This window comes from Ambystoma mexicanum, chromosome 11, assembly GCF_040938575.1.
Source record: "Ambystoma mexicanum isolate Mex_15411 chromosome 11, UKY_AmexF1_1, whole genome shotgun sequence".
In the NCBI taxonomy this organism is placed as follows: domain Eukaryota; kingdom Metazoa; phylum Chordata; class Amphibia; order Caudata; family Ambystomatidae; genus Ambystoma; species Ambystoma mexicanum.
In genome coordinates this window covers 487709203-487781291 of record NC_090934.1, presented here as the reverse complement: position 1 = coordinate 487781291, position 72089 = coordinate 487709203, and positions in this window count along the sequence as shown.

Here is a 72089-nt window from a genome sequence, read left to right as displayed (position 1 = left end):
AGTACACATGGACCCGGACTCCCTTTGGATACCTCAACTCCGGCAATGGATTCAACATTTTCCTACATAAGGCCAGGCCCGACCTGGGTGCGAGGGGTAACCTGGCTTATGTAGATGATGTCCTCATCAAAAGTTCATCTGTGGAAGAACACATAGCGGAGATCCGTTATGTTCTGACACAGTTGAGGGCCGCCGGAGCAAAACTTTCCTTTCAGAATGCACAGTGGTGTAGAACCCGTGTTAATTTCTTGGGGCATGAGATTACTCCTCAGGGTCTCTGTCCCCAAGAAAGGAAAGTGGAAGCACTTCAGAAACTGAAGGATCCCACAACTCTGCAGGAACTAAGGAGCCTCCTTGGACTGACTAATTACAGCAGAAAGTTCATTGAGGGCTACGCAGAGATCACCAGACCCCTAATTCATCTCTTGAAGGGGGGGTCAAGTGGGAAAGGGGTCCAGAACAATCAGAGGCAGTAAGACAACTCAAAAGAAGCCTCTCACAGGCGCCTTGCCTTGCTTACCCTGTCAGAAACAAGGAGTTCTTCCTGGAGACAGGGTTCTCTAATACGTGCTTGACGGCAGTATTATACCAAAAGCATGACAAGGTCAATAAAGTAATCTCCTATGCGGGCAAAACTTTATCCTCTAAGGAGGAAAAATTCAACGATTGTGAGAAGGCACTCCTGGCAACGGTGTGGGCATTGAAGAATTACCACCCGTTCATCCAGGGGGAACACATCATAGTGGAGACTCCACACCAGCCTCTGCAATACCTCCAAAGTGACAGAATCCGGGCCGGAAATGTGAGTAATTCCCGAATTACTTCCTGGATTCTGTCAATGCAAGGCTTTCCTGTGGAGGTCAGATATGGCCAAAACAAAAAGAGTCCCCTCGCGCAAAGGTCTGGCTGACTTGCATGATTGTGCCAGAGAAAACTGTCTCGAGGACGAAAGTCTAAAAATCAAGGACAACATGGAGGCATACCTTAATTCCCTACACAAAGTCTTTGAAGAAGACAAGTGTGAGGGAATGCCCACTGTCTATGTGGATGGATGCTCTTACCATGTTGAAAACAACGGGGAAAAAGAACTGTTGGCCGGCGTAGGGAATGCGTGGGTTATTGAGTCTCCAGAACCCTCCGCTGGGTACAAAATCGGTCCCCGAACTAGTCAAGTAGCAGAGTTGATGGCTGTGCATCAAGCCATCCTCACTGCTGTCCAACATCAACTCCACAAACTGGTCATAATCACAGATTCGGATTATGTACGGAACGAGTTTGTGGAGCACCTGGTTAATTGGAAAACCAGAGGCATGTTATGTGCTAATAACAAACCCTTGAAACATGGGAAGTTAATCCAAAACATTGATGACCTGGTCACCTCGAATGGGATGACCATCTACTGGAAAAAGGTCAAGGGTCATTCCAAAGTAGAGGGACCAGACAAAACTGGAAATGACTTAGCTGATCAGCTGGCCAAAACCGGGGCCATCCATGGGAATCTAGTAAAGTTGAGTCCCTGTTGGGGAAAATCCAGGTCACTGCTATCACTAGGTCCCAGACAAATGCTCACAATGATCGTTCAACTGCACAATGGAGTAAGGAGACCCCAGATGCTGATTTGATTACGGCTCAAAAAGGGGATACAATAATTGGTAAGTTTTACCAACACATTGAGGACCCTGAGAACTTTCCCCTGACGGATACCGATTACATTGGGAAAGAGGACCTTAGAGTGTTGATGAAATGTCCAAAGATGTTCCAAATCCAAGATGGTTTGTTGGTAAGGAAATCCCAAGCTGGCCATGATCAGTGGGTGGTCCCTACCTCATTCTGAAGCATGATGTTAAGTCACGCCCATGATGCGGCCACCGCCGGTCATAGGGGTTTTCATACAACACTTGAGATCTCAAGAGAGGTTGCATACTGGCCACACATGGGGCAGGACCTCGACCAATACTTGAAGGGGTGTCTGCACAATTTCAGCCATCATCCCTCACAAACCGTGCACCTCTCCAAAAGAGGGGGATGACACTGCCATGGTCAGATTTCCAAATCGACTTCGTAGGCCCTGTGATTCGCTCGTCTAGGGGAAACAAGTACATGTTGACGGTCACATGCTTGTTTACCAAGTGGGTGGAATGTCTCCCGGCCCCAAACTGCAAGGCAGAAACAGCAGCTGCCCTGTTGATTAACCACGTCTTTTCCCGTTTTGGTCTACCTCAAAGGATTGAGTCAGACAGAGGTAGCCATTTCACCAGCGAGGTAATGACAAAGATGTGGGAGATACTGGGGGGTCAAAAGGAAGCTACATATTGCTTACCGACCAGCTTCTTCTGGGGCAGGAGAACGCTATAACCGAACCATTGTGAGCATCTTAAAAAAGTTTGTGGCAGATTCTGGGCCAAGTTGGGATATCCGATTACCTCTGGTCCTAATGGCCATCAGATCTACCCCTTCATCTGCAACCAAAATGTCACCATTTGAGTTGATGACTGTACGCAAGATGGTGCTTCCCCAGCATTTGCTCTAAAGGACCCAAGAGCAGACGTTGATCAATGGCTCCACAACTCATGAGTATGCGGAGAATTTGAGGAAACACCTCCAACATGCTTTTGCCTATGCTCAGCGGAATCTAGAAAGATCAGCTGATAGCATGAAAACTCACTATGATTTGAAAACCACCAGGAAGGAATATAATGTGGGAGACTGGGTCTATCTATACAATTTCCAAAGAAACCAGGCCAAACAGCGAAAATGTTTGCCTACATGGAAGGGACCGTTTGAAATTATAGACAAGATCTCCCCAGTAGTTTATAAGATCCGCATCCCCAAAGGTAGTCTGGCGGGAGGGGAAGACAAGTGGGTACATATAAATGAGCTAAAGTATTGCCATCCCAGGCACACTCTGCAGCAACTGGAGGAATCCTCTGGAATCCCAGAGGTGGCCGCTCCAGAGTAATTCAGTTCAAACCCTAAAATATCTGCATATAGTCTCTAAAATATCATGATTCTGGTATGAAAATGTTTCCTGTTATATCTTGTTTTTTAAAATAAGGCTGCAAAATGTATCCGGATGTATAAAATGTATATGTTCGCCACACCATTAATAGTGGTGGAAAAATGTCTAGGAATGTGTATTGCTGCTTTGCTTTATCATCCTAGGAGAGATGAAACCATGGAGACTGACCAAGGAGAATGACCCGGGGACCGGGAGCAAAGATCCGAGGGGCCCGGGGTACCGCCCAATATTCCCATCAGGACAGGCGAGGAGAACCGATCGATCCAACCGGATGGAGGAAAAGATGCTGAACTGTGCCATCTGCAGAATTGGAAGAAGATGATGCGGACATACCAGCGCGTGGATCAAAACATCCTTTGCACCCGACTCCCCCTCGACTCGAAATCAAAGCGCAGTCAGGCGGGGGGGCTTGTTGGGTGTCCTGACCCACGTTTGGACTATTATGCTGCAGCAATTGGTGCTGTGGGCTTAGGAAATCCAAGAGGGCGGAAAAGCCCACATTTGCGCCAGAATCCTGGAGAACTGTGCAGTTTTGCGCACAGCAAAATGATCCCCTGACCTGCCACCCACCAGTATAAAGAAAGATGGTTCTGTTCAAAACCCGTTTTTATTAATGTCAAAAATTGCTAAGATCATGGACCCGGAACCACCAAACAAAAATCTAACTATGGTTGAGTGTTTTACTTTACTCTACTACAGATCCACATCAATGCCATGTCAAGCAAGGATCATATACTATCAAGTAAAATCCTTTCTTTTGGAAATGTACTAATTAAAGACAGATTCCAAAAGTAGGTGCAGTACCGGCATTTTCCACAAACCGGCGCTAGTGGTCTAAACTCTGACTGTGTACCTGTATTGCAAAAGCTAAACAGCATCCTGAGCTAGCTGGGACTTCAAAGGTTTGTTCCCAGGAAGCAGTCTGATTCAATTAAAACAGTTCAAAGGGCCTCTGTCCATGGGAAGCATTCACACCAGCCCTTAGAAGCAACAGACCATGAGATCACATGGTCATGCTAACCAAATGCAGAGTTGCCCCCTGGTCTGCTGACCCCAGTCAACACAATAGACTCTTTCAATTGAATGGCGTATGTTAATTTTGGGTGTGGACTGTAAACAGAGCTCTGTCTGGAAGGAGAGACATGTGATCCCTGACCCACCCAGTTCCTAGGGGCGGGCCAGACTTGATTGTGGATTCATATTGCAGCAAATATATGTTTAAGTTAAATGCTTCTGAAATATTGTATTAAGCTTACAAAAATGTGCAATTTGGGGATCCTTAAAATGAAAAATGCCCTCACAATTTGAGCCGAAATTCCACTTTGTACGGTGTTCTGGGACCGAACCCCGCTATTTATCAATAATACAGACATTGTGTTTATGCTAGAGACATGGAAATTTACTGGAATATGTGTAGAAAGGCGGTGTACATTTGTGCCATTTTTGGTAAACGTCCGATATTGGTAAACCAACTAAAAACGAAAATAAGTTGTCATTTTTGAATGCAAGCTCTTAGGAAGATCAGAGTTGAACAAGAATGTACCTTAAGTCATCTGCCACCTGTACTTGTAATGTCAACCACTTGTGTATCTGGGAAATGTGTTTAGTTATGAAAATGATTTTCTAAGGTAAAAGCAAAGGGGAGTGTTCTTTCTGTATGCCATAAAGATGACTCACTCTGACTCACTGCTCCCTTCTCAAATCAGGTCAAAGAGAAATCCTTGACCTATCAAATCGTGAGTGGGTTGGGCAGAGAAAGTTATCATCCACACCCATTTTCTAAAGACATAAAAAGAGTCACTGGAAGCCAGACAGGGACATTCACTTTCCACTATCTTGTGGGACGCTTTGCCGGGAGACTCCAGACTTCAAATCCAACAATCTCCAGAGACCAGAACTTTGAGCTGTCGGATTCTGGCTTAGAACCCTGTGCCAGAAACACCCAGAAAGCAGAGCTGTATCCAGAACCACAGACCGGACCCAGACCAGATCGCTGTGAGCAGAACCAGAGATCCCGACCAGACCAGACCAGAACCAGAGATCCGGAACCAGAGAACCAGTACCAGAAACCACCCAAAAGTCCAGTCCAACCTGTTGACCCGATCCGTGACGAAGTCGCATTCCTGTCCAAAATATAGTGTGAGTACTCATCCAGAACTGTGCAAAACCAATCTCTTAGTTTAAAATAATCTAATTCAAACTATGTTAACCTATTGAGAACTGCATCATAGAAATCGTGTCCCTCCTGTTGATTCAAAGTTGCAAAACTGTCATCTGTCATTCTGAGCTTTACTTTTATTTTGAGAATCTACCTTCACAAAATTGTCCGTATCTCTTGAACCGTTTGTGATAGAAGTGAGATTTAACTTTTATTTTAAAGCTGGGGTTCTAAGCTTTCCGACTTGCTACTCCGTATATTTCCTTCGTAATTGCGCTCGATGCACACGACTAAATTGCCGCGATTTGACATTTTGCTTCATTCCAGCCACGTGTAAAAACATTTGTCTTTTGCTTCCATTACCGAATTCCGTTTTCAACCTGGTAACCATCCCTGAATCATTGATAGGGCTGGCCTGAACTGATTTAAAGTATCTCTCACTCACCTTGAACCTCTAGAGGGAATTAAAATCATTTTTAGCATATTTTTCCCTTCTTTGCATACCACCTTTAAAGTACTTTGCCTGTGTTTAAAATCATCCCTGTTTCTCTAAGCTTGCTAGGGGGGAATTGAATTTGTATTGTACATTTGATTGTATTCCTGAGAACTGTGTGCTCTCTCTTCCATCTTCTATTGCATGGGGGGGGGTGAGTTGTCAAAAGGGGAAAAGTGATTCTATTACCTTTTGCTGAAATCATATCAAGTTTATTCCTGTGTTGCTTCTTTTCCACCTTGCATTTCCTTATACAATATAAAGCATTCTCAGCTACCTTATCCTCTATACTACTCCTAAGTAATTAAACCAGTGTACTAGTATAACATCATCCAGTGTTGATCACTGTCATATGTCTAAGTGTGATATCAAATATTAATTTATTATAAAAGTGTGATATATATCTATTGTGTAATTTTTCAAATAAACCTTTTTAATTTGCAAAACAAACCTACTTCTTGGCTCAGTGGGGTCAGGGGGATTCTAAGAGAGGGGCGTTATACAAGGGTTCATCATCCAGATTATAACTTGTCATAAAATATATAAATAAGGGCTTCCCTTGAGCAATCCCAGACCAGGCATTGACTTAGAGGGAATGCTTGATTGGAGTCATTAACAGCAATCCTCAGTGGCAATTGCTCTGGCAGAGAAATATTTTTCAAACAAAAAACTACAAACATCATTAAGCATTGGCATTTGTGAAAGTCAAGCAACTACTTGTGAGAGGGTGGGGCCAATTACCATTAGTAATTTTAGCATTGTTATTCAAAGACAGATTTCACCATTTTTAGTTTTCGCTGCCACGCTAGCACCATCATATAAGGAAAAAACTGTTTGCATGGATTCTGGATAAACTGGAGATGGCAGAACAGAAGTGACACACAGAATTCAGGTGTCTTTGGACTCTGTACCCACTCTCAAGTGGTTGACATTGATCGACAGGTGAATGGCCCAACACAAGGATGTAACTAACAAAAGCTTTATTAGGTGCTGTGTAAAAAATAGCACCAAAATAATAAGCAGGGATGCTTTTAACTAAATCAAAGGTGTTAGGATTGGGATTGTCCATGATGTGGGAACTGCTTTGGGACCACTTAAATAGAACATGCCTCTCAAGAAAGTTAAAGAGTGCACAAATAAACATTTTACCTAGTTCTTAATAATTCAGGAGTCAGTGTAGTGGTCTTCCCCAGCAGGTTAATGCAATACACGGTTTGCCTTTAATATTGGCTTTAAGGGTTCCCTGCTTTCTTCTTCTCTGGTCTTGTTGGGTCTTTTCTCCTTAGTTCTCAGATTTAGGATTAAATTAAGGGGTTTTTGCACCCTTCTTCTATGGTTGTATGGTCTTCTTTGTTGCCTGTTATGTTATCTCCTGTTATATAAATATTTAACGTTCATGTTCACTGTGAGGTCACTTGCCGTTGGGTTCAACTGACAGACAGAGAATGGGGAAAGACTAGAAGGCACGGGAGATTGGATGGGTATTAAGATGGCAGGAGAAAGATAGATGATGAGAAAGAGAATGAAGGTGGAATGGTAAACAGAAAGCACAGAAAACAGAAAGAAATTGTCCTCTGTTCTAAGGGTGGTTGAATTTGACATCTAAAAAAGCTGACGCTGAGAGGAGCGAAGGGATCAGGATGGGGTGTATTTAAAGGAATGTCAAGAAAGCTGGGCCAATTTGATAAACGCATCTGTGAGCTATACAAAGAGTCTTAAAAATAACTTCTGAGTGCATGGGGAGCATGCAGAGGGAGCCAAGAGTTACTGTGAAGTGGTGATGTTTACAGGTTTTGATGATCAATCAGGTTGCCACATCTTGGATTAGGGATGACGGATATTATAGGAATTGGGAGCAAGATTCAGAGAGTTGCAATAATCTAACCAAGTTTGAATGAGTGTGGTGTCATACAGGGAGAGTGAAGAAAGGGTGCATCTGACAAAGCACTTTGAATTTATGAAAGTTTGTGAATGTCCCTTCGACTAGTCTACAAAGCCATCAATGGTCTTACTCCTCAGTACCTGTCTGATTGTACATGTGTTTACTCACCATCTAGTTCCCTCCGATCCTCAACACCTCACTGTCCCATACCCTCCCTGTGCCTCCTCTCGCTTCCACTCTTACTGGCTGCTTGCCCTGCTCCACTGGAACCCAATGCACATAACAATGAAGGCCAACCCAACTGTGCATCTCCTCAAAGCTCGGCTTAAACTTCACTTATTTACTAAAGAGAGAGATCACCCTGCCCTCTACCGCATTCTCCCTATCTGAACCCATCACGGCCCCCAGTGACACTTAATAATGTCATTATATATATTAATATATTTTAATAGCATTCCCCTTTAGTTTGTAGCACTTGCAACCTTAAGGTTGATATTGCCTTTGTAAGTCGCCTGTTTTCTTATATATATATATATATATTTTTGTTGGTTTTGCTGCGTTTCAAGAATCGAGTTTAGCCAAGTGGTTAAATGATAATGCTTACTGCAACAACCACTAATGGTTTGGAAAGTATCATATGCTCTTTTCCTTCACATTCTATATGATAAATAATTCTAATAAGCAGATGAATGAAGCATTTTATAATTTGGTTTACAGTTGTTCATTAAGGTTTGAAAATGAATAGTTTCAAATAGTAGCTGTCACAGGCCTATGACATGTGACATGTTGCACTTTTTAAAGCTGCTGGTGCATGTCACAGTCCTGCGTCATGGTAGATTTCAGATGAATCATTTTAAAGTTTTTGATGACCGACAAGAAACCATATCCCTCGCTGCTGCATTAATATGGTGCATTACAATCTTCTATAACGTAGAACTCAACAAAATCTTGTATTTGTGAAGTTGTTACAGGCTGCTGCTGCCTTTGCTGTACGTGTTCATTGTGCAGTGTAAAGCGTGAAGTTCCACTGCCAGTGCAGTTCATGTTCTGTTTATGTGTGGAGTTTTAACTGTTGCAGGGTGCAACACTTACACACGCCTTCCCCACCACCCCCCACCCCCGCCGACCTCCACCCTCCCTGCCTCTAGAGTGCTGCTGTCAAACACAGCAAGTGGTGAGTGCAGGGAAGCAGCAGGCTGGCAATGCCTTCTTCATGCCAGTGCTGGCTGCTGAATTTGAAGAAGGAAAAATATTTTCTTGAACCTGAACGAGTGACCGAGTGAAGTGAGGGATCGTGAACTAGTCAAACAGGGTTTCAGAGATTTGCGAAAGTAGACATTTTAGAAAATAGTGGTTAAAAGTTGTACATTTTACAGCACACATTTTTTTTTTACAACTGGATACAACGCTGTACAATTTACATTGTATTTTTGTAGAATAAAATATGAAAATAATCCAATAGCTGCCAGGTCACCAACCATACTACACAGGAGCCTTTCCCAACGCATTTTCATGATGCCTTTGGTCACCATATATGTAAGAATTGTGCCGGTTTAAGGTGATATTTGCATGCTAGCTGTGCCCCATAATGCCAGCAATGACAATGTAAGTAAACATGTCCATACAATCTGTCCATACAATCTGTGCCGATATATGCCAGTGTGCCCACATAACAACACCCTCATGCTTGATTTGCCCACATATTTCCAGTCACCCAATCGTAAGAAGACATGTCCATGCTGGCAACATGCCAGTTTCCCCACACTAACAGCACCTTCATGTTTGCTTTGCCCATATAGCCAGTAAAGTCATTGTAAAGAAAACATGTCCATCATCTCTGGCTGCACCAATATTTGCCAGTGTGCCCTCATAGCAACACTTTCATGTTTGCTTTGCCCATAATGCTATTTATCCAATAGTAAGGAAAAATGCCCATGCTGGCTGTGCAAATATGTGCTATTACCCCCAGGTTAACAACACAGTCCTGTTTGGTTTGCCTGTATAGCCAGTAATGCAATTGCACGTAGATATCTCCATGCAGGCTGTGCCAATAAGCAACAATAAATATTTGGCCCATCACTGCCTGCACCTGCACCACTGCCTGAACCTGCACCCTCCATATTTATTCATCCGCATTCATTCACTTGTGCATTAACTGTCCCTACTCCCCCAGACCCACATGCAATCTACTTATACACCAACACAAATATACACACTGCACTCAAAACCATGCACACACATTCACATACATATACATTTGCATGCATACACATTCCGAAATGAACACATCCACTCCCATGCAAGTGTGCATGAATGCACGCATACATGCATATGTACACAGTCACACACACACAGCTTGTCACTTCAGCCCCATACTCCAGCTCACACTGCTGCTCGTCCGGAAGGCTGCCCTGCACACCTTGAAGGCAGGAAGCAGGAGTGCTGTCAAGTAAACACCTCTCCACGTGTCCTGTTGTTGTGGCTTTGTCAGACCAGCAGGAACTCAGAGTCCCAGGCCTTCCTAACCCCAGTGGAGATGCAGCACCCCCTCAAGGAATTTTCAGGTTGCAGTACGCCAACCAGCATGACCAATGAGCCATGCACAGTTGGGGGAGCAAAATGGCTCGGTTCATTGGGCATGCACAGCTGGGATTCTCCACCTTGTTGCCATCCCAGGAGCACCCCCTCAACCGCACACTACACTCAGGCCTTTACTCAGCTGGCTTTGGCTCGTTTTGTAAAGGCTGGCGGGTTGGCACTCCATCATTCATTATGGATGAGCCTCCACTACTCCCTGCCTGCCCTCCTCCAAGCCCTTCTGTCTGAATAAGCAAGAGCAGGTCGGGGACTGAGCAGTCAGAGGTGCAGCACTCCTCTCCTGTGAGCTGGCACCTTCGGCCATGCAGCCCACGGTACACTCAATCGACCTGACATGTTTTCTAATCAGCATATGTCAGACCTTCATTTTTACACAAGTAACTTACAATTTCAGTATAACTTTCACAATGAATAGTGAGAATAATTGACTAGGCCTGATCTGTGCGGGTGGAGGGGAATTGGGTCATGTGTCACAAAAGAAGGGAGGACTCCTATGTTGTTTTCCCAAATGTGTTCCCATCCCTAGAAAATGATTCCTCCGGGTTAAGAATCCTGTCCCTCTTATCCATCACTATCTCTGGTGTGAGGAGGTGTGCCACCTATCTATAGGGAGAGACTAGAGAGAAACACTATTATGAAACAATGTATTTGTTAAAAAAGCACACACCTATGTATCAGTTAAATCAATAATAGGTCTACTCCAGAGCGACCCATCTTCTGTGGTGATAGGATAGCTTTTTTTTGTAAGTAAAAAGCCCTCTGACACAGGTACATTCAAATGGGGATTTTCCTCTTTAATTGGCCCTCACTCGAATATGTATCAATCTCAATTGTTGGTCATTAATTACATACAATGCCGTATTATCTCCGGAACTTGGGTGTCTGTAAACATTAAAAGGGAAATCCCACACCACCACGACCAGTTTCGGCGACTTGTCACTTTCGTCAGGACCAGCACACCGTCTAGTTTATTTCACTTTTGGGTCAATTGAGCATCCTGTTTGCTCAGTCTCATATATATTTGCACAGCATCAATCTTTCTTGTTGAAGCCGCCCGTCCAGACTTGTTGCACTCAAGATTTGTGAGTTGACACTGATATCACAGAGATATCTTCTTTTTAATAACTTTAATGAACTATCTTGCTTTGAATTAAAATGCCGAAGTTTATTAGTGATGATGTGGATAGGAGATCACCAACAAATCACAAACTGTGTAACTGCTCCTGATTTTCTCACACATCTGTGCCATTGAACACCACTGGCATAGTTACTGACATGCCGTAGCCGTAGAAAGAGGACTTTTCTCCCCTATTCTAGTTCCGCATAACTCAGCCCTCCACCATCTTAGATCACTCCAGTGCAATATGGCATGCTCTACGGTAAGGCACTTCTAGGAGGCTGCATTGGGCTTCAGAAGCATTGAGCTAAAGTATCTATGCCGGCCTCACCCATGCGCTTTCCCTCCCTGGCTCCTTGGTCCGACATAACAACACGCACCTGGGCACAAGACCCGCCAAACGTGCATGTGTGGAAGAGCTAGCACGAGAACAGGCATGGACAGACATGGAGCAAACTGTCTCTGACACAGTAGTGGCAGGTGTGGGTATTTAATGTGCAACCTATCAGATGGATAAAGATGAAAGCACTGTGACCTGAACCCTACTTGAAAGCCTAATTTTACCATCGGAACTCTATGGATACAAAAGTAAAGACGTGTGACGGAGCGAGTGTGCTGGGGGCGGGTCCCCTAAAAAGGGTGTGAACTAACGAGTGATTGTCATGGGCTAAAAAGTGCTGGCAGCGCATTCCCACAAAACACTAAAGACGTGATTCACAGAAATGTTTTATAATGGCACAAACCCATTGAAAGAATTTCTGGTTGAATATGCAGTGAATTATAGAAATCAAACGGTGGTTTTCAATTTAAGAAAACTATTTGTCTTTGTAATTTAGTCTATTGTGATTTTGTCTGTTTGTTATTTGCGTTTGAATACTGTGTTGTCAAGATGAACAACACAGATTGTCTTGGCCTTTAAAAGTAACACAGGAGATTCAGATTGAATGCCTTTTATACAAAAGTGTTCACAGTGAAGAACCCATTTTTGTGAAGCACACAGTTTTTCTCTTGTTAACCCCGATAACACATTGTTCCAAGCTCTTCAAAAAAAAGGTGGATTTTCATGTTATAAAGTAAAACGAATTTCCTAAAGCAGAACAACTGCGGCCTACAGCAGACAATGCAGGGTCCTGGTGTAATAGGGGCTAACAACGTCTTCCAGTAGGTTTGGGATTTAATTCTGGTGTGTGGCCCCCATCACACCACTGTGGAAACTCATTGGTCTGCTACTGTCTGCAATTAATTCTGTCAGAGCAAACAAAGAAAAGGCAAAGGAGTACCCAGCAGCTCAGCCACTCTAATACATTCCTGAATATTGTAGTCTGTGGGCAGTGGGGGTCAAAAACAGCAGCACTACTTCATCAGTCCCACTGAAAGGGGCCCCTAGGGGACCCTGACGTCTATGGAAACAAGGCGGGTCACCACACACGATAGAGATGCCGGACACGAGGTTGTATTCCCAAAGCTAGGGTTTTATTGCAAAGCAAAAGTCTCAGTTGGCCAACTCGGTCTCACACCCCGCGACGTGTATCTCTAGACCTCGAGGGACGCAAGACAGTGAATTACGTACATCAGTTACATATATACAAAATACATATCAAACAATCAGCTATGACATGTTTAACACCCCTCTTTATTGGGTTTCTTTGAACTTGGTGTGATGATGGACATCTCTGACCACTATGACACCTTCAAACATCTATTCTAGTAACAATTTGCAATTTGTGAGTGCGAAGGCATCTTTCGGTTATTGAATAGAACACGGCGCTTCTGTTCTTGGAAGCAAACTACATATGGGGGGAGTTGCATTCCGGACCTTGCTATCTATCAGGTGCTATTCGCGTCCTGGGAGCCGACATGCTCTTAGCAGGCTCAGCAAAGGGGGGCCGTTAGAAAACCATAATTCAAGCCTTTAGCGGTATTATTCTAACATATTCTACCATATAACAAGACTGGCTGGCAGCTGTGAAATGATTAAATGCCCTGCAGCTCTGCTTCACGGCTACATTAAGGAGGGAGCCGGGCATTCTTCCTGGCGCTGTCTACGTTTGTGTTTCAGCAAACTCTTGTTATCCTCTCGGCCCTGCGACCTTGTCCTTTTCACATACAGACAACAATGTTCCACAGTCGAGCAGTGTAAGCGGAAAATATACTGCAAAGCAATAGGAACAGAAAGCAATGAGCAATGGTTAGAAAACAAAATGGCGATTCTTGTTACATCAAAATGGCCTTTCATTGGCAAACTCGAAAACCTATAGTCTGTCGTATTGTGCATGAGACGGTTGGTCCACGGCCACAAAAATGCGTTTGCGGTCTCAAATTAGAGGTATCCTTATTTCTAGACTGACACCACGGTTCCCAATCTGAAGTGGGACACAAAAAACCTAATCACACTTCGCATTTCAACTCCATGGTGGCAGCTGAAGACTGCATAAAATTTTGGACGAAATTGGTAGTGGCCACATGAGCGATGCCCTGTCAGATCTCCATTTCAAAAGCAGTTTCTAGAGATTGTCGGCCCTTGCCCACTTAAACCACTTTGATGATTCTTCCTGCCTTCCTCATCACCAAAGATCAGTCATAAGACACTGACATCTTGAATGCCCCTGTAGCTTTGCCACTCTATGTACCATTGTGAGTGTGGAATCACCCCAGACTGTTTGGTGTTTTGCCAAGTGCTAATCCATATCTCCATGGGGCCTGCACCTGGGAGATACACAAAGTCCCAAACAACCTGTGCAAGTGCACATCCACCTACTTTTCAGCAATGGGTGGATTGGCTATCACACATATCAAGAACAGAGCCATCAACGTATTTATTCTACTCATATACAGCCCACCCGCTGCCAATCTCAGGTTTGCAGAAGAATTTGCGTACGCAGAGTTAATCTAGTAGTGAACATAACATTGTCATACTAGGAGATTTTAACATCTGGGCTGAGAAAGAGAATGAAACCTTAGCCTATTCTCATAGTTCTATCCTGGAAAACATTAAACAGAAACATATTGCAAACAGAGCCACTCACATACACTTGATGCAATCTTCTGCAAGGAATTACTTACCTTCACAACCCCATGCAAGTCATAATCCCTTTTACAATCAACACCTCAACTCACATATAAAAGCCTGCCAACCACACACATAAGAAGATTGAAAAACTTTAAACTAGATAATTTAAGACAGTTGTTGGATATCCTCCAAATTAACAAAGTATGCCTGATACATTTGCAAATGTTTGTCCTAACTCAATGATAACAAGTTTTGATATGCTATCACCCCTGAAACCATTTACCCCATAAAAAACGACATCCAAGCAGACAAAGTCAAATACCAACAGCAAATTCATCTATACAAAGCAGTAGTGCTAAATGCCAAGAAATTTCAATATGCAAGAAGAATCAGAACAGCAGACAACTGACAGAAGGAAATGAAATCAGGTCAGGGATTTGTTAATCCCCCTAATTACAAGGAAGAGGAACTGGGCCGAGGAAATCCTCTGCACCAAAAACAGAAGAGTCCAACAGTGTGACAAATTCCACGGTTTATTGAAAGCTTTAGATACAGGGATCAAGTTATGGACAGCAAGCAATTCTCCAAATCTTTCTTGTCATCGTCCGGCTTGTCAGGGTCTTTTAAGGCACTGTGACATCACAAAATAAAAGATACATTTACAAAATCATACGGGAACATGGGATTGGTTGGTGAGATATATGGGATCGATACGGGGTTAGTAACCCTATTGGCTAGGTCGCATCTGGTGGCTCCTCCTGTGACCCCCTCTTAAATGTTGCAATCACAGGTCAGGTTAGCGTGCTGTCAGTGGGCCTTGCAACAAAGCGTGAGCTTGCGTGGAAGGTGGATAAGGATTGTTCTACAAGGGTTTTCTTTGCCTTGGCGGTTTGGAAAGTTACCAGACCATTCAAGGTGGTGGAAACAGCCACAGAGGAGCCACTTGTAGCTAACAAGTTATCATCTGCGATCCTCTCGGCTTTGTGACAGAACATTAGGCTTTCAACCTGGTATTACTTTTGTATCATCTTGTCTCCGGTTGGATGGGAACGACGGTCTCTGTCTTGCTCTATTTAGTAGGCTTTGTCTTCCAGGTTCAAGTCACGTGTGTAGGGTCCACAAACTTAATTTTCCTACTTGCATTTATGAGGATTTTCAGCTTTTACTTTTGCAGGTGTCCTATCTCTTCTATTAACTTGAAACATTCCCTCCCTCAGTGTCCTTGGCAAGGCTGTGCACAATAGCTGCACTGACAGCCTGGTCTGCACATCTCAGCAAAGTCTGTCAGTATGTCAGGCCTCTCTTTGAATTCTCGACCCCTTCCAGTGTCTTCCATTAATTTTAATATGGCTGTGGCTTCCATCTTTATTTACATGGCCGTTCATGTTAGTGGCATTTAAACAGCAGCAAGCAGCTCGTATGCATCTTGTGAAACTTGTGGTTACCTCAAGTTAAGTGAGTGATAAGCATGTTTTTCGTGTCTCCGAGCAGTGTAATCTAAGTGTCTGTGTAACCTCATGCAGGAATGAGTGGGTGCTTCATGTCTAACACATCGACGTCATAGTCTTTGACATGACATCATCAGCTTTCTTCATGGTTACAGTCAGTCTGCTTGCTCCTTCGATTTCAAATGTATCTCGTTCATCAGGATAGGGTCTAAATGACTGAGTGAATAAACTTTCTCAAATCTGTCGTACATCAATGATGGGGAGGAGAGGGTCAGGAATGATGTACACCTTTCATTGATGTAGCGTCAAGATGAGGGTGGGACTGTTGCAACGAGGGCCACAGTTAGGTCTCTCTCTTCAGAAAGGATCAAAATGATCAATAAAATGCAAAACACTGCTTCAGGCAACAACACCCCATACATTGGTACAAGCTCTGCATCGACAGTGCAGGCCATTTCAACAACAAAATCAACAACCTCCAGCAGGCCATTGATGCAGCTACTTCAGATACAATTAACAGCATCCCACAGGTCTCTCATCACTTCTTTACAACATGTATATGCCCACCATGAAGCTAAGTAAAGAAACATGGACTAACATGTGACAACTGTGCGGACAACACACAATTATTTTCAAGATGACAATGGGCAACTCAAATAACACACTGACTAGATGCCTAAAGGAAATAAACATTTGGAAGGCCAACAACAACCTAAAACCAAATCCAAATATAAAAGAAATCATGGTCACCGCACACAACAAATGAACCATAGGCTGTGTTTCCTGGCCCATAGAAATGGAAATGAGAATGGAAACCACAAAAGTAATTACTCAAACTAGAACTTCAAGTCAACACCAGAGTACGAAAATGGTCCTACTACATATGTTCAATCAGATGCACCATTCCACATCTCAGCTTTCCACATAGGACCCACACCACAAATACACTGATATTCTCAAGAATAGACAACGTGAACAGCATATACCTGAGCATGAAAGCATAATTCACCGAGAAATTGCAATCCATCAAAAACATAGTGGCAAGACTCATGATAACACTAAACACGAGAGAACACATCACCCAAACCATGAGAACCCTCCGATGGCCACTGGTGAGGAAAATAATCCATGTTAAAACACTATGCCTCCCACAGAGAGCACTGCATGATCAGGAAGCAACAATATCCCCTCTTTCGACCACGAAGGACCACTAGCTCTAGCAATGGCACATTCATTGAATCGAGGTGCTTTGAGAAAATTTAATATGGAGGCACAGCCCTCACCACACCCATAGCAAACCGATGGCACTCCATTCCCAAATAAACCAGGACACAGAAGACCATTTAACATTTAGAAAACTGCAAAAAACAAGTTTTTCAATAACCACGGCTATATAACTACTCACAACCCAGGAAGATAGAAATACCCTGTAACATGCAGCCTCTAAACTTCCACCATCATATGAACTAGCCCCCACTCAATACAGATCGCACATGAGTGATCACAATGACCACAGGATGTTCCTTCAAACATAACCGAAAACCAAAACCTACAAACCTGAACCCTCTCTCAAAATGTTCCTCTTCACCGGGACCAATAAGAAATAAAGGTTTGCACAGCTAGCCTTGCTTGCAATCAAGGCACAACGAACGTAACCCACTAACAACCTCATCCACCCTCAATCAACACATGCTCAACAACTCGCTCATACAAATGCCTAAACAAAACCCTCAACCCACCCAGTATAGTGACAACTCTGCACCTTTCCAATCAACATGCCCAAACCCCAGACCATTCCTAAACTCTTAAGGCTCATCATCTGGAAATCAAAAAAAATCTGGGATTCAACTCACAATCCACCTAAAAACCAACCCACGCAGATGCGAATTGCACCTGATTCTACATGCACCAACAGTAAAGCACAACACCTGTCATTTCCCCCTACTCCTCTAAACAACCCCCTCCTTTTCTGCTTAGGATCCACATGAGCTCCATGAAAATGGCAGCAGTGCTAGCTGTAAATCCCAATAAGATAACATAGCATAACATATCATTGTTCTTCCTCTCCTTAGACACAGAAGGCTCAAGAGAGTTCATTATTGCGCCCGAATGCCAGAAAACCAGGTGCTGTAGCATGTGATGGCAAGTTCAACTCCACTCAAACAGTGATTCGTCACGGAACTGAATGTTGTACTAGAATGCCAAGGTTTTGTATACAAAATGGCAATACATCCACTCATCTAATCTTTCTCAGTGAATTGGCCAGTACCTTTGTGTTCTGAGATGTAGGTAATCATCTCGTACACAACCAACTCATCATCGTTTTCGGGGTACCAAAGTACAAGAAATGTTTGGCTCAGTTGTTACCCTACTTGAGGGGAAGTTATCATTGTTACAAATGCTCAGATCACACCCCAAAGACCAAGTATGTGTGTCATGGCAAAAGAAAACAACTACCAAGAAAGTCTGTGACACTCTCAAATGCAGAACAAAATGCCAGAAACTGATTGGCTAGCTCCTGCAGAAATGAAAAGTACAGCCCCAGCCTGAATATAAGGCATTTGTTGGTCTCTGCCAGGCTCCGCCGAGACTGCCATGCTTCACAGGCCTCCTAGAGCACCCCAGGACTTAACATCATGCCGCCTGCCTGAACTGCAACTACTTGTTGGAGGCGGGGCACACCCGGTGTGCCCCCACACGCAGCACACACTCGCACTCAATAAGAGACTGGACGCGTGTTGCTTGCACGGAGTCCCGGCGGCGAATGCCGGCCCGGGGACCTCCCTTTATTTTCCACGCATGCTCGAGCCTACTGAGGCTCGCGCATGCTCACAACTATTGCGCGCTGCGCAACATCCCTCTTTTTTCCCAATCAAACGAAACAATTAACCATACTATAACAACAACACAAACTTGGCTTGCACAGACAGTTCTGATCTCCTACGAGACTGGGTCCATGACAATATCTCGGAACCTTGATGGGCATTGACGCCCTTCCCTGCTTGGGTACCTTCTGGCATCTTCTTGGGACGTTCCGGGTGTCCCTGGAGCATCCGGGGATCCTTCCTCCTCCGGTGCTGCTATCGGGCGGCTTCCTCCTGAGGACACCTCGGCTGGAGCCCTCTGTGTTCCTTCCGGCAGGTTGGCCTCTGTCCTCTTGAAGTAGGATACATTCCTCGTGACCGTCCCTCTCTCCTTGGCCGCCGTGACCATAGACCCTTTCACGTGGGTCACTACTAGCGGTAGGGTCTCGTACATGAGGGACAACTTCCCTTCCGGACGCCTATGCCGCACTAGCACAGTGTCCCCTACTTCAATTGTCTTCTCTTGGAGGTTCCTTTGTGCACTTTCATTTTCATTCTTGGCCCATCGCTCCAGCCTGATGCTGCGGTTGTCAATCACTCCTGGGTCTCGTCCCTCTACCTCTGGCAGCAGTCCTCTGGGGCAGCGGCTGAGCAGTGCCTCCGCCGGTGCAACCCGCGTGGATTGGTGAGGGGTAGTTCAAACTCGAAAAGGTTCTGTCGCAGTTCCTCTCCCCATCCATCGAGATTCTGAAGATTTTGTGGAGCGTTCTCATCCCTCCCCTTTTGCCCTTGGCCATAACGGCGTAACTTTCCTGTGTTTGATGCCCCTTTCCTCCAAATGCTTGGCGAACCGCTGCCCTTGGAGGGGTGGGCCCTTATCAGAGCACAATTCAATCAGCAAGCCATGGGTGGCGAACATCTTCTCCAGCGCCAAGATGGTGTGATCACATGCTGTAGATTCTACCAGTTCCACCTCTGGGTATCTCGACCACTGGTCCACAACTGCCAAAAAGTACATGCCTATTCCCGTGGAGCCGAAGTCAGCATGCACCGTCCTCCACTGCTGCTCACTTCTCTCCATGGCTCTAATCGGTGGGCCCCTCTCAGTGGGACTGGCCGCTTGGCATGGAATGCAAGCATGGACAAAATCGTCTACTCTTCATTCCAGGTCGGAAAACCAGACTTTCAGTCTCAGGCGTGCCTTCGTTTTAGCGGCCCCCTCGTGCCCTTTGTGGGCCAGTTGTAGCACCTTAGTCACCAAGATCTGCGGGATGACAATTTGACGGCCCCGCAACAGGTGACCATCCTCCGTCACTGAGAGCTCGTTATATGTTTTCCACAGTGCTTGAAGATCTCGCTGGGCTCCAGCCTGTTGTTGAGGACGTCTCTCCACTCGCCATTGCTCATAGCTCCCTTGATGACCTGGAATATTTCGTCTTCCTCTGATGCATCAGCTATTTTCTGGCACGAGAGTGCCACCGGCAGAGCTGCCTCCACTACGTTGTGGATGCAGTCTACCACCTCGCCCTTGTCAAGGTCACACCCAGCCCCAGGATGCCTGGATAGATAGTCCGCCGGGTTATGGGTGCCTGGACGGTATTGCAATTTGACACCATACTCGATCAGCGATAGCACCCACTGTTCGATGCGTGGAGGTGGTTTGGAGGATGCCCCAGCCATGATTGGAATAAGCGGTTTGTGATCGGTGATGACAACTACAGGCTTTCCTAGGATGTATATCCTGAAATGCTTGCATCCCCACAGAATGGCGAGAGCTTCCCGCTCAATCTGCGAGTATCTTTTCTCGGTTTCCGTGAGTGCCTTACTTGCGTACGCTATGGGGTGCATCAGACCATGTGAGTCCGTTTGCATCAAAACTGCACCCAGTCCCACCAGGCTGGCGTCCACAACATTCTCTGACTCCTTGTCTGGGCTAAAGTATGCCATTGGGCCTCATTACGACCGTGGCGGTCCGGAAATAACGGTGGCGGTAAACCCGCCGCCACCGTTGTTTCCGGACCGCCTGATCCCGACCCCTGCAGGCGGGAGGTGATGTTCCCGCCAGGTCTGACCTGGCGGGTTTAACACCGCCCGCCTGCAGGCGGACGAGGAAACACCGGCAGCATTACAAGATGCTGCCGGTGTTTCCATGATCCCGATTCCCATTGAGTCCCATAGGACTCAATGGGAATGGGGATTTACACCATTCCGCCTCCGTGATTCCCGGAAAACCGGGGTTGTGATGCCCCGGTAATTCCGGGAATCACAGAGGCGGAATGGTAATACGAGTCCGGCGTTAACCAGGCGGTTTTACCGCCTCGGTTAACGCCGGACTCGTAATGAGGCCCATTGTCTCTTGGCCCGACAATGCATTCTTGATATCGTTAAATGCCCGCTGTTCCTTGGACGTCCACACCCAAGCCATGTCGCTCTTCGTCAGTGCCCATAAGGATTCTGATAACGAAGCCAGATTGCGAAAAAACCTCCCGCAGTAATTCACCATACCGAGAAAGCATCTTATCTCTGCTGGTGATACTGGAGGGGCCGCCTCGCAAATGTCCCGTACCTTCTCCGGGTCGGGAGAAATGCCTCCAGCGTGGAAAACAAATCCAAAGAACTCTATGCGATTCTTAAGAAACTCACACTTTTTCGTATGTAATGTGAGTCCTAGACTTTTCAGTCTTTCCATCGCACATTCCAGCCTTCGTAGGTGTTACAGACTCTGACTGCGCGAACACCAGGATGTCGTTAGACATATTGAGGACACCTTTTATTCCCGCCAGGGCTCCACGGATGACATTTTGGAAAACTTCTGCCACTGACGAGACACCAAAATGGAGTCTTTTGAATTGGTATAGTCCTTTGTGAGCGCTGAAAGTTGTTATGTACCGTGAGTCTGGGTGGAGCTCCAGCTGGTGATACCCAGACCTCAGATCGAGCTTAGAAAACACTTTCGATCCTTGCAGCTCGCCCACGATGTCATCCAGTGTGGGCGTTAGTTGTGTTTCTCTCTTTATGGCGGCATTTGGCAGGGTCATGTCCACGCAGATGCAGACAGCCCCTGGCTGTTTGGGCTTGGGAGCTACCACTATGGGGAGACCCACGCGTCGGACCTTCCACCCTTTCAATGATGTCCATTTCGACCAACGATTGAGTTCTTTTTTTTTCTGTATGAACATGGAATGGTATCTTTCTGTGCTTGAGGGCTGTTGGTCTCACGGACCCATCAATGTGCAGTATAATAGGGTCACCTTTTAGTTTACCCACACCCTGGAAGACACTGTTGAATTGATTCAGCAGGTGGTCAATGTCAGACTGGTATACCGCCATAGTGAAATGCACAATGTCTAGGGCCTCAGAGGCTGCACAGCTCAAAAGCGAATGCAGGCTTACATGGGTCACAAAAAATCTGGCCTTGATCTTATTCAGTCCGGGTGAGACTGGTGCCACGAAGACTCCCTGGATCGGCAGCTGTGTGTCCCCAGCAAAAGTGTATATTCTGTCCCTGGACTCTTCTAATTTGGGCGGACCTGGGAGGGCCTCATAGTGTTCCGCTGCTAGGACGCAGACTGAGGCCCCTGTGTCGATCAGAACAGGTGTAGGTACATCTCCAATGTTTACCGTGCAGGTTGGTTGCCTCCTCTGTTTCGCCCCTGAAGCAATATTTGAGATGAAAAAGACCTCCTCTTCATCCTCCTCTTCCTCAGCAATGTCTAACTCTTGCACACTCTGTTCAACTGTCAACACACTCCTGAAACGTCTGGGGTTTCCCCCACTTGCTCTTGCCGGTCCCCTTGACGCACCCACTGGATTCGCTGCCCTACACACCCTCGCATAGTGTCGAGGCATGTTGCACCTCCCGCAGACTCTCGTTTTTGCGGGGCATTCCCCAGAGTGCGGTAGGCCGTACCCACAGTACTGACAGGACTGTGTGCCCGTAGATGAGGAGGAACTGTCTGCTCTCTTCTGTCCCCAGCATGTCTTCCCTAGGGCTGGGCACTCTTACCAGGATGTGCGGCTGCATCCATCCTGGCACCCTTTTTTCTGCCAGTTCGTAAGCGCGCCCTGTGTTCAAGATTTGGGCAAGTGTCAGGCCGGGTTCTCGAAGTACTTGTCTCCGCAGATTCCCGGAGCTACAACCTTGAATTAACTGATTACGCACCATCTCTTCTTCATTCCCCCATCTGCAGGTACTTGCCAGGACTGTCAGTCTTAAACAAAACTGATCAAGTGATTCATCGCCCAGTTGCCTTTCTGCACCCATTAAGAATCTGTCAAAGTCTACATTTGCCATGGGTAGGAAAGGGTCCTTGAGGGCTTGTTTGACAGCATCATAAGTGTTCACCTGAAGATTTAGCGACGCGAAGATCTTGTGGACCTCTGCACCAGCTGAGTAAACCATCGTAGCCACTTTCGTCATCCATTTCACCCTTGGCCCTGAAAAACATCTCAAGTCTTTTGACCCACAGCAGCCATTTGGGACCCAATTTGGATGGTGGACCAGAGGTATCAAATTCTGGCATAGGTGCCAGGGTGCTGCTTAGCCTGCGTGGTACTGGTACGGCAGATAAACATGCAAATTTAGCTAATTGAACTTTTTCTCTACACCTACCAGGGTAATTTTTCATACACCCTGGAAGCCCCCATTTTGCAGGAACAATTGGTATCCTGCAAGGATTGTTTTATTCTTCTCATTAAATGCTCTTGAACAATACACGTTTGCGATTTGATGAATATGTTGTTCTTTTGTACTTTATGTATTCATGATGAATGTTATGTTTTATTTTTTTCTTCAATTTTTTCCAATTGCTTTTATTCATTTTTGTCAAAAGTATAAAAATTCTGATCCATTAAAAACTGTGCTTTCAACAATAAATGTATTGTCAGCATACTTTATACTTCTTCTTTGGTTTATCCTTAGTGACTAGCCTTTGCAAGCACTAGCCTTAAATTGATATGGAGATTTAATTCAAATTTTTGACAGAATTTAGGACTGTCTACAGTGTGAGTATCCTTTTGTCGGCTCTGTTTAAGAAGTATATCTTGCCCCCACTCACGCTCGCACACAGGGGCACCCCTATTGTTTGTTATATATGGTACTGGTATGGGTGCACCACCTTCTTCCTCCTGTTCCCCCATTGTGATGATCTGTGTGAGGGTGTAGGTGAGGGTCAGTTCTGGGCCTTGTGCTTATTGTTCACACAGGGTATGCTTCACTGACCTCTGCTTGCTGGGTGAAACTGCTGGTGTCTGGTGGTCCAGGTGGATTGGTTGGGCCTGGTAGTGGTGCAGGCGGTTCTACAGCCCACTTGTAGGGCTTCTTTCCTCAACAAAACACGTTGACCATGGCCATTAGTTATGTAATAGCCATGGAGTTTCCAAAAATGACACTACTATTGATTACAGACAGCGCACGAGCACCCGTGTGGGCGGCTACTGTCATAATCCATTGATCTAAGATGCCCGCCGGCAACTGCGTATGGTCCGTGACCGCGTAGTGCAGGAGAAAAACACTTTCTCCGACATAAATTATCGCTGGAGCAGAGTTGCAATTACCTGGCCGTGGCACCTCCTCGTCGCCAGTGTTGGAGGCGGGGGGCACCCGGGGCACCCCGCATGCACGCACACACTCGCACTCAATAAGAGACTGGACGCGTGTTGGGGACCTCCCTTTATTTTCCACGCATGTGCGCGCCCAACTCAGGCTTGCGCATGCTCACAACTGCGCAACACTACTGTCGTATACGTCCAGGGTAAGCCCTGTGATTCGGAGCGCATGATCCCCTGTGCAGATCCCCAAGGCAAACCGTGGCTGCGCACTCCCTCCATCTGTCTTGCCTGTGCCCCACGCATTTCTCCCCCATCACTCACCCCCTTCCTCCTGCTACTCCACAATAGCTTTGAGGTACCCACATTGTGGCCACCGACACGATCGCAGAATGGGCGCACCGAGCCTCCTGCCAGGCTTATTTGCACCCTCACCATATCTTTGACTGCTGTTCGCCTCCTACGGACTGCCTCTAGCAGGCTCACCAGCCCTCCATCCACTTGTATGAAATCCTGCCGGTTTCTCCCCAAAAGATCCAGCATTTCATGCCCACCATCCTTAAAGCAGCGAAACAGAAATCTGCAGCTCAGAACCCACCGCACCCTCTCTGCATTTGCAGGTCGCTCTGCGCTTTGCCACTAAGCAGCTCATTAACCCTCCTTCCATTCATTTGATCACTGGCCCGGTTTGTCATCAAATGTTCCAACATTTCGCGCCCACCCTGATTAAAGCAGCAACATCGTAATCTGTGGTATAGAATGCACCACATGCAGAGCAATGCCTTCCTCTGTGCACTAACTACCAAAGGCACCTGCCTATAAGTGACCTAACGCCACAGGATCGTTATCTCTGCTAATACTGATGTAAATGTTTCTGCTTCCAACTACGTTGCCTCCAGCCATGCAAAAAGTGCCAATTGTTCCCCCAGTGTTGATGTAAATGCCACCTTTGTTGCCTCCAGCCATGCAAAAAGTGTCAATTGTTCCCCAAATATCGATGTAAATGTTTCTGCTTCCAACTCATTGCCTCCAGCCATACAGAAAGGGTCAATTGTTCCCCAAATATCGATGTAAATGTCATACTGTTTTGTTGGCTTGTTTCATGTTTGTAATTTGCTTCAATTTGTATTTCATTATATTCTATGTATTATTGTTGTTATAATGTAAAGCGCTCTGGTGTAAAGCGCTATATAAACAAAATAAATACAAATACAAACTACGGTGCCTCCAGCCATGCTAAGAATGTCAATTTCTCCCCCAATATTGATGTAAATGTTTCTGCTTCCATCTATGCTGCCTCCAGCCATGCTAAAAATGCCAATTGTTCCCCCTATAATAATGAAAATATCTCTGATTCCATCTATGACATTCCCAACCATGTGACGAATGTAAATTGCTCCCTGACCGTCACCTCTAACCCTGCCAAGGGAAGAATTTACTCTGAGACTAATAATACTGCTGTTAATGTCTCCACCTTTGCTCATGATGTATTCCATGAAAATGCTATCTGCCATGCTACGGCCCCCACCTGCTTTGCAAAAACATCTTGCCCAAAACACTGAGGAAAATGCTTCTAACATCTGACATGCTCTTCTCATCCCCACCTTAAATAATACTAAACCTACGGGGCCCTCCGACAACTTTTCCCTCATCAATGTCCTCTCTTTGCCCGCCCACGCACTTGACATCCATGACCTGCTCACAATAGAAAATCTTGATGCCCTGGCCATCACTGAAACATGGCTACATGCTGCTTCAGGGCCCGCCCTCTCTCTAGCAATCCCTACAGGATACACCTTTTTCAGGAACAGTAGACCCCACACCACAGGTGGAGGAGTCGCCCTTATAGCTAAAGACCACCTCCATATAAGGTCTTTCAACACCTGCCTTAATGAACACTGTAACATCTTTTCAGTGAAAGTGACCACCTCTGCCACCAACTCTATCACACTCCATGTTGTCTATAGCCCTCCGGGCTCAATCCTAACCTTTGAAGGTGCCCTTCTCCACACACTAGGAGACAATATAAAGTCCTCATCAAAAGTGATCCTACTGGGTGACCTGAACCTGGGCCTCAGCGACCCCACCGAACTGCAAGCATCCTTGCTGGCCAACTTCCTCAATGCCTTGGGGTTCAGCCATCGCACTAATGCTCCAACCCACACCAAAGGTTGCACCTTGTACTGGATCACAGACCTCCACTCTCCTGTCACCATTAGATCAAACTCTCCTTGCCCCTGGTCTGACCACCACATGATTGCCTTCACGTTTCCACTTTCCCAACAAACTAAACCTACCACTACACAGCTACCACTGTCCTGGGTTCGTAGCTCTTGGAAGCTAACCAAGGATCACATCTTACAATTTCTCGATGCCCTCAAACAGGAGTACTTCAGGCCACAAGACCCTAATACTCTAGCTGACTTCTACGCCACAACCATAACTACTGCAGTTGACACCATCGCCCCCTTAGCTCCTAAAAAATCGAATCCTGCAAGGCACAACAACGTATGGTTCACCCCTGACCTCCCAGAACTCTGATCAAAAAGACGACTTTCATAATCATGCTGGAAGAAAATCCCCTGAGACGCACTAAGGATGGTGTTCACAAGGACCTCCAGGCTATAAAAACTAGCTATCATCCACACCAAAGCTACCACCTTCAATACCAGAATAGCCAATGTCAAATCCAACACCAAAGAATTATTCACTATCCCCTCGGAAATTGGAAGCCCCCACCGCCCATCCACCTACCTTAGCAAAGACAAAGCTTGGTGCACCAATATTCAGAATGCCATGCTACTAAAAATTGACACATTACATTAAAAATCCAGTCCAAACGAGCCTTGCAGAAATACACCTGCCAGGCCAATGCAACCTCCACTACTCCCACGGCCAACTGCCAAGGAGTCCAACAGTTCCGTTTCTCTGAACCAGAAACCTTACACATCCTAAAGAGCTTGAAACCCCTGAGATGCAAAGGGGACACATACCCAGCCCCTCTCATCAAAGATTGCTCTGAAGCACTAACTCGTTTCATCACTGCTTTCATTATTGCCTCATTTGTGGCAGGCACAGTATCTTCCAGCCTCAAAGAAGCCTAGGCTCTCCAAATATTTAAAAAAAAAATCACTGGACCCTGCCCTCCCCAACAATTACCTGCCGATTACAATGGTCCCCTTCCTATTCCAGATTCTGGAATGAGCAGCCTATGTCCAAATTCAGCACCACCTAGAAGGAAACCAGATCCTGGGAGTCTGCCAGTCTGGCTTCCATCCTAGCCATGGCACACAGTCAGCACTCCTTGACCTAAAAAACAGATTGACGATATCCGGGACAAGGGTAGACTTGCCATGTTTCTCCTCCTAGATCTGTCCCCAGCATTCAATATAGTGGACCACAAAATCCACTGCCATCATCTTACCACCTCAGCATCCTTATCACTGGAAGCTACCTCCTGGATTGCCTCCGTATCTGAAGACAGAACTATGAGAGTGTTTGCTGAGAATGCTAGTGTTCCTCGAGCTCCAATCAAATGTGGAGTACCACAAGGGTCATGCGTCCCTCCCATGCTCTATAACATGTTTACTAAGCCACTCTTCGACCTTCTGGACTCCCTCAGCATAGCCTACACCAACTATGCCAATGGTACACAAATTCTCCTGCCCCTTTCTGGAAACTATGCTAATGTCACGGACACGCTAAGAGAAGCCTACGCGACCATCAAAGCCTTGATGGCAACACAAGGCTTCTCTCTGATTGACGAGAAGACCGAGCTCCATCTCGTTGGCCCTTCAACAAGATTAAAAAAACTCAACCCTAAATACTCAGCCTTTAATATCGATAGCACCCACATTCCAGTCTCACCCATCTCTGACTCGCCAAGTGAATGCCATCTCCTCCTCAATGGTGTACATAACCAAATTGATAAATGTCTCCAGACCCTTCCTATCAACTGACAGCTGTCTAACAATTGCACATGCAGTTGTCGGTGCTAGGCTAGATTATTGTAATGTACTCTTTGCTGGCACCTCTATACACAACTTTCAGAAACTCCAGACCATCCAAATCAATGCTCTTCGAGCAGCCCTGAACATCCCCAAATCCAAACACATCTCGGCTGCTTGACGAGATCGACACTGGCTCCTGATACATGAAAGGGTTATTTTTAAACCCTTATCGATCACACACAGGTGCATCTCCCAATCTGCCCCATTCTACCTGTCCCAGAAAATCGCTAAAATGCAATCTTCCAGCCCTACTAGAACACATTACACCCATTGTCTGGTGCAGCCCAAGTTCAAACGCTCCAAAGCAGGAGGGTTGTGTATTCCATATATAGCTGCTAAACAATGGAAATCCCTCCCACTTGCGCTGAGGGCTGAAGAGTCCTACTGGGTCTTCCAAAAACTCTAGAAATCTGGTTGTTTGCTTAAACCTGCTCTACCTCAACTGACCTCCCCTCCTTGGGCATTACCAGCTACCTGTATGGAAGTGATAAGCCGGGGGTTGTACTCTCTGATAGTATGTCACCTTGCTCCATTTCAAACTGTATGTAACTACCAATTGACCATGTATACACCTTCCTATTACCAACTGACCATATGTAACTAGTACCTGTAACAGCACCTCGATGCCTGCAGGTTTTTGCACGTTTTATAAATTGCATTTTAAAAAGAAAATAAGAAACATGAAAAGAGACGATCAGAGGAAATGCTACAGATGCAGCAGGTCTGGTACACCTTGAAGGACAGACTCTCCAGAAAATTAACATGCTGTCACAAACACAGGCATGAGACAAGTGTGTGCAGGCAAAAGAGTGCAAGAAGGGCAACGCAACTCAGTAGGTATGAGGATTCAGATAACGAATGCTGCATATCCATGATCACAATCGACAGAAGAAACACAAAAACATTCTGCAAAGTGCCATTTAAGGGTAACCCAGAATACTTCATAGCTGACTTGAGCCCATAATAGTCTATAGTGTCATGAAAGGTATAGAAGTTCCATCTCCCAGGTGTGATCTATTGCCTGCTGGTGCCCAACACAGCCCATGGTACTTATGGTAGCCACACAATCGAACCATTGGACTTTTAACCATGCATTTTGTCTTTTAGGAGATGTGCTTGAGAGACTGTATGTGGCCAGTGAAGGAATGCCAAATCTAGGACAGAATCATGGGTCACTCGGTATCAAGCTAGTTCCCTGTAGAAAAAAACCCTTTCTGGAAGTACATTTTCTCTTGCATTACGACCTTTTCTACAAAGGCATGCTGATTTATTCTGTGAGAACACCAGAACCAGGGAAAAGTATGTACACAAAAAACACTGAAGGGACTGTGCGCATGCAACAAGATCACTTAATTTGATCGCCATGGAAGACCTCAGAGCATTACTCAACAAACTACTTGCCAACAATATTATCTAGCCTGCGTGTCTGAATATTCTTTGTCTGAATATTCTTTGTCTGAATGCCAGCAAGACTGAGATCCTCCTCATTGGCACACCTTCAGCATCCTTTCCCCTCACCCTCTGGCCGGCCTCCCTTGGCTCTCATCCTACCCCCACCTGGGAGGCTAAGAACCTCAGGGTCATCTTTGACTCCACGCTTTCCTTCTCCGCCCACATCTCTGATGTCTCTAAAAAGTCAAACTTCCTACTCCACCTCCTCAGAGGCACTCTGCCTTTCCTCTCCTCCCCCAGAAGCTCATGGTCTCCCAAGCTCTGGTTCTCTCTAGGTTGGACTATTGCAACAGCCTCTTTCAAAATCTACCTGCCTCTACTCCGCTCTCTACAACTAATCCAGAACAGGACTGCGAGACTTGTCCTTGGTCTCAGGCCCTGGGATCGTATCTCTCCAGCTCTGAAATCCCTCCATTGACTACCAGTGGATACAAGGATTAAATTCAAAACCCTCTGCATTGTCCACAAGGCTTTCTGGGGCCTGGGTCCAAAATACCTTCAGCAATCCCTTCGCAAATACCTCCCCTCCCGAGCCCTTCTCTCCTCTACCTCTAACTTACTCAGGGTCAGTCGTTTTTCAAAGAAATGTGCTGGGGGTAGATCTCTGTCTTCGGCCGGGGCCTCCCTCTGGAACAGCCTCCCTGCCACTTGAGGAGAACCATTTCCGGTTCCTGAAGCACCTCAAGACCAGCCTCTTTGCTTCTGCCTTTGCTCCCCCTCTCCCCTGCTGACCTGTTCTCTCTTGGCACTGTGCACCTGGCCACCCTGTGTCCTCCGGTCCCAGGTACCTGCACACCCTGACACCCTCCTGCACTGCTTCCGGTCCACCCCTTGCACTAGGATCTGTATCTGTACCCATGCAGTCCCCCCCTTTGTTTCTCCTGCACTTATCAGACCTACCCTGCCTTTTGCCTTAAACCCAGCACTTGCCACTTGCTGGCTGCACTACCACTGTTTGTTGCCTTTATTATTTATTTATGTATTTATTATTATTTATCTGTTTCTCCTTTGCTCCGCACTTTCCACTTCACCCCCTTCCATGCACTTTTCCACTCGCTCTCTCCTATGCACTTGCGCATTCTCAATTTCACTGGGCTTAGTAAGATTGTTGTTTTGTTCTCTGCTGTTCTCCTCCCTTGCCTTGTCGCGCTGTGAAACACTTGTGTACGAGCGCGATAGAAATAAAATATCAATATCAATATCAATGCATGAGGACGGACAATGCTATTGTATACACAAAAAAAGCTAGACAGCAAAGGCATTCAGCTGTGTGTCAGTCTGAGCAGTCTAACCCTCAATGTGGGCGCGGACCACTACCCCCTACCCAGTACATTAAACCAGTTTCTGCAAGTGGGGTAGGCTTCCTATTTTGTTAATCAAATGGAGTGTTTGGGGCACCCATTTCCGATAAAGGCCTCCAGCCAATGCAGAGCCTTGTTGAAGCCATCAGAGAAATCCCTAGTCCCATTAATAAGGACGCCTGCAGGCATTCATGGGAATTGTGGGATCATTCGTAAATTCATAGCCGACCTCTGCAAAGTCAGAAGTGATGCTCATGCTCTACAATAAAGGGGCTTTATTTTTCAATGGGAATCCAAGCCTGAAACTGTCTTTAGCACAACCAGAAAGAACATAGTATTCACTCTGCTTGTAACCATTCCAGCCCAAGAAATTGACAATCTTTTTTTTTAAATTATTATTATTTGTGTTCTTGGTTTCTAATAGAACCATACACAACAAATAATTACAGAACAAGCAAAACAAATGTAATCACAAATAAGCACAATGACGTTATTACACAATATTCTAAAATTGACTTAAAATGTCATCCGAGCATTTCATTGCAGACAAAGTTAACGAAGTCTGTTCACCCTTTAACATTTCAGTCCAAAATTCATCCTCAGACATAAACCTACGATGCATAGAAAACTGATTAAAATATTTATATCTGTTCAAATAAGTATGTAGACAATTCAATAAAAGATGTTTTAGTGTCTCAATGGTGTCAGGTTGCCCACAAAACCTACATGCCTCGCAACTCCATTTATGCCATTTCTAGCTCCTTCTACCTCTGCTGTCGGGAGGAGGTCCGTACAGAACCTTAAGAATGTTAATCTCCATAAAGAAAAAGGACACGTTTGAAGTTATGATTCTGGCAAAGCAACAGCCTAACTGAGCCGTTTCCCTGCGCAGCACATAGTACACATTTCTTTCTCGTGTTCTTGTCCAGTTTAATTCCCATAATGCCTTTTTGACCTTACGGGAAATGAGTCCCGAACGCCACAGCACAGTAAAGAATGACATGACAGGATCCAGCCTATTACACATTTAGAAGATTCATTCAACTTCATTCTACACCAGGGCGTTAAGACCCTTGAATAGAGAGATCTGGCCTGGAAGCCTGACTGTACAATAAAAGGAAGGAACTTTCCATTCAAACTGAGCCCTGATTGAAATAAGACCAATTTCTTGTCGGATTATGGTCAATGCCAGCATGTGTGACTTGGGTGCCATTCTTATACAGAAAAACTCCAGGGCACAATCCATCACATTGTTCACTCTGAGAGAACTCCCCATCCCAGAGAAGAACCACTTGGTGATTGAGAATGAGACGCTAATGTACCCATGAGCCGCGGAGCACTTCCAAACGTACAACTCTGCTCCATGCTGTTGCTTCAGCCCCTATATGCATGGGTACCCTGAGCTGATAAACAAGCCTGTTTAATTGAGGAAGATGTGTATACCTCTTCTTTGTGCTGCTATGTCATCCCTGACATACAAGGGAGCCCTATGCTGCTGCCTTACCCCTGGTAATCATGGAAAATCTGTAACACTCCTCTACCTGCTTCTTAATTCGTCTTCTCTTTTGGATGAGCGTTGAGCTGCTGCCACCCTGGCAATCAAGAGAAATATGTGTCACTCCTCTTCATGCTCCTTAATCACTCCTCTCTCTTGGATTAGCCTTGCTCAGCTGCTCCAGCCCTGCCAATCAAGGGAGATATGTAACACTCCTCTGCATGCTCCTTAATCCATCCTGTTTTCAGAATGAGCCTTAAATCGCTGCCACGCTGACAATCAAGAGAGGTGAAACTCCACTTCATGAGCCTTGAGCAGCTGCTCGAGCCCTGTGAATCAAGGGAGATATGTAACACTCCTCTGCATGCTCCCTAATCCATCCTGTTTTCAGAATGAGCCTTGAGCCCTGCCAACCTGGCAATCAAGAGAAACATGTGACACTCCTCTTCATGAGCCTTGAGCAGCTGTTCCAGCCCTGTCAATCAAGGGAAATATGTAACACTCCAATGCATGCTCATTAATCCATCCTGTTTTCAGGATGAGCCTTGAGCCGCTGCCATCCTGGCAATCAAGAGAAACATCTCACACTCCTCTTCATGAGCCTTGAGCAGCTGTTCCAGCCCTGTCAATCAAGGGAAATATGTAAGACACCAATGCATGCTCATTAATCCATCCTGTTTTCAGGATGAGCCTTGAGCCGCTGCCATCCTGGCAATCAAGAGAAACATGTGACACTCATCTTTAAGAGCCTTGAGCAGCTGTCCAGCCCTGTCAATCAAGGGAGATATCTAACACTCCTCTGCATGCTCTTTAATACATCCTGTTTTCAGGATGAGCCTTGCGCCGCTGCCAACCTGGCAATCAAGAAAAGTGACACTCCACTTCATGAGCCTTGAGCAGCTGCTCCAGCCATGTCAATCAAGGGAGATATGTAACACTCCTCTTCATGCTCCTTAATCAGTCTTCTCTCATGGATAAGGGTTGAGCTTCTGCTTCAGCCCTCCCAAACAAGGGAGATATGTAACACTCCTCTTCATGCTCCTTAATCAGTCTTCTCTCATGGATAAGTGTTGAGCTTCTGCTTCAGCCCTCCCAATCAAGGGAGACATGTAACACTCCTCTTCATGCTGCTTAGTCAGTCTTCCCTTCGGGATGAGCCGTGAGCTACCACAGGCCTGACAATCAAGAGAGATATGTGACACTCCTCTTCATGCTCCTTAATCAGTCCTCTCTCATGGATAAGCCTTCAGCTTCTGCTTCAGCCCTGGCAATGAAGGGAGATGTGCAACACTCCTCTACATTGCCGGTTGTTTAGCACCAAAAGGCCATTAGGTTTGCTCTGTTGCTTCTATATATGAATTAGCATAAAAAATAAATGTGAAAACTAACGCAAACCTAGACGGCAGGTGACACTGATACAACAGGATTTTCAAAGACTTGAGAAAAGCAGTCATGGGTTATGAGCCCATCAGCAACAGGCCAATGTGATGGGCTAATAAAGGATCATACTTAATCAATAATGTACCATAAAAACATTCAAAATTGGCTGCAATAATTAGCATAGGCTAAGTACACGTGGATAATAGTCCTTCATAGTTCAAAGCATTTGGCTCAGCCTTTGAGCACATCTGTGAATAGCACAGATTATCCCAACCTCTAGATCAACCTACCGGGTATGGGGTGATTTTATGAGCCATTTCCCCAGAAGTCAGAAAAGGTTGCAGTGTATAGAATTCGTCAAATCTCGTTTAAGTGTTGGTGTCTGAGATTTAAGCATGCCTGCGCTTTTCCTCAGGCGGGAGGAGGTCTGCAGCCGCCCACAATGAGATTCAGTAACTGCAAGAGAACACAGACAGCATAACTAGTCACCTCACTGTAATTGGCCAGTTGTGATGTCACAGATGTTCATAAGACAACAATGTTAATAGAGTAATGCCTGCAGGGTTATATACATGTCTCATTATGGAAAGTGTTCTGTGTCGCAGAAATAAAAGACACAAAATGCATGCTTTGGGCAGGTAAATTGCTAGAACTCGTAGCCATAAGGTTGCTTAGGAGTAAAAGAGGTCGAATATTCGTTCTCAGATACGAAATAAATGGTTCATTAACTGAACCATCTCTTAACCATTCCTGCTAATTCCAATATCTGAGCCTCTTTGGACCAATGTCTTCTCTTAATAAACCCACGGGGGCAATATCTTGCCAGTTTGGCTAACGACTGGAGACATGCCGAATTGCTCTCCTGCCCCTGACTCCCTACCCAGAGTAGTGTTTCAGGACGCATGCGACCTGCATTTGTGCTCACTGTGCAATGAAACAGGTGCAGAAGATATAGAAGCAAAGGGCGCAACTTTGCAAGCTTGGATAAGGGCAATATTCCACACTTCCAGTAGGAGCTAAGCATACAGGCACTGCACCTCATGGGCATCTAAATGTATGCACATTTTAACCTGTGCACACAAAAGTTCATTTAAGTTGCAGAGCTCGCAAGGTGTTTTAAGTTAGATGAGACTAGATCTTGGAGGGGTCGTCGGGATCTCCCCCCTCGCAAACTTGAGAAATTATTGGTTTAAACTGGTGCATTTTACAGCACCCGTTTTTGTGTGAAAAATGCAATACAAAGCTATATAATTGTAGTGTAACACATATACAAATCCAATAGCTGTCAGGTCACCAACAGCACAGCTCCGCATTTCACACCACATTTTCGTCATGCGTTTTCTCACATTTAATACCAGTATTCTGTCAGTGCAAGCTGTCGTGCTCAAGATGGCTGTTCACCATAATGCCAATCATGCCTTTGTAAGACATGTGCAGGCTGGATGTGCCAATGTATAGCAATGTACCCAAATCACAACACAAAGAAAACGTGTCCATGATGGCTGTGCCAACAGCACCCACACAGTGCCTACCACCGAATAAAGCTGCAGCCCAGGAATTGTAGACCTCCCAGTCCTGGTTTTGGTCTATGTCTTTGGCACGTGTAGCGTTTCCCCAAAACGTTGGAAAAAGCAGGACAGAAAAAACGATTCACACCAGACAAGGGATTATTTGAAAGCTCTAAAATATTGTGTGTATCCACATTTTACATCATATTTCGTGCATATCCCCATACTGATTCCCTAAAAGAGAGGTCAGAGATCAAAAGATATCATACAGGAACCTGAAGGTTTTGAGACCCATGCGCTGAGGTCCTCAACGAGTCAAGATTATGTGGTAAAAGAAAGGGATGCTGACATCAGCATGATTGAGCACAGAGGGCAGGAGCCACGCTGTCACAGTGTCTATCTAAGAGGTGCCCAGAGAAGCAAATAATTCTGTGGAACACAGGAAGCCGAGTGAATCCATTGGCTATCAAGGCATGACGCTGCTATATCATGCTGGAGTCAGATCTCTGAGTTACTCTGTGAGTAGGGGAGCTGAAAATTGCCACTGCTCCTTGGACTCTTTAGTCTCCATAGCTCCCACTACTCTCACCAACGCACGTAGATGGTGTGGCAAATTGACCAAGCGCTCTCCTGTTGCCAGTGGTTGAAGTGGGTGGGAGCGGTTGGGAGCAGTGTTCCTATACTTTTATTTTAAAAAGAAACCATTCTGGAATAATTTAATTTCAAAATAAAAGTGGAGGAAGCAGTTGAAGCGTGCACCTCAGTCCACTGCACTGCACGTTCCCTTAAACAGCAGGCGCATTTGATTGGGGTTTGTGTTGTGTGGGGAGGAGGCGTGACAATGGGGTTTGTGGGGATTGTGGCAGACCAGCCGGGAACATAGTGCCACTACTACTTTTCATACAGTTTGGCCGCTGCCTGTTGCAGCCTGCTGAATGCTGTTTTGCCACCTGCAGTCTGAAGTCAGGGACAGCCACTTAACCGACCACCCTGTGCATAGGTTTCCATAGAAACTCTTTCAAGAATGTGCGTCAACAGCTGTAGACTGACCCCGAAAATTTGCTTTGCTTATTTAATAGCTTGTTCTGAATGAGTTTAGGAATTAAGGGGGTACCAGGAGTGAAGGGTGCGGGGGAGAAGGCCACCTTTAGGAAAGAGGCAAACAGTTTTAATCTGTTTTTGAGAGGGAATAATTGACATTTGAAGGGAATGTGTTGTGTGCCAGCGACTGTATTTTGAACAAAACCTTTGCTGGCCAATACTTCTGCAGTCTACACCTCTCCTGTCCCGTCCCAGCCCCCTATGTATGGCTCTGGCTTCTCACTTCACCACTAAAACTCAGAACATCTTGTCCTTGCTCTCCTCTTCTCCTTCCTCTCCCTCTACCTCTCTCGGCCCCCCTCTGGCCGCCTCTTCCTCTCCTCCTCCATTCTCCGCTTTCTCTCCAACAACACATGAAAATGTTTCAAGACAAGGCCGACCTATGAAAATGTCCTCCAAGCAGGTGCTTCCCTGATCCTTGAGAACTATTAAGGACTGCATTGAAACCCTCACTCCAGCTTTGGCCAATTTCTGCAATCACTCTTTCGCCACTGCATCCTTCCCCTCTCTCCTCAAGCACTCCCTTTGCACCCGTCATTAAAAAGCCTTCTGCCAATCCTACTTGTCCAGCAAACTATCACCTGATCTCTATCACTCCTTACCTGGGCAAACTCTTGGAAAAGCTGGCCATCTCCCAGCTTCCTCTCCACAATGAAGCTGTTGGTTGTGTCCATGTCCATCAGTCTGGCTTCAGAGCAGCCAGAAGCAAAGAAACTTCTCTCCTGAACACCCGTGAAGATCTGCTTACTAATCTCGATTCTAGCCTTCCTTCTGTCCTCAACCTCCTTGACCTTTCCTCTGCCTTTGACATGGTCAATCATGAAACCCTGATCAAATGATGGATCCGGCCCTGAAGTGGTTGACCTCCTTCGTCCTAGACCGACACTACCAGCTCCAACCTGGGTCCTTTCTCTCCACCACCTCTCTCTCCACATGTGGTGTTCCCCAGGCGCTATCCTCTCACACTGGCTCTTCCATGTCTACTTGGCCCCTTTGCCCCATCTGATCTCTACCTTTTGCACTAAATTGCAGTGTTATGCGGATTACACTCAGCTCTCTTGCAGGCTCCCCTGGGGCTACTCTTCTCCCTCGCTCATTCCTGACTATCTATCTACGATTCAGGATTGGTGCACCTACAATGATCTCTGCCTCAATGCCAGTAAGACTGAGCTCCTTCTCATTGGAACCCCTGATCCCTCTTTCCCTCTCTCTCTCTCTCTCCGGCAGCCCTCCTTGGGCCCTCTAACTTGAGGCTAAAAACCTTGGTGTCTTCTTCGACTCCACTTTCTCCTTCTCACCTCACATCACAAACCTTGCCAAGAATGCCCACTATCAGCTGCACCTCCTCAGAGGTCCTCTTCCTTTTCTCTCTCACCCCAGAAGATCACTATCTCCAGAGCCCTGGTTCTCTCTAGGCTTGACTACTGCAACAGACTCTTTCTGGATCTGCCTTCCTCTTCTGTCTGCCCTCTGGAACTAATCCAGAACAAGACTGCAATAAGTATCCATGGCCTCAAGCTCAGAGTTGGTATCGCTCCAACTCTGAAATCTCTCCACTATTGACCTATCTGTCTCCTGCACCAACTGTTTTTTTTTGGCTGACCTCAGAGTCTACTGGGTGCCAGGTTCCTCCATGATCATTCTCCCATGCACTGCCTCCGGGCCACCACACACTTAGGGGCTGTAACTGTTTACCCACAGTCCCCTGCCTCCTTGCACTTACCCAGGCCTATGCTGCCCTGGCTGCACTTACTTTGAACAACGATGTCCTGATTGCACGTCACGTCCCCCTTCCCTCTCCATTGCACTTCCCCCTCCACCCTTCCCCCTGTACTTTACGTTGTGCCACTTGCACGATCTGAATGACACAAGGCCTAGTAAGATTGTTTGTCTTGTCATCCCTGTCTTTCCTCCCTTGTCTTGTCACGCCTAGAAACACTGGTGTACAGGCGCGTTATAAATGACATATCATATCAATACATTTACTGACAATAGTTTGTGTCAGTACTGTTCACTTTTATGTGTAGAACATTTTTGACTTTTTACAATTTTTTATTAATTGTTGTATTGTAACTTTGCATCATGCTTATTTGCTGTTACACTGCAGTGTCTGGTGGTTAAATGGAATAGGCCTGGAAAATTCATTTTTCACGTAGAAAGGCCTTAACACCCACTTATCCATCTTACATTATCCCTCCATCTTAAGTACTACTGTTTGAACAGATGAGGTGCACACAAATGGGGAGACATCTCCCCCAAAACCCTTATGACTCTCTTGAGCGTTTGAGGGTTTAGAGATTTTGTAGATTCCCTGCTCTGGCACTATATGGTGACTAAAAAAAGCAGAAACTCCTTGAGACCTAGCATTCATTATATACAGAATGTTGTAGGACTCAAGTGGCCTAACCCTAGTTGAGTTCACCATCGCCAGAACAGTGACTGTGGATGGTTCCTGTTGTGTCCTGTCCTGCTCTGTGTGCATATGCTGGGCATGTTGGTGTGGGAGACATGATGCAGGGAATGTTAGTCTTTGCTCTAGCTGCAGCAGTTGCAGCGATTCCTGGGAGCTGTTAGTAATGCTGTGCAGGGGTCTGCAGTACTGTTACTTCAGCCACTACCAGATCCAGTAAGATATAAAGAAGATTCCTTTTATATACTGCTGGCTCCACGGTGATCTATGAGGAGGTCTGTCATTAAATTCAAGGCTGAAACATACATTTTGCAGCCCACCCTCTTTGCTTATGTAGATTCATGGAGACTGGCAGACAGGCAGATATCTCTCTTGCCGTCGATAGACAGTTTGTTTTATGGGGTGGATCCAGCGGAGTCATCTGGCAGAGCATGAAGTCTTCAGGAGATGGCATCGACAGCTATGTTAGTGTGCCCATGTCTTTAATATATACTGATTCCTTTGGTTAATTTGCATCCTCCACTATACAGTTTTGTGGAGGTAAAAGGAAAGATATGGTGAACATTGGGTTTTCTCATAACGTTCAGTTATTGGGTAAATGAAACCACAATTATTTACTGTGCATCAGGTGTGAAGGCAGCATAATAATAACTCCTATGTGGTACTGGCCCATATTGGTGGGGCCAATACAAGCATATGTCTTTACTGGTGTATGGCATTTGTTGCTGGGCGTTGGAGACAAAGGAATCACAATGAGTCTCCCTATGTGGCAGTGTTAAATCTTCACAGTGGCAAGCCAATACATACTGGGCATCAAGGGTGAAGACAGAAAGATGAATGTTCCTATGTGGTATTGGCCCACATTAATGGGTCCAGTCTGGACACATTTCTTTACAATGGCATGGCATGTTTTACAGACCGTCAAGGCAGCATTATGAGTGTTCCTAATTGGTACTGGCTCACGTTGGTGGGTCTAGTGCGGACATGCGCATATAAAAGACTATGAAGCCACAGCGCTACACCCTAACCAGTATTAAGTGTCCTTTCATTATTAAACACATTTAGTATCATCAATGACTCATAAGTGGTTGGTGTATATTTTTTTTAATGTGTAGCCAATACGTGTTTCAACCTGAAACCTCACGTCTTCCTCTGGGCTTTCTCGAATAAGTGTTGCGTGACCAAATGAAAATCCACTTTCCATAACTTGCTTGTAATAGCTTGTGATTGCTAAAAAGCACAACTTGGGTTTTGTTTTGCCAAAGCGTCCTGTGTTGAAGAGCCTTACTACTTTTGACCCTTTGAGACTTTGGCAAAACAAAACCCAAGGTGCGCATCTATCTTGGGAGGATAGCACAGGGGCAATGTGCTCGCCTTGGAAGCAAAACAACACGGTGCAACACAGGTTCGATCCCTGAGTCTTTGCTTAGAAACCACACGGTATTAAGCATGTTATAAATAACCTATCATATCATCTATTACAAGCAAGTTATTGAAAGTGGAATTTCATGTATTACGCTCCAACCCATTTCAAACTGGCTTTTTAACCACCTTTCCGCAGAATATTCTCTGAAATGCATGATTTTAACCCAATTTTTAGCAAAACACCCCTCCCCCAAATCTCTGTGCTTGGTTCAAGATCCCTTGTTACCCTCTGTCAATCAGGTCTATTCGTGGGAAACATTTACATCCCTACAATTAAAAAAATCACCAAAAACCACTAGAAATGAAGCATACACCTGATGATGTTTTTGTTTTGTTTTGGCTGCAGGCAGGTGAGTTTTGTTTTGGCTGCAGGCAGGTGAGCAGTGTGTTGGCCAGAGGCCCTCCTGGGCTTTATTTCTTGTGTAAATCTTGCCATTGTTTCTGCGCGTCTAGCGCTGTTGGTCTCCCTCTTCCCTCCCTCCTCTGATCCATTTCCTCATTCCCTTCCCTTCCCTCCGACCTCCCTGCCTACCCAACTCCCCTGATTGGCGGCCTTGCTGCATGCTCCAGGCCTACTGGCCCGCCGAAACCTAGACTTGTTACTTTGTTTTTGCTGCAGGCAGGTGAGCAGTGTGTTGGCCAGAGCCCCTCCTGGGCTTTATTTCTTGTGTAAATCCTGCCATTGTTCCTGTGCGTCTAGCGCTGTTGGTCTCCCTCCTCCCTCCCCCGATCCACTTCTTCATTTCCTTAACACCCGCCTCCCTGCCCGCACACCTCCCTGATTGGTGGCCTTGCTGGTCATTACTGGCCGTCCCTGGGCAGCCCTCTGGCCAGCAGCCCCTGCTGGTAAGGGCCCCTAGGCAAAGGGCGGCTCCTTCTGAGGTGGCTCCTGGTCATGTCTGCAGGTGTCAGCAGGGGAAGCCAGTGGCCAGCCGTCAACCAGCAGCGACTAAGGAAGGTAGGAGAGGCCTTGGTCAAGTATAGTACCTCACTCTACCCTGAAAACTTGTCCACATAGCAGACTCTCAAACTTAGGTGTGTTTTCTCCTGTATTTAAAATTTCATTGTGAAAGTATTAAAATTGCATTGTGAATCCTAGGCCCTTTTCTCCACTATTCAGGACTCTCAAACATAGGTGTGTTTTCTCCTGTATTCAAAATTGCATTGTGAAAGTATTTAAAATTGCATTATGAAACCTAGGCCTTTTTCCGCACTATTCAGTACTCTCAAACTTAGGTATGTTTTCTCCTGTATTTCAAATTGCATTGTGAAAGTAGTGCTGTTCTGTGGTTTTGCCTCCTAGCAAAGCACTCATCTAGCGAACCTTTCAACCACTATCTAAGTGCCCGTCGTCTTGTCCAATTGTCAACTTGTCTGTTTTCTCATTGTCTCGTCTGCTTGCACCCTGCCTGTGTCCTCCCCTACTGTTCTCCCCTACCCCCTCCCTCTCCCTTCCTCTTGTCTCCTCCCCTACCTACTCTATGAAGCTCTCTATCTTTTCTAACTGCTTCTCTATCGACTAACCTGCTCTCCTCACTAAATCCGGTAGGAAGAAGTTTAAAAAGGACATCCTGGACTCCAAACCAGGCCTCCCTATTGCTGACACCTGCTCCAGGCAAACCTTCACGGACATCCTCTCGCCAGACCTATGGACTCTACATATGCTCTCTGTGCTCTCTCCCTTCTCTTCCTCTCCCATTAATGGTGGTACCCGGTGGAAGGCCCTCCTGGCTTCCTTCTACTCCTCTAAGGTCATCCTTAATGTTTACTTGAATGGTACCATCTTGGTCCAAGGCCCTCAAGCCAACCTTCTCCTCTTGGATAGATGCTTCCCGCACCTCATCAATTTCCTTTCTTCTCCTGCTGTCCCTTCTCTCCCCTCCACGGATTCCTCACCTCTCCCTGCTGTCTCCTCCTTGGTTACCTTGCCTTCTCCTTCTTCCTCTTCTGCACCCCTTCGTGCTGCTTCTACACCTCCGCTGGGCGTACCTCTGATTTGTACCCCTCTCAAAAGTCTTTCAAGGATGGCAACCTTCTCCATATTGCCACTCTAAACTCTTGCACAGCTGTCAAACACTCCTCTGACATCTGTCGCCTCCTGGAGGAACTTGGCCCCCATGTCCTCAGTCTCACCGAGACATGGTTCACGGCCAGCTCTGTCACAAGCTTTGACACTCTCCTCCCTGATGGCTACAAGATCCTCTCCACGCCCAGATCCAACCATTCCGGAGGGGGTGTAGCCCTGATCTTCCGTGAGTGGATTCCTGCCTCTGTCATTCCTACGCAGGTCTACTCCTCTTTCAAATGCCTTGTCTGCAGGCTCTCCCTCTCTCCTGGCCATTCCCTAATTGTGGCTACCAACTATCGGCCACCAGGTCAGATTTCCTCCTTCCTCTCAGAGTGGGCGGACCTCTCCTATTCCCTCCTGGTCGCGACCACTCAACTCCTCCTTCTTGTAGTCTTTAACATCCGCCTGGATGCTTCCTGTCCTTCCTCTGGACTCTCTCTCACTCTCTATTCTCCCCTCTGGCCCGACTCACTCTGCAGGACACACTCTGGATGTTCTGATCCCTACAGACCTTCCCCTTTCAATTCCTCTCACCACACCTCTCTCCTGGAGTGATCACTTTCTGATTTCTTCCCAGCTCAGCCTCTCTACACCTCAGGCCAAGCCAACTCCAGCACTGCCATCTACCCTCTCGGTTATCCGACCCATGAAGCATGTGTCAGTTGACGCTTTTGCCACCACTTTCTCACCCCCCGCCCCTCTTGGCTGACTCACACCCTGATACAGCCCTTTCCATGCTCCACTCTGGTATATCTGTCATGAGGATCCGCTTGAAGCCCGAAGCCAAGTGCAACTCTTGGTACGACTCAGACCTCGTCACTCTTAAACGCAAGTGCAGGGTGGCTGAGAGGAAATGGCGTGCTTCCGGTACATCCTCTGACAAACTGGCCTGCCGCCTGATCCAAAGGCAATACCGGCTCGCTGTCCGCACAAAGAAGAGAGCCCACATCCAAGCCTGTATCTCCACGGCATCTAACAACTCGGCCAAACTCTTTCAAATCTGCAAGGAGCTGGCCAATCCTGTTGCAGTCTTTACTTCTCCTATCCCCTCCGAGGCCCTCTGCACGGCTCTGGCTTCTCATTTCATCTCTAAACCTCACGACATCCTGTCTTCTCTCTCTTCCTCTCCCCTTCCTCCAGCGACTTCCTGCTCTTCCTCTGTCCCTACTTCGGCCACCTCTCCTCCCTCCTTCTCTGCCTTTTCCCTGTTCTCCCCAGACGAGGTTTCTAGACAAGTCCGATCTATGAAAGTCTCATCAAAACAGGTTCACCCCTGTTCCTCCAAAACCTTCAAGGACCACATTGACACCCTGGCTCCTGCTCTGGCTGATTTCTGCAAACACTCCTTAGCCACTGGAGTCTTCCTGTCCCCCCTGAAGCACTCCCTTGTGCACCCTCTTCCTAAGAAACCCTCTGCTGACCCTTCCTGCCCGGCTAACTATCGCCCAATCTCCATCACTCCTTTCCTGGGCAAACTCCTGGAAAAGCTGGCCATCTCCCAGCTTAATCTTCACACTGAATCTATTGGTTGTCTCCATGACCATCAGTCTGGCTTCAGTGCTGCCAAATGCATGGAAACTGCTCTCCTGAACATCCGTGAAGACCTGCTCTCCAACTTCGATTCCAACACCCTTGTGTCCTCATCTTATTTGATCTCTCTCTGCCTTTGACACGGTTAACCATACCATCCTGCTCTGCCGTCTCGGTGATAACCTAGGTATCAGGGAGATCCTTCCCCTCTTCTATCTCTATCTCTACCTGTGGTGTTCCCCAGGGGTCTAACCTCTCTCCCTGGCTGTTCAACCAATTCCTGGCTTGCCCACAACATTGCCGCTCTCTGCCCCAACCTTCAGTGCTATGCGGATGACACTCAACTCATTTTGAGGCTCCCTTCCACCACATCTTCTCCTTCTGTCATCTCTGACTGTCTGTCTGCCATCCAGGAGTGGTGTAGCGCCAATGATCTCTGCTTTAATGCCAGTAAGACCGAGATCCTCCTCATTAGCACACCTGCTCCCTCCTTTCATGTCACTCTCTGGTCAGCCTCTCTTGGCCCTCTTCCTGCTCCCACCTGTGAGGCTCCACACTTTCCTTCTCTCCTCACATCTCTGACGTCTCTAAGAAGTCACACTACCAGCTGCACCTCCTCAGAGGTATTCTTCCTTTCCTATCCTTCCCCCAGACGCTCACTGTATCCATAGCTCTGGTCCTCTCTAGGCTGGACTATTGCAACAGCCTCTTTCTAAATCTGCCTGCCTCTACTCTCCACCCTGCAACTCATCCAAAACAGGACTGCGAGACTTGTCATTGGCCTCAAGCCCAGTGGTCATATCTCTGCACTGGCTCCCAGTGGCAGCGAGGATTAAGTTCAAAATCCTCTGCATTGTCCACAAGGCATTCTGGGACCTGGAACCTCAATACCTTCAACTCTCTCTTCCGAAATACCTTCCTTCTCATGCTCTTCACTCATCTGCCTCCAAATCCCTCAGGGTCAGTCGCTGCTCCAAGCAGTGAGTTGGTGGTAGATCTCTTTCTTCTGCTGGGGTCTTCCTCTGGAACAGTCTCCCTGCCTCTCTGAGACTTGAGGAAAACCATCTCCAGTTCCGGGAGAACCTCAATACCTTTCTCTTTGCTTCTGCTTTCTCTCCTCCTCTCCCCTGCTGATCTTCTGGCTGAATCTAAAACTGCACTGGTTACCTGGCTACCCTCGATCTCGGGCACAGGTCCCCTCCTCGCCAGTTGCAAACCTCCACTGCCCCCCTGGCATTCATTGCACTCGGGGACTGTTTCTGTATCCCTACAGCCCCTTCTAGTACTTGGCACCTGATCTCTGCACTTACCCTTGCATTTGCCACCAGCTGGCTGCACTTTTATTTATTGGCTTTATTTTACTGTTATTCTTTGTACTGTACTTCCCCCTCCCTTTTCCCCCCACACTTTTTCCCCTTCTCCCTCCACTGGACTTACGCGATCTCAATGTCACCTGGCCTAGTATGATCGTTGTCTATGTCTTCCCTCTGTTCCCCTCCCTTGCCTCGTCGCGCCTTGAAACACTTGTGTATAGGCACGTTATAAATGCCATATCATATCATATCATCTTCAATGGAATGTGATTGTGCAGCTGAAACAAAATAGTATAGGTGGCAAAATGAAAAAAGAAAGATGTTGCGTGTGTAGCCTTGGTACCGCAGTCAGAAGGCTGGATGAGGATGTGGAGTGGTACCAACAAGCAATACATTATTAAGGTATAGATGTTCCATACCTCACAAATTGAAATTGTCATGAGCAGTTTCTTGATTTTTCCAGCAATCCAATCTTCGATTTAATATCCCTTGTTTCTAATAGGATTAAACTGTTGGAACCTAAAGGATGAAATAGATGCATTCTGACCGAGGTTGAAGTAAATATGTAACACACATTTACCTGGAGATTTTAAGATGTTGCCGGGATATGCTGACAAGCATAGGCTAGGTACAGACTAGATGCATTGATGCCTAAATAATAGATCACTTGCATTCTCGCATCCCACAAATGAACCAAGAGCAGGGACGTGAACTAACTGGGTATGTTTTTGTAATGCTCACCTGGTATCCACAGGGACATCACTCAGCCTGTTCTGACCTCTTATGACCTTGAACCCTTCCCTGGAGTCTACTCGAATGGAGACTGGGCCTTGTTTTCTTGGAAAGTGTGTTCTCTGTCCTACTTTCAGTGCAGGGGCGCGTTGATTGATGTGGGCTCGTTGCTGCCTAGTTACTTCACTGGCAAGAGTCCGACAGGTAAGTATAATGAGTCTTTTGAACAGTTCTCTAACTTCGTTCCTTTCCTTCCTTAGATGATGGCCTGTGTCCGGGGATGGCAACGTGCTGCTGAGATGAGTAGCGGTGAAGGTGAGTGAGAGCGCGATGTGCGATGCGACCCTTTCGTATTTGTATTGAACTGAGTTCTTTTTCTGTGTCTTATAGGTGCCGCAACGTTTTTAGCGTGGATGCTGGTTATGAAGAAGAAATGCAGTGAGTAAGCGCGGTATGTGGCACCTCTAGATTTTAACACGCTAACCTGGAGTGTCTTTTCCCTCTTGCAGATGGATGAGAAGACTGAGTTCCCCCAGAGCTCCTGGGATTCAGGTAAGTGTTTGAAGCTCGTACAGTTTTTAAAAATAAGCGAAGATTTGCTGAATGCTTACTAATGCCTTTTTTCTGTTCTTTTCCCTTTTCCTTAGGAAGCGGGATGGGAATGACACTGCCGAAGATGCCCGCAGAACAGAAGGAGTGATGAATGATGGGCAGAAGCGCTGCAAGGTAAGGCTGTTCCTAACAGTGTTCTTGTTCTTGCAGGAGCTGAGCACAGAAGAAAGATGCAGGCCTACTGGAGACCGATCCGAACACGGTGAGTGTCACGCTGCAGGTGCAGAAAACACAAAGCATGTTTCTCAGCCTGGGCGTGGCTTAAATAGTCTCTGGGTATCCCAGGTGTCTCAGGGCTGAACCACACCCAAAAGACTAGACTGCACATGCAGTTCTGGGAACCAAAATATGTGAGTAATCCATCTTGTCCCCATCAAAGCACTACAAGTCCAATCCCCAATGTTATCAATGTTATCATATGGGAGTGAGTGAGTCTGGTGCCACAAGCGCCAAGTCTGACTCCAAGTGGGTCTTTGGAGGGATGGAGAGGCCCTTGAGGGCCATGTAGGTGATCGTGGCCTGGCTCCAGCCTGATATCTTGGAGGGCTGGGGATAAGAGGGGCAGGAATCATGACAGTTTTATACCAAAGGAAGTCACTTACTGTGGAATCTTGAATAGAAATGCTGAACACAAAAATAAGTGATATGTATATGTTCTCCAGAGCTATTTGAAAAAACTTTGCGTGATAACCACTGATGATGATGTACGTTTGCACGAGAACCACTGATGATGATGTGCAGTAGCACCTGGAGCGTTCCAAGTGCCAGATGGAATTAGTAGAACACGAACTCAGACCAAAATATTCTGACAGACTCAAAGAATATGGCAAAATATTACTTTATCATCAGCTCAAATAAAGTAGGGACACCTGGTGAACAAACAGATTGCAGCTCACACACACATCTACATTTTTATTACACAAAGGCTTTGTACCTCGATGTACATCAGCTATGACATCATCCTATGCTGCAAACAGTACAAACCTATTGAAAGGAGGGATTGGTCAAGGGAACATATGAACCTATACTTTATTTAGATTTTAGTGACATAATTGGCTGCTCCCTATCAGGTAGGCATGCCTTGAACTTCCTCTTACTACGTATAATACAGATTAATAGCAGAATGACAGCAACAGATTAGCTTCTGCAAAAATGTATGGTGCACTGCTTAATAGGCCCTCATGATTGGTTGGCATTCTCCCCAAACCTTGAACATTCGGCTTGTTGAAAGCATGTGAGCAAAACTAAACCCAGGTACGCGTAACAACATCAGAGCACTGCCCACTTTGGTCAACTAGCCTGCCATCTCTCATCAGTTAGGCCCTAACCCAATGTTTCTTTTTTATAGTTCGCCTTGCTGATTGTTCTCTTCCGTGGGACTTTTAAGGGAGTATAGGTACATCACTATCTTCAGTTGGAGCTTAATGAATAGGCCTTGTTTTCAAGTCTTGCATCACGTGTGAGGAGGCCATGATTTTGTTAGACTTCTTTGCCTTTTGCTCACAGGGCGCCTGCCAGGACCGGACAGGTATTTCGTCAAAGGGGCACCTGCCGACCAACTCTTTTTCACATGTGTGTCTTTTTCTTCATTCTCCACCGGATACTCAGCGATCATCTAGCTAATGGTGGAAGTCGTTGAGAATTACGAGAGTCTGGATCTGGGCTCAGCAGACTGGATCATAACCATCTGCACTCCTACCAAAATGTTCAATAGCACCATGGAGCGTTCCAAGTGCCTGAGGAATTACCAATAAATTATCTCAGACCCAAATAATCAGACAGAGTCAAAGAATACGGCAAAATACGACTTTTTTTAACAACTCAAAGTAGAGAAATCTGGTGAACAGATTGCAGCTCACACGCGCTCATCTACATTTTGATTATACAAAGGCTTTATACCTCGATGTACATTAGTTATGACATCATCCAACGTAGCAAACAGTACAAACCTATTGAAAGGAGGAATTGGTAAAGGGAACATATATAACTACTTTATTTAGTGTTAGTAACATAATTGGCTTCTCCCTATCAGGTAGACATGCCTTGAACTACCTCTTACTATATATAATACAGATCAATAGCAGAATAACATCAACTGATAGGCTTCTTCTAAAATTGATGGTATACTGCTTCATAGGCCTTCATAATTGGTTGGCATTCTCTCCCAAACTTGAACATTTGGCTTGTTAGCAGCACATGAGCAAAACAAAACCCAGGTGCGGGGAAAAATGTCAGACCACTGCCCACTTTGGTCAATCAGCCTACCATCTCTCATCATTTAGCCCCTTAAATTAATGTTTCTTCTTTATAGGCGACCTTGCTGACTCTTCTCTTCCTTGGGACTTTTAAGGAAGTATAGGTACATTGCTATCTTCAGTTGGAGCTTAAGGAATAGGCCTTGTTTTCGAGTCTTGCACCACGTGTGAGGAGACCATGATTTTGTCAATTTCAAACTTTTATTTAGTGCTATTTAATTCAATTAAGCGGGGTGTTGTTAATCCATTGGACCTATGGAGACTTGGTTGCTCCATCTTGCATATGATTTCTGCATCTTTGATTGTTCAATACGTGGCTCTTGGAAATGTCTTCCCCTTCACTTATTCTAAGAGAAATATGTCATGCATATGTACCTTATCATCTTTGACTCCCCTTGTGCCTTGCAGTTTGCCTCTTGAAATGGCATCCTTGATCCCACGCTAAACAGACATTCTTTGTTCTTCGCACAAAGCTGTTTTCCAGCGCCTTTAAGCTCTGCAGTTCTGGTCTCTCCCTTCAAGGCTTCTTGGGTAACTATTATATGAAACTGACATCCGTCTTTCCATCATGGCTGCTTTACCTGTGTTACATTTTCTCCTGCAGCAAGCGTCGATATGTCTCATCTACCTTTCATTTCTGTGTATGTACATTTGCCGATTCTCTTAATTTTCTTCTAAATGTATATGATTTTTTCATATTTGCATACGTTTCTCTTGTTACTTTAGTTACCTCTTCATTCTTTGAATATTTGCATATCATGTTAGAGCGTCATAGAGCGAGCATCGGAGAGCTGTTGGCAGTGCGGGCTTATAATGCACTGCTAAGAAGGGTTAATGTATATGTGTATGTGAATCATCTGATGTACCGTGCATCTGCTTTTCCCGCAGAGAAGATGATGTTTTCTTTTTATGGCCTAAATGTGTAAAATGTTTAATGGTAATATGCAGTATGGTGGAAAGAGTTAATGTTGTAGTAATAACTGATTTTGAGGAATTGCAGGTGACAGCCTGCATGGCTATGGATTATATGGACCAAATAATTGCACATGGGATTATAGTTGGTTATTTGAGCAATGCTGAGGGTAATGCTAAAATGCTCATTGAGGGGAACTAGATATAAACGTTTTCATACTGTGATGTTAATGACATGCAGGTGCGAATACGGATGAGTGGGGTATGATGAGTTGTGTATGTTATGTTCAAGATATAACGTCTTGAAGATTTGCAGCAAGGAAGTTGCGTCAGAGCAACATTGACATTTAGGTTAATGAGAAATTGGACATTTAGGTTAATGAGAAATGTTTTGCACTAGTTAGGACCTTGACAGGTCATGGACTTTTAGATTTAAGTGGGATATCCAATGTTCAATATCTTAACAGTTGGTCAGGTCTTTGTGACAGGTCTGTAACAGGTCATTTGCATGTTTGGCTTGAGTGCTAGGTGAGTAAATGGGGTGTGTAAGTGGTCATGCCATGTTAATAGTATGGTAAGTTGAATGGTATGTAAGTTATACATGTTCGGTATGTATGGTGGGAGTCTGGTTCAGTGAATCGCAAGATGTCTGGAAGTACCACCTCCATGAGTATGAGTATGAGTGTGGTAGAGTGGGCAACAAAGTTTAGGAGCTAGCGCCTCCAGTATTGATATGAGTGTGGTTGTGTGCCACAATGGTCTGGGAGGTAACGCCTCCGGTATCAGTAGGGAATGTGAGTTATGTCAGCGTGGTTGAATAGCCACTAGGGTTTTATTGGAGGTAGCGCCTGCGGTACCAGTAGGGAATGTGAGTTATGTCAGAGTGGTTGAATTGCCACTAGGGTTTCATGGGGGGTAGCGCCTCCATGATTAGTATGGAATTAATGTGGTTGAATAACCATGAGATGGTATGAGATGTAGCACCTGCAGTTTTAATATGGTATGTTAGTGTGGTTAAATAGTCACAAGAGTTCATGGAAGGTAGCACCTCCAGGGTTAGTATGAGGTTGAAATATGTGTTGTGAGTTCCACCTCTCCAAAAAAAGGTGCATCATTTGTTTCCTTCTGTTTCCAGTGCGTTCCCGTGTGTAGGATAGGAGATGTGTTGTGTTGTGCTGTGTTATGTGCCGGTGTGTATGTTGTGTATCAGTAAGGGAAGGAGATGTGTTGTATAGTGCCTGCCTGTGTATGTTGTAAGCAGTTGATGTCATATGGAGTGTTGTGATGTGAATGTAGGAATGTTGAGCTGAAGGTTCCACACTCAATGATTGATACAAAATATGTGAATACAAAATAAATACCAACATCAAAATATAAAGAAAAAATAATAATATGCAATGAAAGATAAAATATTAATATGATTACAATGTTAAGAAATAGAATTAACGAATTAAACATGCCATATTAATACAAATCAAATTAATATTAATCATAATGAATAATGAACACTTATACACAAAAAGGAAAAAACAAATTAGTCCTACTTAATACAAAATAAAAGGTCAATATAAAATTCATCTTAAAAATGACAAGGTAAAGGTGTGCACAATGAATAAAAAATTACTGAAATGTTATATGTTAATACCAATTAAAATTATCAAAATTTAAGTTAATATACGTTAAATACATAAGTAATAATGCATATAAAATACAATTATAATACAAAATAAAAAATTAGTTTGGTAAGGCCTAATTTTAATAATGTAAGTGGTATAGGGAGTGCCCTTCTTCCACTATTGGTGGCCCCTGTAAGTTAAATTAATTGACACTATTATTAATGCAGAAAATAAAAAGCAAACAACATAGTGAAATTCATAACAATAAAATAGTAGTACAACATGAAATTAGCAATACAAACTAATAAAGATAAAAAGAATAACTAATTGGTAATATTAAACAATAAAATATGAATACAAATATGAAGTAATATTCATACACATTAATTACAAAAATAAACAAAGAACAAATGAACGCACACAAGGTCCTTGAAAATAAAAATGTCAAAATGCATTGCAAAGTGTACAACGTCAGATGACCGGTTCCAGCAACTATAGTCAGTGCATTCACTGTCCCTTCCCACTGTCACTCCACCATGGGCCTAAGGCCCATCCTGACATTGAGCCCCTGCCTCTGTCATGCAGTGAATGCAGATAACTGTGCACATTACAAAGACAGGATAAAATTACATGAATATTTGTGTGACCTAGCCCCCTCCACTTTACCATCCATTCTTATCAGAAAAGTTGACATTTTAAAAAAAAGTGTACTAATTCGTTGTAAAAAATGCAATTCATGATTAACTATATCTAAGAGTAAAAGGACATCTGTAGATCACAAAACCAACCAAAGAATAGATCGACAGTCTTACAGTCAAGAAGACTTAGTCAATAATTATTCCCAGGACAGTCATGAAAGAAAAACAGGAAGTGGAAATTGTATACCATCTGTCCCTCTACACGTGCTCATCGCTATCATCCTTTTGCTCTGGAAGTAATTGGTTTGGAAGAAATAATTTCAGCAAAACGTCTTTTCTTTGCACCTCTATTTTTGGTTTGGTGGGTATAATACATTAGCAGAATTTGTTCTCTGGTTACAGCTATTTGTAGTGGGGGAAACAAAGCACCTACAGAGAACACTTTATCACGCTAACATAATATATGAGTGCTTAAATACCCACACGAGCCCTATCTATATCTATTCAACATTGTGAAGTTTGCGAAGTTTTGTCATCAATTTCACAAAGTGTATATAAGTGAAGTCCCGTAAATGTGCACACCTTTACCTCCTTGTCTGGCAGTCTTATGCATCCAACCCTAAACTGCACATTCCTCTCACCATGCAGCTAAATAGACTCTTTGGATGGGCGAGACGTGGGGTAAAGAATACCTGTGTGAGCTTCAGTGCCTTTAAAACCACAATCCCATTCTCACACGAAAAAAGAGAAAACACAGGCTGCTACTTTAAAGGAACCATGTCTTTGGAAGACCATTTCAGTGAAAATGACTGTTCCAGAGAGATGCACAATAATTCAGAAGAATCCAAATCCATGAGCTGATGTAGCCATGCAATTGTAAGGGAAGAAATGCACGTCTCTGTATATTAGAGCACCAAATAAACTTCTCACCAGATTCCAAAAAGTCCAGAATCCTGCCACGCTCCTGGGAAAGTCCAGAAGACAAGCCATCGTGTACCATATAAACAGACTTGCAGACAACTATATGAAAAGGCCTTGATTCACATAGTACATCCTCCTCTCTGGAAAAGGCTTTTTTCCCAGCCCCACTGGCCCCATGAAACAACAGCTTCTCCCACCACCATCTGAAGCTGTGGTCTCCAACTCTGATCCAAAGAGCGAGATTCACTCCATGTTTTCAGGACAGCCACACAAAATACATCTGACTATAGTGAATCTAAATGGGAGTTATTTACATAGCCTGTGGTTATCCTGAAAACCGGGTGAGGTTAGGCTTGTGGGGGAATGGACTTCGAACCCAGACCTAAATTTTGTATAAAATGTTTAATCGTTCCCCAGTCCTTTATGTATTTCTTGCATCATTTTTAACCTGAAGTGGGAGAATGGAAAACCAGGCTCCCGTCCTTCACCTCTCGCGCTTGGCCTAGAGGGTCACGGCCCAGACACCCGCCGCGAGAAGAGTTTGTCCATTTACCAGACGACCAGGTACCCTGGTACAGGAACATACGGATGTGTCCACCTGCCTGCCCAGCAGCCCGCACTGGCCATGCCGACACCTGCGGCTCGGATCAGCTAGACTAAAAACCACACGTCGTTAGAGATGCCATGACGACCTAGACAACGGGAAGCACATCTGTACAAATATACACACTGGACATTTCCACACCAATCTACACGAAGAACATACTCAGTGCTCTGACGTAGGCGACAGGCATATTCACGGACGTGCATCTTTATTATTTTTACATAGGCTTTCAGAATGCAGAAACGCAAGACGCATCATGAACTCATCTATAACGCTTGCTCACGCTTCTCTTGAAACCCGTTACCACCATGAGAGGTATAATGGAAACACGATACTGGTCATGGAAATATATGCTACTATAACCTAAAGTACCTATGCACCAAACAGACTACTTAAGCACCAGGCCCGAGTAGGCCTCAAACAAAAGCTCCCGTGGACATTAACAAAGCAAGAGTCAGGTTGCTGATCCTGCAGAAAGAACCCGGTGGAGCAACCAGCCAAGGTCGCAATGTTGCAAACCCACATCCAAGAACAAATCATCAAAGGCACGATGTTGCAACCTCGCACTCCGCGCCTCAACGATAAAGGCACGCCGACAAATTAAACCAGACGCGCAGTAGAAAAAACAATATTAATTGTGCAGAATTCTGCCTCTTTCACGGTCCCTCCCCACGTGACCAAGCCGAACCTGACGAGATGCCAAAACCCAGGAGAGAAAAGGCGTCTGGGTCCCTCACTACGAGACACAGGCCGATACACTTGAAAGGCTCAATGGACATCTGCTACAGTGGGAGCGGTCAGCCTTCCACCTATGAATAAATCCTCACATTGTCTGCACGTACCCATATTAAAACATTGTTGCAAACACAGGTACACCGAGAGCTGGGAACAACGGTGGTCCCAGGCTGGGAAGCTCACGGATGCACCAATCAGAACATGGGGCTCTTATCTCAGACGTCAGTAATACTAGCCAATCCTCAGGAGTCTTCATGTAACAATTCTTATGTATCTAATTGTAGGGACAACCCAGATATACCACCTGACTACACCTTGTCCACTAATATCATTCTCTATATGTGTACTATACTAACCCTACCACTCGAGCAACCAATTAAGAGTGGCGATAGGTTTTTTGTTAACTTTCTGAAGTGACGCAAGTAGCGCGTCATAATGCATTAAAAAGGGCCTGCGAGCCCCACGATTGTGTGTGTGTCAGGACGAACGCGTACGCTCCTTGACCCATCCCTGCCGTTTTGTCTAAATAAACAGCAGAGTCACCTTGCTCCTTGTGTGTGTCTCATACTCTATCTCGCCTGGGATATACGGGAGGAGTTGGGGCCTCCCTGCCCGGAGGTCTGCGGACGGCCCGGCCGACCCCGGCAGAATTTCCCCCCGACAAGTTGGAGGCACTGCTGAGATCTGTTTAAGATCAACTTTTATTTTTAGTTTTTCCAGGCACTCCCGTTGCGAGGAGGCCCGGCGGCGCGGCCCCCTCTGCCGTTGCCCCCTTCTGAGGACTACAGGACCATCGCGGAGCTGCGAGAAGACCGGACAGCGCAATCCGGATATTGGCCCTCGGGAGCCGGTTGAGAAGTATCCCGCCCGCGGTCGGCGAGTGTCCAGACGTGGTCCAGACGAGGGGAGGTGGCGAGCCGATTGGAGGGGTGCACGCAGTCGAGCGGCCCTGCATCGAGAGAACTTGGTGAGCATGACACGCACAACAAGCAATGCGAAATTGTGAGGGAGGGGGAGGAAGTAAATAAGGGAGGAGGGAGGTATTATACAGATGTGCGGCGAAGGTTTAACTGAGTGTTGCCAATGGAATGAATGGTAGCGAAACGAGTGCGAGAACAGTCGGCTAACGTTACGCGAAAGAGGGGGGCGGGGCACGAAAACATCACGTGCAGCCGCTCGTAAGACACTGATGGCCTAAATTGCGACTACGTGTGAGGGTGGGTGTGTGTGTGGTTTCCTACGACTTGACATTTATTGATCAATGAGTAGATGAGGTTTCCTATTGTTCGAGCAAGAAACTCGATAGGTAGATGACGTTTCCCTGTGGTCGGTAGCTAGTTACATAGTTGCCCAAAACGGAAGATAATTGGCTGGTTAAGCCCTCCTGTTGAGGGGCGTATCACACGCGAGGCGACGCAGCGTGCGCAGTCCGGTTATATTATTGATGAGATTACCTTGTTCCAGGAGAGACAGGAAGACAGCTGTAGGGTTAGCGGGGTAGATTGCAAGTGTATTTTGAACTTAAAAAACATAACAAGAATATACCAGTAGCTCGAAGAAATCGGTGACGTCACCAATAGGGTTTTAATAGGATATCGCGTGCATAAGGAACTTTGGGTTGAGAGTGGGGAGGAAGAGAAAGATGATAAGGGAGCAGACACGGAGATAACGGATAGACTAGAGGATCGGAAAAGGAGAAGGGGAAAGGGGCGTGGCTGCGCACGGAGAACGCCGGCCACGGCAAGTGTAAAAAGGGAGGAGAACGGAGAAACAGGGCGACTGTATAAGGTCGTCGTAAGGGGTACGCAGCCGCAGGGGGCCGCGTGCGCTTCGGCCGCAGGGGGCCGTAGGGGAAGGAATAAAATATAACATAATATTTATTATTATTGCATAATCTGTCAAGGGATTGTCGTAAGTCCCCACACTTGCGGGGCAAGGTAAGCAATACGAGGTTGTATATTGTAAACTGCTGGTAAAGAGAAGGGTAACAAGGGGAGGGACACTATGTCATACGGGAGAGGGTCGGGAGGGTGGGGGAACACCCTCACTACCCCATTACAACACATATGCACCACACTGCCACCACATAGGGAGAAATTAATTAAGTACAGCATAGAGTGGACCCAGGGGACGGACAACAAAATGTTAACACCATGGCCGCCTAATGGTAGTTTCGATCCATATGCCCAACATTCACTACTAAACCATCTGCACAATACATACAAGGGGAAGAAGTTGGCAAACCACGTGGAGGTGTTTAACTTATGGAGGATGTTCCAGGGGTCCCGACCAGGACCAAATGGAATGTTCACTATGGGGGAAACACCAGAAGAAAAGGAGATTAAGAAAGAAGGAACGGATGAGGAAAAGGGATGCGAAAGCACAAAGAATATGGGGAACGGAGGACAGGGAGGAGAAAAGAGTGATAAATCAAACGACATAAAAAAGGAACGGAACAATGAGACACCCATAACACCGGGAGTGAAAGCAGAGGGAGGAGGGTTGTACCCTTTAAGAGAATTAGGAGAAATAGAAGGACAGTTCAGGGCGGCTGAAGGATACTCGAACCCGGCATACAGCCCTCCACCATATGGGGCTCATAGGAAGATACCAATGGGGGAAGAAAGGATTGGAGAACAGCAGGCTGTAGAGATAGGAAACGATGAGTGGGTAGCTGCACAGATATTATTGAAATTACGAGGCTCACTAACTGGAGAAGAAAGGGAGGCGGTAAGGAGAACAGACGAGGATAGTGCCAGAGAGAGTGAAATGAGGGGAGAGGAGCTACTATGGCAGAAGGAAGAGATTTTGGAGGAAAAATTAGCAAAACTAAGGGATGAGCAGAATGAATTGATCAAACAACTTGAGAGGGAGGAAAGAGAGAGAGTGAGGAAAAGGAAAGAAGGTAAGAACGAATTGGAAAAATTAAGGGAACGAAATGAGGAGCAAAAGAGAGAAGCTGAAAGGGTAAAAGCAGCAGCAGATAGGGTATCAAGAGTAGTGCTGAGGGAGAAGAAGAAGGAAGAAGAAGAAAAGGAAAAGGAAATGGAAATATGGAGGAGGAGGGTACTATCAGAGACAGCTAAGAAATATGAAGAGGGGAAGGTAATAGAGAGTATAGTAGAAAGAGAAAGGGTGAAATGGGAAAGGAAGAAAGAGGATGAAAGAATATTGGAACAGATGAGCAACGAAGTAATGGAGGAATTGAAAAGAAAAAGGGAGGAAAATAGTAGGGAAATGGAGGAGAGAAGTGAAGGGGGAAGAGAAGGGAGGAGTAGGGAGAGTGAAAGATGGGGAAATGTATATAAAAGTAGAGAGGTAGCAACAACATCAGTGCTAGGGGGAACAGTTGGTAACAACGAAAGGGGAGAAAGAGACTTAATAGACTTAAAAACAGTAACAATAAAAGGAAAAAAGGCAGAGTGGGGGGTGCCATTTATGAATGACTTTTGCAGTGAGGAGGAAGAAGGAGTGGAGAAGGATGGAAGAAAGAGTGAAAGGGAAAGCTTAGATAAGCTATACCTCACTAGAACAAACATAGATTCGCCCTGGATGAGTAGAAGATGGGAGGAGCTGGAGAGAAGTAAGGAGGGAGTGAAAAGAATAGGGGAAACATAAACCCATGAAACCACGCCACCAACATCTCCATCACGCCCTCCCACGTCACACCATACATGTTCAACCACCGCACGCTCACAGCACAGAATAAAGCTTGCGCCCTTCATGAACGAAATTACACCTTATGCATGTCGGCTTAGGGACCTCCCTAGTCGCAGGCAAGACAGACAAATAAACATACCCGTATTGAACACAGGAAATGACGAAAAAAGGGGAAAGGAAGAAGAGGGAGGTAGGAGCAGAGGTAGTAAGGAAGAATTTGAAGTAGTAAAGGAAACGGGGGAAGAGGAGGGGTGTGAAGACTCAATATTATGGAGCGTAAAGGGTGACACAAGACAGAATTTAATGCCACTGTTGGAGAGAGGAGGGGTTAGACCACAGTATGTACCTTGGAAACACACGGATAAAGAAAATATAAAATGTAGGTTCCCATCACTAAGTGGAGGTGCGGGTAAGTGGATATATGAAATGGAAAAACACACCGCAGGACAGAAACTAGCAGTAGGAGATGTGAAGGGCCTGTTAATATCAATATTAGGGGATAGAGCGGATGATATTTGGAAAAGAGCGGGATTCCATGGGGTAACGGTAACGAACACATCACATGATGGGGCACCATTTGCAAACTGTAGACATGCGCTATGGCAGGCACTGAGAGTGCAGTACCCAGACACATCAGACATAGGAGCCATTACTTCCCGTAAGATGGGTGAAAATGAGGACCCTGTTGATTATATCCAGGATATTCAAGAGAAGTGGCGCATGGAAACTAGAGAACAATGGGACAAAACACCAGCCATATTTTATCATATACTAGTACAAGGGCTCCCAGAAGGGGTTCAGAAACAACTAAAGAAAGTAGTGGGGATGGAAGCAAAACCATGGCCAGAAATACAACTGACTATAGTACATCACTGCAGGACATGGCAAGGAAAAATGAAACAAAAGGAAGAGGATAGGAAAACAGAAGAGGCCAAACTAGTACAGAAAAAACTTACTAAATACACAATGGAAGGGGCACTAATAACTACGCCCACACCAATGGCCCAGAGCCCAACGCAAGTAGTGGCTGCACAAGATCCCGCCCAAATAGCGCCTCCACAAGGTGTAATACAGCAAGTGCCGCCTCTGCAATTGCACGCACCAAACATGGGAGGAGGGTACCCAATGCAAGGAACTGGGTATTATAGTTATAACAGAGGGAGAGGAGGGTTTATGAGGGGGAGAGGATACGGATATAATACCCAACAGCAGGCTGGGGGACTTAGAAATTACTACCCCACAGGGCAACCCGTATACCAGGACAACACAGGGAGCTTCCCATGGCAAAGCAGGGAACCACCCGTGTGTTGGAGCTGCGGACTATTAGGACACATGTCACGTACATGTAGGGTAAGGCCAGGAACACCAACATGGAATGAACAAGCACAACCTAGGACCTCACAAGAACAGCAGGGCATACAACAACAGCAGATGTCACAAAAAGGGAGTGACCAACAACAACAAACAACACAACAGCCACAAACCTATTCACTGCCACAACAACAAATAACACAGCAACTGCCACCGCCACAACAACAAGTAGCGTTAATACAACCACCACCCCAAACTCAACAAACGCAATTGGGTAGGGTGACGGTGTTGGGACACAACCCTTACACAGGGAATGGCCAATCATTGTACCCCCAATAGGCCAGCCCACAGACGGCTTTGGTGTGTCCCATCCTGTCAGTAACACCTAATAGTGCGGAGGAACCACGCATAGAGGTAACGATAGGTGACAAAAAATTATCATTTCTTGTTGACACCGGGGCAACCCGGTCTTGCATAAGGGAAGGTAAATTTAAGATGTCAGGCGAAGCCATGAACACCCAAGGATTTTCTGGGGCTAAAGGGTTGGTTCCATTTACTGATAACGTTCCCTTATCTATTGGAGATTATGATCTGTCAGTTCCACTTTTGTATTATAGTGCCTCACCAGTAAATATACTGGGGAGAGACATAATGAACAGGTTGAATATGACAATCTCCTTTACAGAGGATGGCATAATTTGCTCTACTCCAGGGATTAACATGCTCGCAGCACGACAGATTTTGCAAGCATACTGTGGACAGACAGCGATTAGGGCGGAGCCAGTAGATGGCGAGCTATTCCAATATGGCACAGACATGGCATTTGCATGGATGCCAGGGATAGAAGGGAAAATATGGAGGAGACCAGCAGCCTATCTGTTCCGACCAGAAACACCAGTTAATGAACTGGAAGGGAAGGTGTTTGTAATGGACATTGAGAGCATTATTGCAACAGCTGATTATGTTGCTGTGCACGCCCAAGATAAAGAAGGGAGAGCATGGAGGGCGGTGATAGCACTAGCAGAAGGATGTAGGCTGACCCAGGTGTCAGATGAAGAGCTGTTCTCAGAAGAAAAGGAAGAAGATGAAATGGTGTTCATGATGAGTGTAGAAATATGGCTAAGAGTGGCTCACAAACAAGTAGCACAGAAAATTGCAATGGCACTTGAGGCACCCGCAGGCACCCCAGTCCCATTTTTTAAGGAGGATATGTCAAAGGTGCCCAAATCATTATGGACTATTGGCCCTTATGACGTGGGATGCATAAAAAGCATAGGGGGTGTAAGGATAAAATTGAAAAAAGGTGCCATACTACCAAGAGTGAAACAGTACCCATTGTCAAAAGAGGCAGATGAAGGCATATATGAAACCATAACGGCCCTTATAAACAATGGCATATTGGTCCCCTCAGAATCACCATGTAACACAGCTGTGTACCCGGTGCACAAGGCTAAAGGGGGGTCTTGGCGCTTCATACAGGACCTCAGACCCTTGAACAACATAGTAGAAGCAGAGTATCCAGTAACAGCAAACCCGGCCACAATATTGTGTGGCATTCCAGCAGAAGCATCACGATTTACAGTGATTGACCTTAAAAATGCTTTTTTCTCAATACCATTACACCCAGACTCACAAGATTTGACAAGCTTCACTTACCGAAATACAAAGTGGAAACATACCAGATTACCACAGGGGTATTGTGAATCACCCTCAATTTTCAATAGAGTAATACAGATGGATTTGGGTAACATTGAGGTGGAAAGCACAGTGTTACAGTATGTGGATGACATAATAATTTGCAGTACAAACGAAAGTAAATGTAGAGAGGACTCCTTAAAGATGTTGACAATATTGGCTGAAAAAGGGTACAAGGTAGACATGGAAAAGATACAATACTGTCAGGAACAGGTACTTTACATTGGCCAACTGATATCCCAACATGGAAGAAGGATTGCACCACAAAGAGCACAGGCCATTTCAAGCACTCCCGTACCACAGACTGTGAGAGAACTGCAGCAATTTCTGGGGCTGTGCAACTACTGTAGAGCATGGGTATTCGATTACAGCTCATACATAGGACCCCTGCTTGAGGGTTTGAAGGAAGCAAATAAAGGGGAGAAAAAGTTGGGATGGACTATGGAAATGAGGGAGGCATTTGACGAATTGAAAGACGCGATATCAACTGCTCCAGTACTGGCATCCCCAGACTATGAGCGACGCTTTTTTATATTCTCACATTGCGACTCAGCAGTGATGAAGGCAGTATTGGCACAAAAAACGAGCATGGGATATAAACCAGTAGCATTTTACAGCGGACACTTAGACCCTGTGATGTTAGGCCACTTCCCTTGTGAACAAGGTCTCGCTGCAGCTGCCTTTGCAGTAGAAAAAGCATCAGGAATAACTATGGGGTGTCCAACTACACTGTTTGTGGAACATGCATTATTTGCAATATTGAATAAACCCAAGTCCACACTAACGACACAAAGGGCATCAGGTTATGAGATCATTTTGTCTAGGGCTGAACTAGCGATTGTTAGATGTAGCACTGTTAACCCTGCAAGGTTCCTAGCAGAAGTAATTGAAGAGGGAGATTACGCCCACGACTGCACCCAAATAACTAAAATGTACTCATGTACTAGAAAAGTTGAAGAAAACGCACTAGAGGGAGGTGAGCTTTTGTTTATTGATGGGTCATCAACTATTGATCAAGGAGATGGGATACGAAGGACTGGGGCAGCAGTGGTAAAAATGATGGAGGCTCCGGTGTGTGTGGCTATGAAATGTGTACAGTTACCACAGCATTACTCTGCTCAAGCCGCTGAACTAGTTGCACTAATATTGGCACTTAAAGAAAGTTTTAACAAACGTGTAACAATATATTCCGACAGTGCATATGTTACATCCACTGTCCACTCAGGGCTAACAAAATGGAGGAGAAGAGGGTTTAGGAGAGCTGACGGCACTCCAGTGCAACATGCCCTCTTGTTGGCTGAATTAATTGAAGTAATAAACGACCCCCAAGAGCTAGCCCTAGTAAAATGCACCGCACACACCAATGGTGAAGACCATGTCTCAAAAGGGAATGCAGCAGCAGACGCACATGCGAAATATGCTGCATACTTTGGTGAGATATGGAACCCCACAGACTCACAGAGAGGGAGAGGGAGGGGAATAGCTAGGGAGATGTTAATAAAAGAAGGGTACACCCATCTCCCAGCCACACAGATTATGGAACTACAAGCGGCTGCACCAATGGCCGAAAAAGAGGTATGGGTAAAAAGAGGATGTACAATGTCCCCAACCGACGCACTATGGCGCCAGGGTGGCACGGGGAAAGTTGTAATACCGTTGGCACTGTTAAATACCGCCCTGAGCCAATTACATCACCCTGCCCATACAGGCAAGGAAATAATCGCAGCACGAATTAGAGAAGATTGGTTTTGTCCTGAGTTAAACTCTCATGTGTCAAATTTTATCAGCAATTGCCTCACATGTCAACAGTTTACGGCCGGTCATACTTTAAAAGTGATAAGAGGTACCATACCCCGGCCAGAAGGACCTTTTCGGCACCTTCACATTGACTATGTTGATATGATCAACATATGTCAAGGTAATAGGTATATGATTGTAGTAGTATGCCCATTTTCTAGGTGGATTGAAGCAGGGCCCTGTTCACACCCTGATGCGTTTAGAGCAGCCAAATTCATAGTAAGGGAGGTCTTCCCCAGGTGGGGAGTGTGCGAGGTGTTAAGATCAGACAACGGCCCACATTTCGCAAACGAAATGTTCCAACATATCACATCCCTGCTGAACATTAAACACAAATTTGCATGTGCATACCACCCACAGGCTAATGGCGTATGTGAACGCCTGAATGGCTTATTGAAGGAGGCAATTGCAAAAATACAACGAACAACAAAGAAAAGTTGGTTGTATTGCCTTCCGTTAGCTTTATTTGAACTTAGGAATAGGCCAGGGTCCGACCACCACCTCACCCCTCACGAAGTGGTTACTGGACGTCAAATGCGCCTTCCCCTAACCCCAACGTCAAGGGCATTCACCGACCACGAAAGTTCAGCGAGTGTGTTAGGTGATGAAATGTATCAATATGTGTCTTCTTTGATTACTAGTGTCGTGTTTGTGTCTCAACAGCTCGAGCGCACACGGGGCGGGTCTACCAGCAACCAAGAAAAAGGCACAAGTACAGAATTGGGAAAGGAGAACTTGTGCAAACTTGCCAAAGGTGACCACGTGCTACTTCGCAATTTCAATAGAAAGTGGAACGAGAAGAGGTTCACTGGCCCCCATCTGGTAGAGGACGTATCAACAAGAGCAGTAAAACTAAAGGATAAGCGTGCCTGGAATCACCTACATGACGTAAAGATCTACAAACTGCAGACCCGCCCCAGCGCCAACGACAGGTCCATTGGAAGAACAGCAACAACATCCCCGACAGCGGAAGAAAGTTCCACCACAGACAACGACCCAATTGTTCCCTCGGAGACAATAACTGACGAAGAAGGGGGTGATCCCCATACTGCCCACCCCATGGTCACACGCTCAAAGAGTAAAAATACTTCTGCCATCTGAGCGCAAACCCCCCCATTGACTGATAAGTACAGTTGTAACTAAAACTGAAGGACATTGCTTGCACCAATACACATGTAAACACGTGAATGTTCTCTTTTTTCTCTCGCACATACAGGAACTGCGTAATATTGTATTGTTAAGAAAAAGCTAATTAACAAGTTCAGTGTACAGGCGTAGATGGTGCTGCCAGACGATAACTACCCAGAAGAATTGTCACACCAATTTGTATACGAAATAAAAAGGCCAACATACCTAAAAAGGAGAAGGGTACGTGTCTACTACACAGCCTTCCTCCTGGCCATAGAATATTACATGCCCCACCTCCGCCCATACTTGCCGGTCCTAAGAGACCGATCACTTAGAGTAGCGTGGGAGCAGCTCTTCGCCTGGGCACTGAATGACTACTTGATAGGGAGAGCTTAAAGGAAACAAAACTAACATTTAATAACGAGCACTTTTGAGAATTTTTAGGCGGGCAACTTTAACGTCGCAAGAATACGCTGCCAGGACTGCAGCAAGGTAAGAGCAAAATGCCGGTGAGATTAGCATATGTAATAAAAATAATAGGGATTTTTATGATCACCGGGTTCTTGGCTGCCTCTGTCTGGCAGTACAGCTATGCTATTGATTTTATTGCTGCACCCAAACCTAATATACCCCCGTTCCCTGCTGCAACAGGTGGTACGTCAGGTGGTAATAGTAACATTGCACCCAAGCAAAATAGAGTTAAACGCAGCACATACTCAGACAATAAAGGTATTGATAATTATGTACAAGATTCAGCACACGTCACAAACAACATATGGTACCAGCACATGACCCGCATTGGTAAGCAGACAACTGAGGATAGCTGTTACGTTTGCTCATTAATACCATACGCCATGAGCGCTTCACGAACATTTGTTGCCACAGAAATAGATGAAAAAACAGCACAGTGCATAATATATTTGGCCCTGTTCCAAACGAAAAGAAGATTTCAAGGAACAGTAGTGCACATGACATGGAAAACACGAGACTCATACCCATATGAAAACAACTTCCTCAAGACCTATCTGAGTTATCACAAGACCAGTTTACATGCTGAAGCATTCAGGTACATAACAAGTGGCCCTGCAAAAGGAGAAACAAAGAAGGTAACACTGCAGTATCTACCATGTGATTGGTACGCCACTGAAGTTCCGGGTAAACAAGGATGCTGGGAGAGACCGCTACTGACGATAACAGGAAAGGTGTATCTGGGCAACAGCTGGGAGATAGGAGTGATTGGCAGCAACATGGTAACAAAAGAAAATATCTCAACTATCGAGACACACAATCATCGATGTTGGACGACGTGGATCAAGTATGTACCAATGCTCACGTGGGTAGAAGAAGATGAAGACCCAATAACTATACTACCATTGGCTGCGCCCAAAATATGTTACCAGCATAAAGGAGAGGTGGACGTAGGATATAACACCAATTGTGCAAGCGTGATGGAGTTACCTGAGGGGGAGCGGGAACAGCAGTAATAATGGACCATTATTGGGCCTGTGGAGAAAAGGCATATCATACACTGCCTCCCCTGTGGAATGGTGTGTGCACAATGGTACACGTCAATGTACCATCACTAGTGGTACCTAAGAAGCATGTCGATGTGGCGAAATTTCCTAAAATGGATGAAGGGGATAAGAGAAGAAAGAGATCTGCACCACTTCAGAAGGAGCAAGGAAACAGGACCAACGGCAATGATACTGTCCTAAATAGGAGAAAAAGACAAGGAGAGCCATTAACAGGAAATTACCTGTGGGGAAGGTCGGAAACGGAACTAACATCAATACCGCCAGAACACAGACTATTCAGCAGAGCAGCAATGTTCTTCTCCTCAATAATACATCCGGGACTGCAGGCATACGCAAACGCAAAATGGCTCCAAATAACCAGATGGGAACTAATGATGACCATCAATTCGACAGTAAATGGGTTCAACGCAATTAAAGAGGAGCTGCGAGCTGTAAGGATGGTAGCACTCCAGAACAGATATGTATTGGACCTTCTCACAGCAATGGAAGGAGGAGTTTGTGCAAAGATAGGACAATCTTGCTGCACGTTCATACCTGCCAACGATGCTGACAATGGTACACTGACAGAAGCAGTTTCACAATTGGCCCAGATGCACTCCAAAATGATGGACGAAAGTAACTGTGTAGACAAGGATAAGAGCTGGTTTTCACTATTATGGTCATGGATGCCATCTTGGCTGTCAGATGGACTGAAAATAATAGTGGGGTGTACTATTTTGGCTGGAGCTACCCTGATCATAATTAGATTTTGGAAGGCCCGGAAGGCACGCACGACTGACGAGTTGCTGGAAATGGTGGGAATGCACCCCTTAATGCCAGCAGATGACGGCCAGCATACAGGTGTGATAATACAAGAAAGGGAGAAGTTGCGCACCCAAATCATCACCAATCATCTAGACCCACCATCAGTGAAGATCGAGAACCCAAGGAACCCCAGGAGCTACATAGGAAGATGGGTATACTGTACTCCTGGAGGAACATGTGAATACATGTATTGGTCATTTGAAGATCATGTAAACCATTATGGACATCTCGGAGGGATAACTAAGATATGGAGGGTAAGAGGAGATAACGAGAAGGATATGTTTGTGGTCGACAAGTCGACCAGAGGGGGGACTAAAGTGGGAGAATGGAAAACCAGGCTCCCGTCCTTCACCTCTCGCGCTTGGCCTAGAGGGTCACGGCCCAGACACCCGCCGCGAGAAGAGTTTGTCCATTTACCAGACGACCAGGTACCCTGGTACAGGAACATACGGATGTGTCCACCTGCCTGCCCAGCAGCCCGCACTGGCCATGCCGACACCTGCGGCTCGGATCAGCTAGACTAAAAACCACACGTCGTTAGAGATGCCATGACGACCTAGACAACGGGAAGCACATCTGTACAAATATACACACTGGACATTTCCACACCAATCTACACGAAGAACATACTCAGTGCTCTGACGTAGGCGACAGGCATATTCACGGACGTGCATCTTTATTATTTTTACATAGGCTTTCAGAATGCAGAAACGCAAGACGCATCATGAACTCATCTATAACGCTTGCTCACGCTTCTCTTGAAACCCGTTACCACCATGAGAGGTATAATGGAAACACGATACTGGTCATGGAAATATATGCTACTATAACCTAAAGTACCTATGCACCAAACAGACTACTTAAGCACCAGGCCCGAGTAGGCCTCAAACAAAAGCTCCCGTGGACATTAACAAAGCAAGAGTCAGGTTGCTGATCCTGCAGAAAGAACCCGGTGGAGCAACCAGCCAAGGTCGCAATGTTGCAAACCCACATCCAAGAACAAATCATCAAAGGCACGATGTTGCAACCTCGCACTCCGCGCCTCAACGATAAAGGCACGCCGACAAATTAAACCAGACGCGCAGTAGAAAAAACAATATTAATCGTGCAGAATTCGGCCTCTTTCACGGTCCCTCCCCACGTGACCAAGCCGAACCTGACGAGATGCCAAAACCCAGGAGAGAAAAGGCGTCTGGGTCCCTCACTACGAGACACAGGCCGATACACTTGAAAGGCTCAATGGACATCTCCTACAGTGGGAGCGGTCAGCCTTCCACCTATGAATAAATCCTCACATTGTCTGCACGTACCCATATTAAAACATTGTTGCAAACACAGGTACACCGAGAGCTGGGAACAACGGTGGTCCCAGGCTGGGAAGCTCACGGATGCACCAATCAGAACATGGGGCTCTTATCTCAGACGTCAGTAATACTAGCCAATCCTCAGGAGTCTTCATGTAACAATTCTTATGTATCTAATTGTAGGGACAACCCAGATATACCACCTGACTACACCTTGTCCACTAATATCATTCTCTATATGTGTACTATACTAACCCTACCACTCGAGCAACCAATTAAGAGTGGCGATAGGTTTTTTGTTAACTTTCTGAAGTGACGCAAGTAGCGCGTCATAATGCATTAAAAAGGGCCTGCGAGCCCCACGATTGTGTGTGTGTCAGGACGAACGCGTACGCTCCTTGACCCATCCCTGCCGTTTTGTCTAAATAAACAGCAGAGTCACCTTGCTCCTTGTGTGTGTCTCATACTCTATCTCGCCTGGGATATACGGGAGGAGTTGGGGCCTCCCTGCCCGGAGGTCTGCGGACGGCCCGGCCGACCCCGGCAGAATTTCCCCCCGACAAACCTAGTGGTTGTTATTTGCTTCCTTCATCCTGAGCTTGTGCAAATAGTGTACACACATTATTACTCTCCTGGTGACCCACGTCACTTTCCAACTGTTAGTGCAGGAGGGACCAGACACGTGCCCCATCAGTTACAAACTGACAATATACAAGAGGATCTTGAAAATTGTCAAGTTCAAGGTAAACACTTATAGAGAAAAAGGTTATTTGTGAACTGGGCACACGCAATTACTTATTATTACTGCCCCCCCTAAGGCAATGAGAAATAAACATCACACCTTAATGCACCCTTAAAATATATATGCTCCGAAAATGCAGGTAACGTTCCTTTTCACTAAACAAGCAACTTAGTCAGTTAACCAGCTCACTCTTGACAGGCATTTGGCTACATTCCGATTAAAGCACTATACCTGTATCTAATTAAAGACGTAGCTTAGCTGACTGCAGGATGCAAGAAATGTGCAGTTGCTAGAGCAGAACTAAAGCAAGGGCCACGTCTGCCAGAATTGATCCATTCCGGTAAAAAAGTTATTTCTTCTGAAAAAAATCCCTTTCCTAAAAGGTTCTAAATCTTTTTGAAAATTATTCATAGGTGTTTTTATTAAGCAATATGCCCATCGAGCCGCGCAGTGTGAATTGTGAAATGAATTCCCTGCAAAACGATTAAGCTCCTGGTTGGGCCTCGCTAACGCTCACGGTGACTTGCAGACTCTGTGATTAACGGGCGTTGTGACATCGTTGCCACAAAGAGAATGTTTAAGGTCGTTGTGAAATGTCAAATTTGGCGCTTTGCCGATCAGCGTGCCCGGTCATCCTTCAGGGATAATTGGCAGATCCCTTTCTATGGGTAGACTAGAACAGGGAGTGAGTGCAAACGTAAACTCCGGGCATACTGGGCGATGTGGGTAGCGGTGTGATGGCGCTTAGGCACCACACCAGATTCAACGACATCATTGCTGCATTTATGTATGGGATAAAGTACTCTCTACCATATGTTTATTTTTTATTTTATTGTTTAATAGCGAACATAGCTTGACAGCACCAGAGAGCTGCACAGAGTGTGGGTAGTCAGAGTTTTTGGCTGGCATCTTTTAACAGCAGTACTGTGAGTTGAGGTCTGTGCAACCATTAGAATGAGTCTTTGGTCAGGTGTTGAAAAATAAATGTTTTAAGAGATTTGCGAAAATGGAGAATTGTGGGGGCATTCCGAGCCTACACCGCTATCGAATCACAGAGGTTGTACAGTGATGTGTGAACTTATGTTCTACAGGGATATAGAGGTCACTAGTTTACTTGCTTTGTAGGGTCTCTGATCTCTCAGTGACTTGTAATATCTTTTTTTTATGGATGAAAGGTGAATTCGTATTAGGTATAGCACATCACGTGTGTGTGTGTGTCTTTCTCTCTCTCTCTCTCTCTCAGGACTCAGCTGCAACTAGTTATCACAACCGTAACAACTTATCACAACCTTAAGTAAATCCATTTTCTTTTAGAGGTGTTTTAGAGGTGAGCGATGTTGCCAGTAGGCTGTAAAAAAAATTATAGGTTTGTGTGTACGTTTTGCTAAGGCTTTGAACTTTAAAAACCTTGTAAAAACAAAAGTGCATTGAGATACGAATAGAAAAAGTGAAACATATGTTAATTGACTTACTAGTTAGTCAGTGCAGTTCTCCTGGGCAGTGAGCGGCAGACTCAAACTTTGCTAAACAACATTTTCTTTCTTATTGTTTTTATTATTCAACATATTTACCCAATGGTAGTAGGCTTGGGGAATTTCAGTCTAATTTCAGGTATATGAATGACTCTTACAGAGGCACTGGCCTGTATGCAAACTTGCAATCTCCATTAGCACCCTGCTTGGGGGTGCCAGCCAATCAGGTGGCTAGGAACGCAGGATGAAACTGTCGATCTCAGCCCACGTTCCAAGCCGACTGATGGCCGGTTCCCCTATCTGCCATTTTCCCCCCACCCTCCATTCCCCTTTTAAAAAAAGAATTCCCCCCTCCCCACTTACTTCTTCACGGCAGCAGCAAGTGCCACATCGGGAGCTGCTGCCACTCCTCTGCACTGCCCCTGATGGCCTCCATGGAAAGGAAAGAGGGGCTCCACACGGAGTCCCAATTTGCCATTACTTGGTGGCCATCTTTCAACGGTCTTTTCTTGCCTTGAATGGTAACGCTGCGAGGCGACCCATTCACAGGAAGAAAATACTTTCAATTTGCCCAGTCCCAGCCCATGGGACAGGTGCTAATGGCATTAAGCACCCGTTCCAAGGACTGGAATGTGTGCTAACTTCCACAGGTCCTCATTAAAATTCAACGCTTTCTCGGGCCGTTAACTTGGGCCGCCGGGCTGTTACCATCCGTTCCAGCCTTTGGAACAAGTGCTTAACACAACATTACAGGTCAGGCATTCCACCCCAATGCTTAATGCTCCCTGGCCAAAGTATTTTCTTCAACTCACTTGGAGCAAGTAGATCCAGGTAGGGCACGTGAACTATGCTTGCCCACATGCTCATCACTGCTAGTCTTCCGGCTCTCTTTTTGGTGCTTTTTATCCATCCAACCCTTTTTCTCTTCCTAAACTGCATCACAGCCTCTTTTCTTTTTGCAGTTTGTCAGTGGTTGCAAGTGGATGTAGGCCAAGTGACCTCTAACTTGTTTATCACTGATAATCATGTGGCAGTCTTTTTGGCACACTTTATTGTCATTAAGCCCTTGTCTTTCTATTCTTAAACTACCTCCGAGAAACATTTCCTTTACAGTTGGTCAACGAGTGCAAGAGGATCTAGGTCACTTGACTCCTGCCTGCCCACCTACGAAACTCTGATAACCTTTGCACTGTTTTTGTCTGCCCTGCCCCTTAATAACTCTTAAATCACAGGCATCTCTCCCAGGCATCCGAAGTGAAGTACTATGAAGACGACAGTATTCCTGCTTGGTCCTGTTAGGATCGGAAAAGACCTGAACCTCTGATTCAGACATCCCAGATAAACCATTTTGCATCACACCTCACACACTCCTTCGTACCCCACCTTCACCCACAGAATCAATCACGCAGTTCACACATAGTTCACACACAGTTCACACCCCTCTCCCAAGCCATGCAACATCACCCACATCTTGCTCATCACTGATCCCTCTCCACCTCTAAAACACACATGCAACCTTATGCTCATTAATTAATGCTCACTCCACAGTACTACATGCAGCACACATGTATGACCTCATCACCACTCAGAACATAGTTGAACTCTGTATCGCAGAGACCTGGCACACCGCTACCTCCACACAAATTCTAGACTACAGCATTTAACACAAGGAGCGCAAAGGGAATACTTGCAGAGCTGGTTATTATCCACAAGAGGTCATGGACATGCACCATTGAAGAGCACACCACACCTGCATCAATATAACTCATCACTTGTCACTTCTCACTCACCCATGTTCAGACATCTACATTCCACTGTATCTACCGACCACCCCAAACCAGCAAGGCCTGTTATGTTATGTTTACTTATAAAGCGCACGACTGCCCAGGGACATCTTGGCGCTAAATAGCAGAAGGACAGCAGAAGCATCAACAAAAGCTTAAAATAACAAGGTTTTTAAAGAACGGTGGAAAGAGAAGTGGTCAACAGTGGCTCAAAGAGCAAGCAGCAGGTCATTCCGAGCCCTTGCGGCCGCCACAGAGAAAACACAGCCACCTATCCATGACAGTCTGATCCGAGGAATGGACAGCAGAAAAGCAGACTGGGAGCGCAAAGGACGAGTGGGAACATACTGTGAAGAACCTTTCCTGAAGAAATTTCGCTCCCAGTTTATAAAAGGCACGGTGGACAATACACATAGATTTGAAAAGAATATGCCTCCCAACCGGAAGCCAATGAAGCTGTCTGAAAAGCAGAGACATGTGTGCCCATGGTGGAGGGTGCAGGATTACTCTGGCAGTCGCACTCTGAAGCATTTGAAGTCGATTTATAAGATAGCATGGCTGGCCAAGATAAAGTGAGTTACAACAGTCAGTTGTACTAAGAACAAGAGCAGTGACCACCAAGGCATGGAAATGAGCAGGGATAAAAGGAAGAACTTTCCGCAGCATGCGTAGTTTAAAATGGGCAGATTTACAGACAGCAGCAACCTGCTCTGTCATAGATAGAGAGGATGAGATCTTTACCCCCAAATCATTTACTGAGGAG